This window comes from Pan troglodytes, chromosome 8 (genome assembly GCF_028858775.2).
Source record: "Pan troglodytes isolate AG18354 chromosome 8, NHGRI_mPanTro3-v2.0_pri, whole genome shotgun sequence".
In the NCBI taxonomy this organism is placed as follows: Eukaryota; Metazoa; Chordata; class Mammalia; order Primates; family Hominidae; genus Pan; species Pan troglodytes.
This window is the reverse complement of record NC_072406.2, coordinates 103,263,815-103,324,762: the sequence shown is the minus strand read 5'-3', so window position 1 is coordinate 103,324,762 and position 60,948 is coordinate 103,263,815. Positions and strand designations below refer to the sequence as shown.

Here is a 60,948-nt window from a genome sequence, read left to right as displayed (position 1 = left end):
AATGAATGGTGCTGGAAAAATTAGATTGCCATATGAAGAAAAATGAAACTGAACCCTAACTCTCACTATGTACAAAAATCAATGCAAGATTGATTAAAGACTTAAATATAAGACCTGAAACTATAAAAATACTAGAAGAGGCATGGTACAGTGGCTCACACCTGCAATCCTAGCACTTTGGGAGCCTGCACCAAGAGGATCACTTGAGGGCAGGAGTTCAAAACCAGTCTGGGCTACACAGTGAGACCCTGACTCTACAAAAAATAATAATAAAAAAAATTAGCCAGGCATGATGGCATGTGACTGTAGTCCCAGCTACTCAGGAGGCTGAGGCAGGAGGACTGCTTGAGCCCTGGAGTTTGAGGCTGCAACAAGCTATGATTCTGCCATTGCACTCCACACTGCCTCTAAACTAAAACAAAAACAAACTGAAAATAACAACAACCAAAACCGAAATACTAGAAGAAAACCTAGGGAAAACTTTTATGGACATTGGTCTAGGCAAAGAATTTCTGACCAAGACCTCAAAAGCACAGGCAAAAAACCAAAAAATAGACAAGTGGTACTTATTTAAACTAAAAAGCTTCTGCACCACAAAAGAAATAGAAGAGTGACCAGACGGCCTATAGAATGGGAGAAAATATTTGCAAAGTATTCATACAACAGGGAACTAATATCTAGACAAGGAATTCAAGCAACTTAATAACAACAAAAACAAAGAATACCATTAAAAAGTGAGCAAAGGACACTAGTAGACATTTTTCAAAACAGGACAAATGATCAACAGAAAAATTGCTCAACATCAGTAATCATCAGAGAAATGCAAATCAAAACCACAGTGAGATATCATCTTGCCCGAATCAGAATGACTATTATTAAAAGGACGAAAATAATACAAATTATTTTCAAACAGTACAACCTCTATGACAAACAGTATGGAGATTTCTCAAAGAACTAAAAATTAAACTACCATTTGTTTCAATCCGGCAATCCCACTACTAGGTATCTACCCAAAGGGAAAGAAAACAATACATCAAAAAGATACCCACACTGGTATGTTTATTGCAGCACTATTTACAACAGCAAAGATATGGAATCAACCTAAGTGTCCATCAACAGAAGATTGGATAAAGAAAATGTCGTATGTCTGTACAATTAAATACCATTCAGCTACAAAAAAGAATGAAATTACATCTTTTGCAACAACATAGATGAAACTGGAGGCCATTATCTTAAGTGAAACAAGCCAGGCATAGGAAGTCAAATATCACATGTTCTCACTCATAAATGGGTGGTAAAAAATGTGTACACATGGATCTAGAGAGTGGAGTGATAGACAATGGAGACTTGGAAGGTTGAGGAGGTGGGAGAAAGATGGGTGAGAAATTAGTTGGTACAATTTACATTACTTGGGTGATGGATAATCTAAAAGTCCTGACTTGACCATGTACACAATCTATGCAGGTGACAAAATTGCACATAAACCTCATGAATTTGTACAAATAAAAACAAACAGAAAAATAAAAAATATATTTACATAAGTAAACTTTATCCACTTTTCTATTGCTGGCCCCTTTTTAAACTAATACTTACTAATACGAAATCAAGACTGTTGGCTGGGTGCGGTGGCTCATCCCTGTAATCCCAGCACTTTGGTAGGCCGAGAATGGAGGATCACTTGAGGTCAGGAGTTCAAGACCAGCCTGGCCAACATGGCAAAATCCCATGTCTACTAAAAATACAAAAATTAGCCGGGCATGGTGGTGCATGCCTGTAATCCCAGCTACTCAGGAGGCTGAGGCAGGAGAATCACTTGAACCTGGTGGGGCAGAGGTTGCAGTGAGCCAAGATTGCACCACTGTACTCCAGCCTGTGTGACAGAGTGAGACTCCGTCTCAAAAAATAAAATAAAATAAAGACTGTTAGCCTTTGCCTAAATATAGTTTTCTTTTTTCCTGCAACTTTGCCATTTATATGTTGTCTTTATGGCAGTGTCTCTTGACATGTAAATATACATGTATGTGCTTACATGCATGTTTTTAAAGAGTTAATTTAAGAACTTATTGTTCATGGTTGGGTTTCTTATCAAACTTACAAAAGTCTATTTTTCTAGTACTTTTATGAATTCATTTTCTCTTTCAACTTTCAGCTATATGGAATTTATTTTGGTGTATGGTATGAGGTCCATGGGTCAACTTTATTTTTTCCAGGTAGCCACCCATTTGTCTGAACATTATTCGTTGACTAATAGGTTTTTTTCTACTAATTTGAAATGGTCCTTTAACAATTTACTAAATCTCTCAATTTATTTGGATCCATATCTTGCTTCCTATTCTAATCCACTGTTTATTAATTCATGCATCACACTGCTTAAATTATTGTCATTTCATAATATGCATTAACATCTACTCATTAATTTTCTTTTTTTTAAATGTCTTTGGCTATTTTAGATTTATTTTCCCATATGAACTTTAGAATTTGCTTGTCTAGTTTCAAATGATTCCTATTGGTAATTTTATTGAAGAGTATTTCAAAATTATAAATTAAACTTTGGGAGAGTTGACATTTTTATAACCTGAGGATTCCTATCCAAGAACAGGCATGTAGCTCACTTGTTCAAGTCTTCTTTTGTTTCCTCTGTAAAATGTTTCTTACAAACAACATATAGTTGGATCTTTCTCTGAGGACCGATTTGATATAATAGATTATTTTAGTCCATTTCCAGTTTGTATTAGTCTGTTCTCACGCTGCTATAAAAAAACTGCCTGAGACTAGGTAATTTACAAAAGAAAGAGGCTTACTTGACTCACAGTTCCACATGGCTGGGGAGGCCTCAGGAAACTTACAGTCATGGCAGAAGAGGAAGCAAACACGTCCTTGTTCACATGGAGGCAGGAAGAAGTGCTGAGCGAAGGCAGAAGACCCCCTTATCAGAAGAGCCCAGCATCAGATCTCGTAAGAACTCACTCACTATCACGAGAACAGCATGGGGATAACCGCCCCTGTGATTCAGTTACCTCCTGCTAGGTCCCTCCCACAATATGTGGGGATTATGGGAACTACGATTCAAAATGAGATTTGGATAGGGACACAGTTAAACCATATCACAGTTGTTATGACTGACATGTTTGAAATTAGATCCATCATTCTATTTTATATGTGGTAGGCAAGATGACTGCATGCTTTTCCATCCTAGAGCTTAAGTAAAATCTTACACTGTATGAACTCTGTTTTCTTTGCTTTACTCTGTTTGTCTGCCTTTATAATAATGCCACACTGTTTTCATTAAACTTATCAATAAGTTTTGATATCTGGTACTGTGAGTCCTCCAACTTGCTGTGTTGTTTTTATTTTCTGTTAAGTAGCTAATGGATTACATCTTAGTTCAAGTGATAGATACATACATGCATGCATACACACACACACCCATACAAACATAAATGTATCCTGAGTCCCTACTCACATGATTGTTATCATGGTTCTGTGAGTTAATGTAGTTAGGATATTTTGCATAAACTTGATCTACACTGATTTTCTTACCTCATGTCCTTACCCCTAATCAAATAACCTACGGCCAAAGACAGAACAGAGACTCTTTCTCCCCAGAGTTGTGGGCTTCTGAAGAGTTGGAAGAACCAAATACCAGATGGGACAGGAGGACTCTCCTGATTGTGAAAAAGAATCAGCCTCCTAGAAATTTACCATGAGAGGTACAATCTAAAGAGGAGTCAGAATTTTAAAACTCACCCAAGAGTGTGGTCATTGCCATTATCTCTGCTGCTTTGGTGTAATGAAATTATTTACAATCAGAACACCTGGGCTTAAATCTCAAGCTGTTCCACTTACTGTGTGACCTTGGGTAAATCATCTGACCTCACTCAGTCTTGTTATCTGTAAATGGAGATATTATTTTCTTGGCATATATCATAGAATCATTTTAGTATAATTAAGAGGAACAAGAAAGAAGACCATGGCTGTGGATGGAATGTGCGTGATGTCGGTGAGATTCAGAACTATAGTCAAAATAGCTAGTAGTTAAAGGACAGGACACTCAACAGGAAACCAAGGAGCAAGATTGGCCACAAAATTGGGTCTGCATGGCAAGGGTTAGAAGGAGGTTTATCCTGGCAGGGCATGGTGGCTCACACTTGTAATCCCAGCACTTTGGGAGGCCGTGGTGGGTGGATCACCTGAGGTCACAAGTTTGAGACCAGCCTGGCCAAAATGGTGAAACCCTGTCTCTACTAAAAATACAAAAAATTAGCCGGGTGTGTGCCTGTTATCCCAGTTACTCAGGAGGCTGAGGCAGGAGAATCGCTTGAACCCGGGAGGTGGAGGTTGCAGTGAGTGGAGATTGAGCCATTGCACTCCAGCTTGGGCAACAAGAGCAAAATTCTGTCTCAAAACAACAAAATAACAAAAACAAAAAAGGAGGTTTAGCCCATGATTATGTGGTGGGAAGCAGGGTGCAAAGGAACAATAGACCACACATCTGTGCCACAAAGAATGATATGTTAATGGGGAAGAGACCATGATACAAAAGAAAGAGACAAAGTCCTGGGTAAGATGAGGAGGAGAACGATGGATATTTTTCATATGAGGAGGCAGGAAGCAGCAGTTAGGGGCAGATGTAGCAGGTTGGTAGAATTGCTCATATGCAGATCAGAGAGTTCCTGCCCAATGTTTGCTATCTTCTTCAATATCTTAGGAGATAAAGTCACCAGTGAAATGTAGGGGTAGGACAGTATTGAGAAATGAGGAAAGATGTAGTGATTAACTTTTTTTTTGTATAATCCAAGGGCAAGCTTTTATCATTTTTAAATGGTAAAGCATAGAAGGTGTCTCAAGCCCCTCTTTCTTGACCTTCCATCTCCCTAATTTTATTTGCATTCTCCTCAGCTTGTTCTATACCCTTCCATACTATTCAGCATCTCTGTTCAGCATTCTCTTCAATCAGTTGATTCCACTCCTTCTCATAGCCCTCCACCCTTCTGTTACTTTCTGTGTCCTGCAAATTTCTGCCTCAATTTTTGGTAGGATTTGTTTTTAGGTTCTTAGACAATATACCTTGGGAATTAATTAAATTTTATGATTTTATTTTATCTCTTTTGTTGGCTTATTAGTTATAACTCTTTGTTTTGTTAGTTTAGTGATTTCTTTAGGGTTTACAAAATTTATCTTTAACTTAATCACAGTCTACATTCAAATGACACTATAATGCTACTTAATGCACACTTAATGAATGGTATAAGAACCTTACAATGATATGCTTCCAATTGTCTCCTCCCAGACTTTATGATATGGTTATACATTTTATACACTTCTAAACACACACGTATGTTATAAATCCCATACTACGTTGTTATGGTTTTTGTTTAAATCATTATATTTTATAGAGATTTAAATAATAAGAAAAAATCTTACATATTTACCCATGTAGTTACCATTTCTGAAGCTCTTTATTCTTTTGTATACATCCGTATTTCCACGTTGTATAATTTTCCTTAACATTTCTTATAGTGTGGATATGCTGATGATAAATTCTTTTAGCTTTTTTGTTTGTAAAAAAGTGTTTATTTAGCCCTTGTTTTTGAAAAATAAATTTTCTCTCTGAGTATAGAATTCTAGTTTTAATTTTTTTCAGTAATTTAAAGTGTTTCTTCACTAGATTCTTATTTGTATTTTTTCTGATGAAAAATTTGCTGGTATCCTTTGCTTTGTTCCTCTGATTTTCTCTATATCATTGAATTTTGAGCAATTTGATTATTTTAACCCTATAGCCCTTGTTGTTTTTACATTTCTTGTGCTTGGGGTCTATTGACCTTTTTGGATCTGTGGGTTCATAGTTTTTAGCAAATTTGGAAATATTGGCTATTATTTTTTCAAATATTTTTCTGTCTCTTTCCTCCTTCAGCGACTCCAATTATATTAAACTGTTTGAAGTGACCCACAGTTCACTGATGCTCTGCTGATTTCAAAAATTCTCTTTTCACTGGATGTTTCATTTTGAATAGTTTCTATTGCTCTGTCTTCAAATTCACTGATCTTTCTTTCTGCAATGTCTGATCTGCCATTAATTCCATCCAAAGTATTTTTCATCTCACACATTGTAGTTTTCATCTTTAGAAGCTTAATTGAGAGTCTTTAAACAATCTTCTAAGTTTCTACTTAATTTTTGATCATAAAGAATGTAGTTATAATAGGTGTTTTAATGTCCTTGTCTGCTAATTCTAATATCCCTTTGAACTCTGGATTAATTTTAATTGATTAGTTTTTCTCCTTCTTATGACTTATGTTTTCCTGTTTCTTTGAATGCTTGGTAATGTTTGACTGGGTGCCAGACACTGTGAATTTTACTTTGTTGAGTGATGGATATTTTTGTATTCCTGTGAATATTCTTGAGCTGTTTTCTGGGGTACAGCTAAGTTATTTGGAAATACTCTGACCCTTTTGAGTCTTGCTTTTAAAACTTGTTAAGCAGGACTGGAGCAGTGCACAGTGGAGGTCTAACTTTTCCCCACTACTGAAGTAAATTTCTTTTGTGTACTTTATCCAGTGCTTATGAATCATGAGGTTTTTTTCAGTCTGGCTAGCTGGAACAGGTACTATTCTGAGCTGTATGTAATTGCTGGACACTATTACCTCGAATCCTTTCAGGTGATTCCTTCCCCAGCCTCACGTGGTTTCTTCACATGCTTGCACTGATCATTATTCAGCTGAATACTCGAGGGGGACTCTCTTGAGATGTTCAGTGTGCTCTCTGCATGCTGGTCTCTCTTCCCCAATATTCTGTCCTACAAATTCTAGCTGCCTTGGTCTCTCAGACTCTCAGCCCCATCTTTCAATTTAGGGAGCCCACCATACTCTGCCTGTGTTTTCCCTCCCTGAATTGCAACCTGAAGTCTCTCAAGTCAGACAATCATAGTGCTCATCTTGTTTGCTTCTCAGTTCTCAGGGATCCTTTATTGCCTGCTGTTTGGTGTTCGTTATTTCATATATTGTGTCCATATTTTTGTTTTGTTTTTATGTAGGAGAGTAAATCTGATCTCTGTTATTCCATCTTGGCTAGAATCAGAAGTGCAGATCTAATTTTAAAAGATTTCCAAGGGGCAGTTATCATAGCGTATAAATGGCTAAGAACTGTCTCAGATAAAGATTTGAAGGAGCTCTTAGCAGCATTTGTTGGGAGAGGCAACTAATGGTTATTCCAAACCCTTCTCCTAAAGAACTTTGTTTTCCCATATAAGCCATCTCTCTTTTGTGTTTGTTCTGAGCTGGGCTTGGATGAAAGTGATGCCCCAGCTGAGTTGCTGCTTTATTTATAAATGGCAAATTACTGCAGATTTATAGAAATGCACTCTATGAACCACCTTGGGGATTTAAAGGGAATGATAAGATACAAAGACCATCAGCTGACTTCAATCAGCAAAGCTCTGAGCCATCTCTGGTGTATTGAACTATAAGAGTTGGAAATCCGTAGGCTTCTGAGCCAAAATGAGATTCACATTCAATGTAAATAAGAAATAGTCTGTGATTCTGCAGTTTTGTTTCCTGACCCAGCATGTCCTGCAAAAATAGAAATGTCAGTGCCTGGCAGTGGTGGTGCATGCCATCTGAGATTGCGACCTGAAAGACCAGGAAGGCACTGGCTTTACAGCCAGCTGGCAGGCTGCCATTGCCAATGGGAAAATCATTCCTGTGTGATAAGACAGCGACAAATGCTTTCCCTGTGGCTGCGATTAAAGCGGGCTCTGCATTATGACAACAGTGCTTCAAGCTTTGCATAGCAGTCATTTTTGCTAAATATTCATATGCTTATTTATACTCTCCCAGGCCTTGCCTGAAATCAGGGAGTTTAGAATTTCAGGCACAAACTATTTCCCTTTTTGGGAAGAAAGATTAGTGGACACAGGCATGGAGGAGTTGAGAAAGGGGTGGGAAAAGGGAAAGACGATTTTGTAATCAGTCTTTAGAACCGTGTATTTCTCTGGATGCTTAGTAGAAGGGAGTTACTAATTGTGTAGGGTGTGTATCCGTGTAAGCTTCAATCCTGGGGGGCCGTATTTGTCCTAATCCAGCGACACTTAAATGTGTGTTGAATAAATAAATGAATAATCTACAAAAATGGTATGATGTCCTCTGGGGCAGAGACTAAAGGTTGTCTTTGTAACCATAGAATCTAATCAGGGTTCCCGGCTCATGGAATAAACTCAAATACATGTTTTTGGATTAGTTAATGGGTGAGAAAAGGAAGGGAGGAAAAGTAGGAGGGAGGGAAGAAGGGGGAGACGGTGAAAGGAAGAGAGGAAGGAAGAGTTTGAGAACAGACAGTTGGGCTGGCTACTTCACTTCTCCAGACCAGTGCACTTGGGTGCCAAGAAGCAGCTTTGTTTGCCTTCTCTAGCTGTTTGTTACACCTGACTTAGGGCCATAAAATCTCAGGCCTTTTTAGTGAGCCTTTTCACAGTTTGTTAGCCCTTTGTAATTTACAAAGCATCTCAGAGGTTTCCAGGAGGCACTGGCCACTAGAAAAATTCTTGTCTTTATTAACCCTAGCTCCTCTTGTACACCTCCCCTAACTAGGAAAGATGTGCATATCTGTCATTCAGGGAGACAGAGGGGAGAAAGGGAGAGAAGGGACAGAGGGGAGGAGTAAAGGGGGAAGGAGAGAGGGATGGAAGGGGATAGAGGGAGGGAGGAAGAGAATGAAAGAGAGATGCTGGAACACAGCTGGAAGACAGCTCTCCCATGAGTCCTCCGGAAGCCCACCTTTCAGCACTTTTTTGTCTTCCACATGCCCTTCTGCATTCACGTGGAATTTTGTTCCTGCTTATGTCCATTTAAGAGCTTATGGGCTTAAGGCTTCAAGTGTTGAAATAAATACTGAGAATTTATGGCACCTTGGGCAAGACTATGGAAGAGGAATATGGACATTTCATCCTCCTTTAAGTTGCCCCCAGTGAAAGCAGTGGACAAAATTTTCTCCAGGTTCCTCCTATGTGTAACAAATTAGAAACTAGTCTGAGAATCCAGACCACTGGTCCCTGTCTCATGTGTGCCTCCAACTAGCTGTGTAAATGTGGGCAAGTCTATTCTCTCTGGGTCCTGGTTTGCTCATGTGGGTAAAGGACTGGTTGTACTGTAGGATCTCTAGAGTCTTTCTTGGCTACAGCTCATCTGCAATTCTAAGGAAGGCCCTAAAGACCCCCATCCCCTTGTGATGCTTATACCCAGGAGTTCACTGTTCCCAAGGAGCTTTAGATGAAGGACACTGAGTAATCACTGTCCCCAAGCTACCCCTATTTGATTTTGTCAAGCTCAGTACTGTGGTAGAGAGAAAGATAACCTGGTAGACATTAGAGGCACCCAGATATAGAGCCATAGTCATTTGAAAGCATGAGGTTGCCTCCTGCCTTGCCTTCCCTGTCCTCCTCACTGGAGACACAAATGCCTTCACTCTGCAGCTCAGCCTTAGATAGTCCCTGGGCCAAGGCAGGGATTACCCTGGTATAGACACAAAACCTGGTGTGACTCTTGGGTAAAACAACAACAATGATGATGTATTTGATTGACTCTATACCCACAAACTTTGGAGTGCCAGAAATACCATACTTCTGTGTTTATTTAAAAGTAAATTCTATCTCAGTGTTTCCATCCTTCCAGGCAAATGGGAAATCCATCCTACTTAGTATTGAGGCTCCACACTGATAGCTATTGGATTAAACGTTCCTGGATTTTCCAATGGTAGAGCATTAGCATGCCCCCTTTGTTAACTGATTGGCTGGTTATTGCTAAGCCTTTCTTTGTTCCAGTTCAAATTCTCCCCTCACATCTGGCATCTCTGCCCCCACCACCTCCAAACATGGTATTGTACGATGAGACTTGGAGCTTCCCTGGGACACAATGCAGTAGTTCCCCCTATGACATACTATTCGTAGGACTCTGCCAGAGAATGGAGAGAGGGTCCCCACTGTTTATGGGTTCTGAAATAATCCCTTCTCTTTCCTCTTGTCCAAAGTTCATTTCTTATTCTCTCTTCCTCTCCCAGGAACATCTTTTCAATAAATTTAGGTATTAAAGTCTAGGGGAGACTTCAAGCAGTTTGTGATTTAGGCCTTCAGAAGAAGACCTTAGATACAAGAAAATAGCATGAGTTTTAGTTAGGGTATTAGGCTGAGTAACTGTGTCAAGAAACACAAAAGTAAGATGACTCAAAAAGCAGCCAGTCACTGAGCCAGTGAGGCGTCTCTTGCTCCATGTGGTCCTGCAGGGACACAGGGCTCCTTCCACCTTCTAGTTCTGCCATGTCCCCATCTTCATGGCCAAAGGTTTGTCACCTTTATGTCTGTGGCACAGCCTGCAGAAAGGGCAAACTTGTCTTTAACAAGATGATCTAGAAGCTGTTGTGTCACTTTTATTCTTGAACCATTGACTGAACTAGTTCACAAGGCCACACCTAGCTCAAAAGAAATACAGTATTGGAGGAAATTCTAGTACTAAGGAGTACCTATTGGGGGACAATTAGGGCAATCTTTTTTTAAAAATTTTATTATTATTATACTTTAAGTTTTAGGGTACATGTGCACAACGTGCAGATTTGTTACATATGTATACATGTGCCATGTTGGTGTGCTGCACCCATTAACTCATCATTTAGCATTAGGTATATCTCCTAATGCTATCCCTCCCCCCTCCCCCCCACCCCACAACAGGCCCCAGTGTGTGATATTCCCCTTCCTGTGTCCATGTGTTCTCATTGTTCAATTCCCACCTATGAGTGAGAACATGCGGTGTTTGGTTTTTGGTCCTTGTGATGGTTTGCTGAGAATGATGGTTTCCAGCTTCATCCATGTCCCTACAAAGGACATGAACTCATCCTTTTTTATGGCTGCATAGTATTCCATGGTGTATATGTGCCACATTTTCTTAATCCAGTCTATCATTGATGGACATTTGGGTTAGTTCCAAGTCTTTGCTATGGTGAATAGTGCCACAATAAACATCTGTGTGCATGTGTCTTTATAGCAGCATGATTTATAATCCTTTGGGTATATACCCAGAAATGGGATGACTGGGTCAAATGGTATTTCTAGTACTAGATCCCTGAGGAATCGCCACACTGACTTCCACAATGGTTGAACTAGTTTACAGTCCCACAAACAGTGTAAAAGTGTTCCTATTTCTCCACATCCTCTCCAGCACCTGTTGTTTCCTGACTTTTTAATGATGGCCATTCTAACTGGTGTGAGATGGTATCTCATTGTGGTTTTGATTTGCATTTCTCTGGTGGCCAGTGATGATGAGCATTTTTTCATGTGTCTGTTGGTTGCATAAATGTCTTCTTTTGAGAAGTGTCTGTTCATATCCTTCGCCCACTTTTTGATGGGGTTGTTTGTTTTTTTCTTGTAAATTTGTTTGAGTTCAATTAGGGCAATCTTAAAAGATAACGGGAAGTATAAGGAAAAGAAATTATAAGTTAACATTTTGACAAATTTTTCTATTATTCGCATCAACAGCATTATCATTCCCCTCCCATTATTGAGAGCCAGTTATGTGCATGTCTCTGTGTCGGATTTACTTGCATTATCTCTAGTCCTTTACAATAATTCTGCAAGGAAATTATAGCCCTCGTGTTATTTTGGGGACTCTGTGGTGGCTTTTTATTGTGTACATTTAGAGAAGCAAAATTACATCTTTATATGATTTGGGATTAGGTTTGGCCACAAGAGAAATTTGGATGAGATTTGGAAGACAGAAGTGAAGCAGCCATTTCCACACCAGGCTTGGTGGCAGCTCGCACACATTGTCACTGATCTGCTGGCTCCCTTGTGGGCACGGGCAGCATCCAGGCTCCCAGCTCCTCCATCTCCCACTGGATTTTCTCCTTCAGTTTCTCTGAAGCCCGAGCCAGGCATGTGTGCAGCACCATGGCTAAGGGCATTGGCTTCTCCCACAGGTCACTCATGCTGCCAAGGTTGGAGGTGGTTTGTCCTTGTGTATTCCAGTTTGTCCTCATGAGTTCCATTTGTCTGCATGGGTTCTAGTTTGTCCTTACTCTCCCCCATTTCCTGTGCAGCTTTCCTTCCTGCCAGCCTGGCTGATCTATAGTGGCTTAGGTCCAACGTCAGAAGCAGAGGCAACAGCCTTACATAGACTTCACACATCCCACTATTGTGTAAGATCTAAATCCTATAATAAATCCCTTATCCTACAGCACTCATAGTAGACTGCTTCTCTGATCATATCCTGACTGATAGAGACATTTTTGTTGCAAGTAATAAGAAACCACCTTCACATAGCCTAAGCCTAGAAAGGGTAATTATTTTAAGGATGTGGGAGTGTCTCATGGAATCCAAGTGTGGAAAGGCAATTCGGTCACAGGGAGGGGAAGATCTTCCATATTAAAACAACAACAACACAAAAACACTTCCTTTATCCCATATTCCATTCTCTAGTCTCTACCCCATTTATGAGCTCCCCTTCAAATGCAAAAATGGTCACACCCTCCTGCATTCCCTCACTTCCAGGACTCCTGAAACCCTCTGAAACCGAGTTCTAGCCAATAATGCCACCAAACTAGATTGTCAAGAGCAATGTATGTCTTCACACTCTCAATGTACCTGAACCTCAGTACTGCTGATGACTTGCTGTCTGGCTGGACACTGTGATTCACCACCCAGATCCCCCTTAGGTGAGGGGCTGTTGCCTCAGCGACTGAGGATAAGGAGGGCTGTGCACCTGTTTAGGGATGACCCCAGCCGCAGACATCCCCTCAGCCATCCCCTCCTCTCAGGCAGCCTACATCCAATATAACTGCGTGTGGGAGGGTAAAGGTCTGGCCACCCCAGCTAATCTCTGAACAGCCATTCTAGCTCCAGACAACCTGTAGGTGGGCCAAGGTGCCTTTAGTTCTGCATCGCAGCTCAACTTCTCTTTCTACCCACGCCTGTCTTCTTCCCTTCCTTTCCATGATGTTGAACCCAAAGACACCCCTGAATAAGGATCCTGGGACACCAAACTTGTCTCAGAGTCTGCTTCCTGAGGAAGCCAGCCCGGACAACCTTACTCTTCCAGTGCTCCTCCTTTGGCGTCTGTGAATCCACTTTCTTTTGGTCCTTCTCCCGCTTCTCCGTCCTGTCCATATCTGTATCTTTGCAGGCTTTCACTCTTCTCTCTGCCTTTTCTAAATGGGAGTTTCTCATTTCCCTACCCAGGCAAATTTATCTGCTCCTATGTTTTCAAATGGCATCTCAATGTTGATGACCCCTCAACTTACGTATTTAGCTAAGACTTCTCTTTAGGGTTCTGGTCTCTTATGTCCGATATCCAATTTCCTCCCTGACAACTGCACTTTGCTAACTTATAAGCATCTCAAAATTGATGTTTCCAAAACTAGAAAATGTTCTTTCTTCTGAAATTTGTTTCTCCCCCTAGAATTGTCCAATTCAGTCAACTGTATCCATCCCATGGATACAGACACCTGGCTCCATCTATGGTCCTCCCTGTCTTTCATCCCCTACGTATCGTTCAGCATGTACTGTCACTCATGTCTAGCCACAGCCATGCAGCTGGTACAAAGGGTCTGGGATTTCTTTAGGTTTCCTTCTTCCTGACTCCACTATAAGAACAGTATGGGAAGATCTGTCTGGAGGCAGGCAGATGTTGAACAATTAATCATGCATACATCTTAGGCCAACTCCCAAAGTGCCCTTTGTGGGCTGCTTAGTTTCTCACAAAGGCACAGAGAGATGCAACGGGTCTGAGGATCCTGAATTCATTCTTATCATTTTGATAAAGCTATATTCTTTATTCTAGGGCATTGTCCAGGAATTGTTGCCATTAATCACTTTTATTAACTGAATATATCCCTATATGTGTGCACTTTGTATTGATATAAATAGCATACATTCCTGTTGATGGGGGCAGGTGTTGCTTTGCTTTGTCCACAGTTCTTAGTCCATGGCAATCAAGAATAGGTAAGTATTACAGATTTGCAACAAGAAAGCAAGAAAACAAAGTAGAGTGCAAACCTTTTCTATAAAGAACATAGTCAATCAAATATTTACTGAATATCCACTTCATACCAGGTACCCTGCTAAGTGCTGTGAAAGGGCTCACTGATAAATAAGGCATGGATCCTGTGATTCCACAAAGCACAATATGTGAACAGTTTAATAATAAGGAGGAATTTAGTATTATGACTTTGTTTATACAAAGTAATAGAGAGAAATTGTATATTGGAATTGTTTCTAAACAATGCTTTGCGAACAATTATAAGAGTAAGGACTGAGAAGTATTAAAAGATCCTTCAATTGTTTTGGGTCCAGTGGAGTATGTATCTAGGCCTCATCAGCACCTCATCAGCACCTCAGCTATTCATTTCCACAGTAACTGAAAAGTCTAAGGGAGTAATATCATTAATACTTATCAGGGGAATTAGAATAATAATAGCATATGCTGAGGCTAACTATGTTTCAGGCACAGGCAATGCACCTTGCTCATATTATATCATTTAAATCTCACAACAACCCTATAAAGGAGCAACTATTCCAGAGGCTCAGAGAGCATAGACAGTCTCACATCCTGTAAGTGGTAAGAGCTGGGACTTGAACCCAGGTCTCAGCTTCTAACCAGTAAGTGAGATACCAAAGTCAGGATAGGAACTTTCCTCATCCCTTAGTAGCTCCTTCTGAGAAGAAAGAATGAAGAAAGACAGTGGAATTATATGGAGGAACAGGTTGGCTGGAGACAGAGGAAGCAGCATAAATTCTCTCAGGTACATTCCTCCAACAAAGTTAAGGGGAGAAAGAAGACTTTGTAGGTGGGTGTTTACACACAGATTGCTAGAAAGTCACCTTCTCATTTGAAAGCACTCCTGGATATAGGGCTGGAGTGTGTCCTAGAATGTGGATAAAGAAAGAAACATGGAGGTTGTTATTCCCGAACCTTGTAGGGAGAATGTGTATAACGGTGGTCTAATTTTTAAAGATGAGCTCACAAATTCGAGAAATAATCCAGAAAACTGAACTTTAGTTAGAAAAAAAAAAATGAGCAAAACTCTTCCATAGGGGACTCCATTATTCTTCTAGCAGAAAGTCTTAGGAATCCCTGGAACACTGGGGACTTGCACCAGCATGGAGACCTAACTGTTAAATTATCTGGAACTTCCCAAACAGACTGACATCTCATTGGTGGTTGGAAATCAACACATTGGGAATATTTACACTATGAAAATCAGTAAATGTGTAAATCCCCCAGAGAGCTCATTGTTAAGTATTTACCAGCACACCATTGCCTAGAAACAACAGGGGTTCTGATTACCACTTCTTCACCTGTACCAGGGACTTTAGTAGAACTAATGTGGTGAAAACTGGGGGAAGAGTAGGTGTAGAGAAGGAAGATGGGGAATACAGAGGTGGAGTTAGAGCAAGTAATAAACACGCTACAGATTATGATTCCCACATCTGGCTGCATGTGTGAATTACCTCCGGAACTTTTCTTTTCTTTTTTTTTTTGAGATGGAGTTTCACTCATTGCCCAGGCTGGAGTGCAATGGCACGATCTCGGCTCACCGCAACCTCCGCCTCCCGGGTTCAAGCGATTCTTCTGCCTCAGCCTCCCGAGTAGCTGGGATGACAGGCATGCGCCACCACGCCCAGCTAATTTTGTATTTTTAGTAGAGATGGGATTTCACCACGTCGGCCAGGCTGGTCTCGAACTCCTGACCTCAGGTGATCCACCCGCCTCGGCCTCCCGACATGCTAGAATTACAGGTGTGAGCCACCGCGCCCAGCTTACCTGCTGATTTTTTTTTTTTTTTTTTTTTTTGAGACAGAGTCTTGCTCAGTAGCCCAGGCTGGAGTGCAGTGGCTCGATCTCCGCTCACTGCAAGCTCCGCCTCCTGGGTTCATGCCATTCTCCTGCCTCAGCCTCCTGAGTAGCTGGGACTGCAGGCGCCCGCCACCACGGCCAGCTAATATTTTTGTATTTTTTAAGTAGAGACAGGGTTTCACCGTGTTAGCCAGGATGGTCGCGATCTCCTGACCTCGTGATCCGCCCACCTCGGCCTCCCAAAGTGCTGGGATTACATGAATTTTTAAAAAGATAAGGACCCCTAGTACTTAGTACATTTGACACTTGGAGCAGATAAACACTTTTTTCCTCTATGTGACAAAATTATTTAATAGTAATTATGCAATCATCAGTAACCACTAAATATGTTATATAAAGACATATAAATGTTATATCTAATGTGTGTATGTGTTATACACCATGTACATATAATAAAAACAACATAAGTAATGTTACATATGAGATAACATTTCCTTAACTCATTTTTAGTTTATAAATAATTAAAATAAAAATGAGAGAACAACTTTTACGTAGAAATATTATTCGATAAAATAGTTCATGTATGAAATAAAATTCATTCTTTCCAAAATATAACGTACCCATAATTTATGCCTTATTTTGTTATTTTAAATTTGAAACACAAATAAAACCTCCAGATAATTACACAGAATAACAGAATTGAAGTAACTCAAGTTCTGTTTCTTAGTCTGTAATAAGACTGAGACTATTACCACTTGTTATTCTTGTTTATTTAGAACCTACTGTTTGAATGCAAGAAAATGTTGTACCACAGATGTTGAGGACACAAATTAAACCCAAAGCAAACTCAAACTCCCAACCATTAAAAACCTTCTCTTCAAATGAACATGTGTAGGTGAGACCATGTGGCTGACTGTATATATTAAACATATATAATACTGGAATTTCCTCAAATTAATTCCATGTTAAATATAATGTTTATGAAAGGATAAGTAATAATGATATGCAATTTAAAACTTGCATACGTATTACTTAAACTCAACAGTAGCAGCTTAGAATGTAGACTCCCCCCAAAAAAAAAAAAGAAAAGATTTTCAGAGCTGGGTGTGGTGTCTTAGGTCTGTAATCCTAGTGCTTTGGGAGGCCGAGGCAGGAGGATCTTTTGAGCCCAGGAGAATGAGACCAGCCTGGGTAACATAGAGGGATTCTGTTTCTACAAAAAAAAAAAAAAAAAAAGAAAAATCAGCCAGGGGTGGTGGTGCATGACTGTAGTTCCAGCTACACTACTCAGGAGTCTGAGTTGGGAGAATCACTTGAGTCCAGGAGATGGTGGCTGCAGTGAGCCATAATTGTACCACTGCACTCCAGCCTGGGTGACAGAGAGTTACCGTCTCAAAGAAAATAAAAAAACACACACAGTTTTCGGCAGGGGAGGGGAGAGGTATTTCATCACTGATATCATTTAGTACTGCTAGCACATAGTGGTAATAAAAAGCAGACTGACTTCAATTGGTTCTATGATTGTTCTTTAAATTCTCAGAGAATGCACCCACTTATTGCCTGCACCTGTGTGTACTGCTCCCATCATCTCTGCCCTTGGCATGCCACTGCCTGGATCCCATCTCAAACCAAAATATTAAGAATCTTCTCGGGGGTGAGGCCCAGGAGTCTATTTTCATGAAAAGCTCTTGCATGTGATTCTAATGATCAGCCAGTTTTGGGAGCTGCTGATATGGGAACAACAGGGACACAAATAGCTATGATTCAAAGTCAAGAGCGGAAGCCGGGATATCCAAGGAGCTGCTCAACTCTTCAAACCCATTCTTAGTTGTAATCACTGGTAGATGGACTGTCATTGAAGACAATGTTGTAATCATTGGTAGATGGACGATCATTGAAAACAACCCTGTTAAGGAACCTCCAAGGGCAACTATAGGAAGTTCTCCTATTGTGTCATGAAAAATACTTAGCATGTAGATATTTACATGTTAAAACAAGAAAACACGCCTTTTTATTTAGTAATAAATTAGGAGAGTGTTTTTTAACCTCATTTATCTGTAATTAAAAAAAATCTTATCAATGAGTCTTCATCCTTATTGATTCCTCTGCTCCATCTTCAGACCATTTCAGAAAAGTCTATCCTCAAAAAAGGCAGAATTTTAAAACAAATGCAAAACTTAGATGCTATTCCTTTGCCCTTTAACGGGCTTTCCGCCTCACTCAGACTAAAGACCAACTCTGGCTATAGCTACAAAGCCTTATGCCAAGTGGCCTCCCCTCCATCCTGCCACCACCACCTCTCTCAGTGTGACTCCTCACTCAGTGTCTTCCAGCCACATTGGCCTCTTGCTGTTCCTCAAACTCATTGAGCACTCCCACCTCAGGGCCTTTGCACTGTCGGTTGCCTCTGCCTGGAGCACTTTTCCCTCAGGAATTCACAAGGCTTCCTGCCTTACCTCCTTCAAGTCTGTGTCCAAATCTCTTGCCTGATATAAAAGAGCATTATTTTTCTTCATTGCACGTAACACCATCTAACATATCATATATTAATATGTTACCTGTTTATATATTTTATTTCCTCTACTAGATTATTGAGGGCAGGATTTTTGTTTAGATGTTTAATCTTTTTTTTTTCTTTATTGAGGTGACATCTTGCTCTGTCACCCAGGCTGGAGTGCAGTGGTGCAATTTCAGCTCACTGCAGCCTGGACCTCCCGGGCTCAAGTGATCCTACCACCTCAGCCTCCCGAGTAGCTGGGACTACAGGCATTTACCACCACACTCAGCTTATGTTTAGTGTTATATTTCTAGAACCTATCTTCTGCCTTGCCCATAGTTGACACTTAACAAATATTTGTTGAACAAATAAATAAATCAAAATGCAGATGACCAAAAATCAAATAATAAAGAAATAATAATAATAAATCACTTACAAAAAAATCTCTTTTTTCCCCAAACCTTCTAAGTCATACTTCTAAAGGTAACCACTTGTAATTTTTTAAGCTATGTCTTCTGCTAGTTGTCCTGAGATCTCTAAATGACATACTTCTACTTACATTTCTTGATTTATCAACTGCCGGCATTATCTAATGATGCCCTGCTATGATAGAGCTGAATGTGGCACACTTGCACCTCCACTTTCCTCATCTTTCCAATGTAATCACTATGACTATTTTTAGTTACTTTGATTTTATCTGTACCTTAGTTGTATTCTCTGTGTTTATTTTCATGTCTTTGAGACAGTGTCTACTGTCTCCTCAGTTTCTGAGATAAGGATATCAGCCCCTCTTTCTTTCCTTCCACCCTTTTCCTTCCTGGCCACCTCCCAGTTTTCATTGTCTTTCCTGAGCCATTCGTTTATATCATGGCATGTGACTAGGATTTCAAGTCTCATCACTGAAGTCTTCAAAAAGATCTCTAGGAGTCTGTGGCTGTTCCTAACAGACATTTCACTTTCCCCCGATCTCCATTTTAAATTTGGAAAAGAAGTAGTGTAGAGCAAGATTTGGAATGTTGTCTGGAGCATCTGGAGGGCAAAAAATTCTTGGAAGCTTGCCAGGGCAGCCTTCTGTAGGGGAGGCTCTGGCTTCCGGCTGGCCTCAGCTGTACATGCTTTGACACCTGACTCTTGCTGTCCACCTAGCGAGATGAACCACTCAGGGGAGAACTCAGGTTAACCAAGTTTCCAAGACTGATGTACCAGTGCATGTCTTCCCAATCAGAAACAAAATAGTGATGCCAACAGGGAAGTGCACATTGGCAAGCTGAACATTCCCTCTCCCAGTAGACAGATGCATGTAAGCAACTGAATTATAATCAAAGGTAGCTTGGTGAGCATAGAGTCAAAGCAGGGGGTTAGATAAAATGGATGTTAAACCTCCATAGACACAGGTAGTGATCAATTCACTCATTAGGGAAGAAAAAGTGTTGCCAATGTGACCACAGTCCCTCAAGTTCTGTTGCCTGTGACCTCCTCTGCTGGTGTTTGTTTCTTCCTTTTTGTGTCTGCATCACTGATCAATCCCCTTTGGACCAACATATATTTTACATTTTTCTGTCATTCTCATTACAGTCAAGTCTACTGTTCTGTGAGCCATGCTCTTTAAGGTAAGCTAGCACATCTCTATATTAAAATAATCATCTGAGAGCCTTCTTATTTCCCTCACTCCCAAATTCACAGCCAGTCATATTACTATTGCCTTCAGGTAAGAATATAATGCCTATTTTCTATTGATTGAAGGCATCCTGAAAATTCAGCGTCTCATAAATACAGCAAGCTTAGCATCGTATTTCTGTAGTAAGCACATTTCTAAAATGGATGGAGGCATTTCTGTGACAGCCAGAAGACTGGTTGGATGTCAGACCAGGTTCATGCTGGGCCTTAACATGTTTATAGCTGCCGTGACTTAAATGATATACCACCAGATGGTCTATCAGATCTTAAGGGGAACTGAATGAGGAATATCAGAGTTAATCAACTGTGTACAGGGCTTAGGAGTTTTTTTTAGTTGTTTACCATTGTATAGGACTGTATAATAGTATAGCTTATGATACAGAAAAATAGAAGAAAGGGATGAATTAGATAAATAAAGCTAAAGTGAAACATTTATTCATTTATTGAACATTTAGTTGGTATTTATTGAGCATCAACTATTTGCTGAGTATTGTATTACATCCTGGGGACATAGTACTGTGATGAATAAGGCAGATTACAATATCCGAACCAAAGTATTCATGGGGCTCACAATCCGGAGAGTAAGATAAACTTAAATAATAAAATTAAATAATGAAGACACAAATAATTCAGTAATTATAACTGTAAAAAAGGGCTATGAAAGAGAAGAACACGGTATTATGAAAACATAAAACAGGAAGGACTGATCTAGTCTGGGACAGGTAGGGTAGGTCGGAGATGACATTTCTAAGGATGGTAAGATGAGACCTGGAAGATCTGCAGAAGTTAACTCAGTAAGAGTTTGGGAAGAGCGTTTCATGTACAGGGGACAGCATGGGCAAAGACTAAGAGGCAGGCAGGAGCACAGCATATTGAAAGACCTGCAAGGCAAGCATTAGTAAAGGGTATACATCAAGAGACTGAGATGGATAATATGAGCACTGGAAAGCAAATCATAATATTTCTAGCTGGCAACAATTTTACCACTTCTGGGTGGAGGAATTATTGTTTAGTTCATATGGGTAGAATTCAGTTACCTGTTCAATAGGGAAAAAGTTAATATTATAGTCCATGAATTGGTATTAACTTTTAGGTAAACTAATAATTCTGACAACTGGAAATTCATCTAGTCCATCTCATACAGTTTTAATAACTTTGGAATAAATACTTCTGGAAACAAGAGTGTCTAAATTGTTTTTGGTGAATGAATATCATTTAGAGAATTTGGTCATCCTTGTTAAGAAGTGCTTTCTTCCGTTTTCTATCTATGCCCTTTGGAGTTCTTCCCAGTTATCAGGGCAATCCTTGACAGTCAAGTCCACCTTTGAAGGATGTATGTCATTTGTAAAGGTCTTTTGCTGAAAGATTAAAAGATCAAGGGAAACAAAGCTGCTTGTATTCCTAAACCACTGGTGGTCTCACAGGGTTTTCTTTCCTTCATTTTTTGTTATCAAAGCATCATCCCAAATTCATCATGTTGTCCAACACACCCATGTACTTTTTGCTCCAATTCTTCTTGTGTCAAATCTCCCTACATGGACCCATGCAATAATTCCAATTTTAATTTTTATTCTTTTTATCTTTCCACAAGACTAGGTGTCTTGTTTTTGCAATTGTGTCTAGTTGTGTCTGTACGTATATGCTTGAGATATGAGGGTATATAATTATGTGCAAATACAAAACCATTTATGTAAGTAGGTGTCCATACATGCATAAACAGATAGGTGTGTGTCTTGTGATTAAGCACTGTAGGCCTGCACTGTTCAGTATGGGTAGCCACTAGCCACATTTGCCTATTTAAATTAGCTAAAACCAACAAAATGTGAAAATGCAGTACCTCTGTTGTACTAGCCACATTTTGAGTGCTCCAGTGGTGGACCTGCCCACTCAGCGCATTCATGCAACTCACATAAAGGTATGACCCTGCCATCCTGTCCAGAGGGTGGTTAGAGTTCAGTAGCACGGCCTACACAGCAGGTTTAGTCTTTACACTTCGCACTCTCAAAAACATGTAAATGAGTCCAAACACTTAGTCCTTAGAAATTCATTAAAATCTCTTGTCCGCTTCTATGTTTAGCACCCCTATATTCCTTTGGGCTTCTATTTCTTCTGCCATGTCTCTGCCCCCTTGGTCCCTTGATCCCTTCTCTTCTCTGGGCCATGTGTAAGTCTACACAGGCTCTAGATGAATCACATCCCCAGCTCCAAGAAGCACCCTGGAGATTGAGGGTTGGTTCTATGCTAATTGTTCACCAGCATCTGACTTTTTCCCTTTTATTAATAGAAAGTGAAGGAGAAATAAGGAGCTTAGCGGGCAAAGATGGAGGGAGAAAGCTGCGAACCTCCAAACATTAACAATTTTATCTCATCGCATGTAAATTGAAGTGTGAACATTAAACTTTGTAGAGTTTGTAGACATCTATGGAATGGCTTCAGTTCCCAAATTGTCTTACTGTCACTGTTCTTATAAAGAATTATACTAAAGGCTTCCCTTTAGGTATTAAGGGGATAGCTTAAGCAAGTGAGTGCAAAAAAAAAAAACATTTTTTTTCTTATTTTCCTAGTGCCCCGACCATATAGAGTAAATAATGAGGGCTTATAAAATTGCTCCCTTCCAGGGTGTAGGCTCGGCCATGTAAAGTGGATAACATTTTACATCAATAAATTGAAGGAAAAGACATTGCCCCATATAACGCCGGCACATAGTAGGGCTCAAGGAGAGGAAGAATCTAGAGCAGTGGTTCTCAGCCTTGGCTGCATGGTGGAAGCACCAGGGGTACTTGAAAAAAAAATTCCCTGGTTCGCTTCCCTAGAAATTCTGATGTAATTGGTCTTAGGTGTGGTCTGAGTGTTGGCGTTTTTAAAAGCCCACCAGGTGATTCTGTTGTAAAGCCAAGGTTTAGAAACACACGCTAAAAAAAAAAAAAAGAAAAAAAAGAAAAAAAAGAAACACACCCTGGTTTAGAGGGAAACTCTGGGTTCTTCTCTACTGTTTTCCTTCTGATCTTTACAGGGATGCCATATCATCTTTGACTCAGCCATGGGCTTGGAGAGTCAGGAGCTGATCGTTTGCGATAGAAATTTTATATTATTCTAGATGTGGTCTACTACATGTTACAAAGTTGAGTGTGTGTGCCATATGCATGTGCACACATATGTGTGATGAATTTCTTGGGAGTCCTTTGAAGCTCCATGTCCTTAGCAGGGTTCCCTACACTTAGAAATTTGGAAGCCTTCCTTTAAGTAACACTCCTGTTTTCTGTCCAAATCCAAAATAAAAGTGACAGTAATTAGTAGCATAAATCAACAAGCAGAATGTAGCAACCAGTACAGAGAGGCTGGCCTGACGTCCTCAATGATACTTTTATTTTTATATATCCACTATGATCAAGATTAGTTTATTAATTCTGTAGCAGGTTAAGGGAGTGGAGGCAGCTGGTAATCGTTCATTCATTTATATATTTTCATTCAATAGCCATCTGCTGAATGTCTTGTATGTGCCAGGTCCGGGTTAGGGTTGGGGACTCAATATTGAATATGACTGCACAGCCCCTGTTCCCAGCCTAGTGGGAGAAAAGATAAGTAAAAGAGCGATTGCACTCTGTGTGAATGTGCAGTAATGCGGGGACACAGGATGCTGAGAGAGCACATAGTTGGGACATCCAACCCAGACATGGTTGGTAGGTTAGGGGGTGGTTATGGGGAAAGTCTCTTGGGAAAAATAACTTTGGAGAGAGTGGCAGCCATGGAAATAAACCACTTGGATTTCCCTTCAAGAAAGAATGTACTGTTCAGCTTCTAGAAATGCAGTTATCTGATAGCATCCAGCTGTTAGGCTCTCAGGATTAGCCTTAGCTTTCAAGCTGGCCCCACATTCTTATAGGCAGGGGGAACAACTTTGTTCCACTCTCTGTCATTGTGCAGAGTGGAATGGGTAGTAGAAGGAAAGGGAGGAGAGAGAGGTAAGCAGGGAGTATTGTAGCCCAGATCATGGGGGACCTTGTAGGCCATTGTAAGAACACTGGCTTCTACTCAAAGTGATATGAGGTGAGAGGAGGGCATTGAGTGGGCACTGGCATAAGCTAATTCATGTTTGATTCAAGTTCTCAGCCTTTGACTTTGCTCCAGCCCACTTCCTTCCCTTCAGTCAGTGACATCCATCCCTCCAGGGGACTGCCAGCCCTCCAGGGTACTTGCACCTAGCAAAGCAATACACCTTCAGAGTGACTCCTAGTCTGACAGATTAGAGCAGCTTCTGTGCAGTGGGAGTTCTAAAGAAGCTGAAGATTTCATTTCTAAGTTCAAGAGTGTTATGTCCTTATAGAGGAGACTATGCGAATTTTTTTTGTGTGCCCAAAACTTGTAGAGGTTATGAAACATCAAGGCTAGGACATATGCCAGATGACATCCCAGAAACGTTTTAGGGCGACAGGTAAAATAACTGGTTTTTATCCCTGGAGAAAGAACCAACATCTCTAATTGTCCTCCAAATTAGACTTGCCTTCCCTGACTTGTGAAACCTGGTTATCAGTGAGCTTGGCAGGAAGGCGGCCGTGAAAAAGTCCTGGTTGGTGTACAAGCCCAAATTTGGAGCATGAGTGTTTATTTTCTATTCTCTGTCCTCTGAAGATTTCCATGTAGAGAGTTGACCTGGGTCTCAAGGTAACAATCCAGGCAAAAAGGGAATAATTTAGAAGAAAATTAATTCCTCCCTTGAGGAACAATTTCTGTTTATAAATTTTAAAAAATGTTTTGTGTTTTATTTCACTATTTCCTAGGATTTCATTCCTCTAGCTGAACTTAAAGCTGTCTTCAGAAGGCCCATAACTTGCTAGCTTCTCATCCAGCTGCAGAATACACACCAGGACTGGATGTGCTTGGAAGTCCACTTTCCAATAGATTTCTGTGGCATCAAAAACAACTGTTTTCAAAACCACCTGGTCCCAGGGAATGCCAGTTTTGGGAAGGTCAATGCTGGGAATGAGAGAAAATCTGTTCCTGTCTGCAATTCTTTTCTTCATCTGGGTCTCTGAGCTAACCTGGCCTTGATAATTCCTGGTCCCAAGTGCCACAATGAAGACAGTGATTATGGCCACCACCATCATTATAAAAATAAATAAAAGAGATACTTAAAATGCTCAGAACTGATGATTCACACATGTTAATGGTGAATAAACACAGAAAAGTATTTTAGCATCGCTAATTATCAAAGAGGAAGAAGGAGAAGGAATGTAAGGGCAGGCAAAAGCAATAAAGTTGCAAACAACCAAAATGGCCCCCAACAGGCAATTGGTTAAATCTGGATACTATGGAATATCTTGGAAATTTCTGTTAATAAAAAAATTGTATTGGCATCATAAAATGTCAAGAAATCAGGTCACAAACTATATATGCAAATATGTTCTTAGCTTTCAAAATAAAAGCATTTAAAAAGAATACTCTCCAAATATCAACAATATTTATTTTTGGAAGTATAACTATGAATAATTTTAATTCTTCCAAATATTTTTCTGTAATTTCCAATTTTCTAGAATAAACATGAAACAGGAAAGCCAAATCAAAATAAATTATAAGAAAAAATAAAAGAGATATTAAAATTATACACAAATTTTTCCTATAGTATAATTTTCACAGAAAAAAATGTTTGAGAAAATATTTTCAGGAAGTCATCTAATATTGCTGTTGGCTTTTCCTCACAAGAATATGATGTGATGGCAATAAAAAGTTGTTCATAAAGTTATGATTTAAATGGTTAGACTGGTCTCAGTGAAATTCAGGGTCAGCTCTACAGTTTAATCATATTGTTTTTACTGGCTACCAAGGCTAAAGAAGTATAAGTACAACTGCTATAATTCCTTAGTTAGTGGGAAGTGGCACATTTAAAGGGCACAAATCCATTCTCTTTGCAGCCCTCTATCACTTTCACTGCAAATGGAGAAAAATAGAGGAAAACTGAAAGAATCTTTTAGTTAATATGATAGAAAAGAAGGAAGGAAATAAGGGTGGTGGGGGGCAGGGTGGGCAGGGGCCTTTGGAGAGCATGTGACACTTGCAAGATCCTATGAATGAGAGAAAAGCAATGATGGAAACAAACATTTACTAAATCTTTCCCTGTGTTTTGTAACCTGAAATTTCCAAGATATTCCACTGTATTCAGATATAACCAGCTGCCTATTGTGGGCCATTTTGGTTGTTTACAATTTTGTTGATATTGCCTGCCCTACATTCCTGCTCCTTCTTCCTCTTTGATTATTAGTGATGCTAAAATACTTTTAGATGTTTATTCACCATTAATATTTGTGAATCATCCTTTCTCTGAGCCTGGGCCCTTCTAAGTGCTTCTCCCATATAATTTCATTCTCTACTCATAGAACATAGAAATGGGTATCATCTTCTCCACTTCACAGGTGAAGAAACTGAGACTCAGAGAACTAACTTGCCCACGATTATACATTCTAGTAAACAATGAAGCTGGAAATGCAAACTACCTTCATAACTCATTCTGAAATTACATGTATGTACATGTGTTTGCATGTGAGTGCCCAATGAACATGGCTTTGTCAAGGATGGAGTTTTCCTCATCTAGTCACCTGGAGCTCGGAGAAGTGAACTGACTCAATCGTGGCCATGGAGGCATCATGAGAACACAATCCACCAATTAACAGTCTAAATGAATAAAGCGTAATTTGTGTTGGAGTTTCACACTGGCTGGGCAAAAGCTTTGAGATGGAGTGCAGGCTTTGGTTGCTAGCAGCCATTATGGGAAAGAGAGAATCATGAAAAACAGCAGAAGGTATGGAAGATGATGTCTGTGAGAAGCTAGTCTATGGGAAAATTTTGGGGTGTGTTGACAAGGGAGTATCATCATCCAATTAGCAGCTCCTCATAGTACCCAAGGTTCCCATTTTCCTAGGATCTGGGGAGTGGGAATTCTGAAGGGCAGATCAGAGAGTCTTTTTGCTTCAGGACAAGGACAGCCGAGGGGAAGTCGTCAGTATTTGAAGAGATACAGCAGCAAGTGGGATTAAGAAGAAAAATTCAGATTTAGAAAGCCAGACAGAAAAAGGAAGGGGCTGGACTCTAAAAACTGCCCTCATCCTATAAGACAGGCATTCTTTAAACATGTCCCAGTACTCCTCACACTCTTGTAAAGTCACTTCTCTTCATCAATGACCTGAAAGTAGTGCTGCTGGTGGTCAACCAGTAGGCAGGGAGATGAAAAATTATAGAGCAAGAACTTCAGTACCAAGACCGTGGTCTCAAAGAGGGTCTTCATGGTCCTCTTTTGTATCTTTTTGATGGTTTATTGCAAGACTTAGGGCTCTTCCATGTGAAAACGTAGCATTTGATATCAGCTAATGGTAGAAGCATTACAGGGAACACTTTCCAGGGAAGCTATTTAATGATCATTACAGTCAGTGCATTTGAATCTTAGATGACCTAGTGAGTCATTGTCTTCTGTAATTTTATGAGACTGAGTTTTTGGACTATGAGTCTTTAAACCTCCTATAGGGCCTAATGTGGTGTCTTGCTTACAAATATGAGGTGAATGAAAGACAGACATCCAGGTGTCTTTCCAGGGGTATGTTGGAGAACCTAAAACCTATCTTCCTACAAATACAGTTTGGTTTAGTTCTTCTCAAGTGTCTTCTTTGGATTTGCCACATTGGAACTCCTCAGTCACCAGTGTGTGCCTGTTATTCAGCAAGTACCAAGAAATTTTCCTTTGGTTGGTTTTCACTCTCCACGGCCAAGTCTAGTCATCAGAGAAATGTTTCTAAGAAATTTAATAGATTTTGTCATCTCTGTTTGATGCAGAATGTCTGAGAAGATGCCAGAGCTAGACACCTCCAATTGCAAACACGGCCCAATTACAACTAAATCTACAAATGGATCACTTTCTAGTTTTTGCATGTTGGGTGTTTCATATGCAAAGTTGACACTATTGGCTCTTCCTCAGTAAGATATACATCTCAAGTAGTTTTTGTGCAGTATGATGGAATGACCTGGCCTGATAGACAATATGATGGAGTGACTATACCATGGACAGAATCATCACTATCTCCTGACAATCTTCCACAATTCTAAGTTTTCTTATTTGTTCACTACAAATGTCAATATAGATTAAAAATCATTTACACCTTTTTATTAGCCTAGGAATTTTTGACCACCTTCCATGAGCCAGGTATTATGTGATGCCCTTTACATATAACCTTTCATGTCTCTATTATTCTATTTTATAGCTGAGGGAGCAGAGTTTCAGAGACACTAAGTAGATTGTCTGAGGCCAAACCTCTCTTAAATAGCAGTTAGGATGTGAATAAGAGTCTATCAAAATTCAAATTTTTGCTGTTTCTATTACACCACCATTCCTAGGTCACATTCCTAGTTGGATGGAAGGAGTTTGCTATGTAGACTATTCATCCCCAAATTGCCTTTGTTATGGAACCTTATAAAAAACTTGTACAAAAATCTAAATAAATAAGACTGCATTCTCATTTTTGGTTTTTTTTTTGAGGTTATTATTAAATGACACAGGAAAATAATATGTTATGAAACAAGCTGGTTACAAGTAGTAGGTAGATGACTCCATTTTTGATAAAAAAGTTAAAAAGCATGAACATGCATATAAAAATTAGATTAGGTACAAAATACCAACAGTATTTACTTCTGCTCAGTAATTAAATATTCTTCCCTTCGCTTTTGTCTTTTAAAAAACATTACTTCTGAAACAAAAAAAAAAGGAAAACATGATCCTGGAGAGAGTTACTAAACATGAGGAATTAGGAATCCAAGAAGCCAAACCAGGAGCCCAGCAGTCAAGGTTGGAAGCCCAGGACAGGTCTGACCAGGGTGATAACGGCCAAGCCCAGAAATGGAAGATTGTTCTTTTCTTTTCCTACTGGAATATTCTTTACCAAACAGTTTCCTCTACATTAAATATTAGCACACTTACATTTAATGGGATCCTATGATTAACTGGCACAACAGCAAAATGATGCTAGCAACTTTTGTTTTGAATTGCTACAAAATCTATTATTTTGTAGTTATACATTATACAAAACACATTAGAAATCAAATGCTCCTAAAACAAAAAACCCATCTGACTTCGCTGTTTTTTTCTGACTGTTCATTTTCAATCTTCACAACAAATGTGTTTTTTGTTTCAGGGACTGGAAGAGGTAATTTTTCTCAGAAAGAAGCAAACATTAATATGTGTTGGGCACTGTCTGATGGCTTGGCTCTAAGTCCAGGGCAGTTGCCCTTGTCTTCTAAGTACTGTACAGAGCGAAAAGGCTTACCAAAATCCAAACCACCTTGAATTAAAGAAATCTGAATGAGGAGCGGCACCATTCTTTGTATGTGTGTTTTGAAAGTCTTTGCTGTGTTACTGAATGAAGAAATGCAGTATATTATACCTCTATTGATGTAAACGAACCTCAAACATCTCAATTCCACCCTCTTCCTACCCCACACTCATCAAATGTTATGACTGCTAGTGACATTTTATTCAAATTACAACCCATAGTTTTTGCTCTAAAAAACAAAACACCTGAGAAAGGCTCATTGCTTTAAAATCAAGAATCTATAAAAGCAATGTCACCCTAATCCTAAGGTGCTTCTTAGGTATTTTCCAAAGCTCTTTGCTCTTTTATACTACAGCATTTTCAGGAGGAGTCATTAGGTACTCTCAAGGTCCGAGAAATAACTAAAAACAAAAAATAACCTGAGACTCTTTTCTGCATTACCACCAGCTTCCCAGCACACTAGGTCACCTTTTATAGCAGTAAGCAAAGCAACCCATGCCACAAAAATCTTCACAAACCAAGAAGGAAAGGTACAAAAAGAATTATATTAAAACAATAACGTACATTTGTGTGTATGAAGGAGGGATATTTAAAAATTTAAAATATTATATCATCACAAGAAAGAGCAGACATTCCTTGCTCTGCCCTTGGGCAACCAAGAAAATTAAAGCCTGTTTTATATCCCAAAAATAAAAGAGACTTGATAGAAGTAACAGTGCTCAGTGCTTGCAACCCAAGTCAGTTTATACTCTTGTTAGACCAGTCCAAATTCTAAAGGCTACAAAAATCCTGTTAGATCAAGGGGGAAAATTTCATGTTAGGACAAAGTTATTCAAGATAAAGAAAGGCATCTCTTGAGTGAGGGAACTGCCTGCTGCAGATGACTTTTTGCTAATGTGTTTAAAGATTATGGACTTCTCAACTTTCTTGGTTTTCTGGTAGCCAAATCCTCCTTGCTTTTTCTGCTTGCCTTCATTGCTGTTCATGTTCAGATCAACAAAGGGAGGCAACTTGAAGCCAAATGACAGAGCAATGTGAGGCAAATTTAAGTTATTAATGTTAAAGATCTGTTTCAGAGAATAGGAATCATAGGCTTGTATGTATGACTTATATGCTTCCTGGGCTGACTTATGAAGAAAGTAGTTCTTTTCAATCAGTTTCTCAAGCTGAGACTGAATGTCAGAAATTTTAGATCAGGAAAAGTCAAATTCACTTAATGGAACCTTGGATTGTTTCAAGTAGTGAAGGAAACCCAGTTCTTCTGGGTGCAAAATGAGCAAGGCATGCCTTCCCCCATTTAGGCCTCTGGCTGTTCTCCTCACACAATGAATACATTCCTTAGGGTCATCTGGAGGGTCATACTGAACAATCCAGTTGACTTCAGGAATGTCCAGTCCTCTTGCTGCCACATCCTTACACAATAGTGTTCCTGAATCTGCGTTGCAGAACTAGAAGAATGTGGTTGTATGCTTATTTTGCTTTTGCTTTCCATGAATGGCCAAGACAGCAAATCAATGTACTTCAGCAACCCGTAGGGGTATTTCACAGACATACAAGCTGAAAAGAAGACCATGAGCTTCTTCTTTCAGTTCTTCTTAAGGAATGTAAGAGCAGAAGGTATCTCTTTTCAGAGGGACAAACAAAGTATCCCTGCTCAAGACCATCCACAGTTGCATTAGCTTTATCTTCATCAACACCAACATACAATGGCTCCTTTTTCGGAGAGATCCTTGCCAGGTCCTCAACTTTTCGAGTTTAGGCGGCAGAAAAGAGCATAGTCTGCCTGCGTGTTGGCAAAAGTTTAATAATTTGCTTTAATTTATCTTCAAACCCAACGTCCAAGATACAATCAGCTTCATCAATAGCCAGACCCTGCAGGTTTTTATACATAAACCCTGGGGTATTCTGCGTATGGTCCAGCAGACGGCCTGGTGTGACCACAATGATGTTGATCCCATTAGCAAGTTTCTGTGCTTCAGCAGATCTGTTACTGCTACCTATTATCAACCCATAGGTGTGCACATGGTGAGTCATTAGCTCTTTAAGAACACCAAAAGTTTGCATGGCTAGTTGTCTAGTAGGTGAGAGAATAAGGACCCCTGTTCCATTCCTGGGCGTGAACTTTAACTTAACAACGAGTTCAATTGCAGGGATGAGAACAGCCAAGGTTTTACCACTGCCTGTTTTCACAGCTGCTAGAAGATCCCTGCCTTCCAGAAGTGGTCTGATAGTTTTATGCTGAATTTCAGCCATGTTGGTAAAGCCCATTTCTTTTATTTCCTTCAGAGTGTTTTCATTGACAAGATTACATAGAGAAGCAAATGAAGTATCCTCAAAAGCTCCTGGCAGTCCCAGGAGCAGGCTGGGCACCTCACTGTCATCTTCATCATTATCTAGCTTCTCCACATTATTTTCTGTTTCTTTAGAAGTCTCGGCACTTTATTCTTCAGATTCTCCTTTGTTTTCAGTTTTTGCTTTTTTTGTATCAGGCCCAGCGTCATTCACCATTTTTCTCTTTTTCTTCTTCTTTTTCTTTTTTGATTCTGAGTTGGGAGACTGCATTTCTGCATCTCCATTGGTTAATATGGTGGATTTCTGGGGAGATTTTTTAACTTTTACATTTTCCACTGTTTCTTGAGACACGTCTCCATTTTGAGCTTCTGATAAGGCCACATTTATAGAATGTTTTGATTTTTTAACCTTTCTACCTCCCATTGTTTCTTCAGACACATCTCCATTTTGAGTTTCTGATAGGGTCAGATTTGAGGCCCCCTGCAACTTTAGGTTCCACTGCCACAATTTGAGGTTCTGCTTCTCCATTTCCTTGCTCAGGAGTTTCATCAGCAGGTGAGACATGTTGTCCAAGAAGTGCCTAGACCGCGGTGCCACAGTACGGCTCTGCATTCCCATTTTTTACATATTGATTTTGCTCCTCAAAGAACTCCATGAACCCAAGGAGCTGGTTGACGGAAGCCTCTGGTCATCCCAACTGAGTCTCCATTCCATCTAGGAGCAAGGGCCTCCAAAAAGCATTAAGTAGAAGGTTGCTTTCCCAAGACTCGAATACCAAGCAAATATTTTCTTCCAGAATTGAGGAAGGTTTTTCTAATGTCTCTTTAAAATTGCTCTGAAAATCTGAATCCAATGGAATAAACTAGATAGGGCTGTTGATTGTAGAGAACATCTATCACTAACTTTATACCTTTTCTCTTTTTAAAAATTCTTTTTGACATTATAAAAACAATATATGCTTATTGCAAAACATTAAAACAATACAGAGGTGCATAGATATAAAAGTGAACATTCTCGGTAGCTTCTTTCACTTACTCCCATTTTAGGAGGTAACTGTTAGGAGGTAACATTACCACCTTAGGAAGTAACTAGATTGTATATCACAAAATCTTTTCTGAGCTTTTATATCCCACCTCTGTACACACCTGCATATGCATGCACAGACATACACAGTTACATGCCTTTTCTTTTATATAAAAAAAGAAAGCATGCTCTAAATTTCATTATGCAGCTTTCAACTTAATACACCACACATAGATTCGTATGTCCATCAGTCATAATTCTGTTGGTTTATCACTCATAAATGGGAACAACACTGTTGTCCCCTCTCTTACAAGTTTGCCATGAGGATTAATCATATGTTCAAACATAGGCAAGGACAGTGGTACTAAAAAATGGCACAGAAGGCTTTGAGATGGCCATTGATGTATTATTTTACAGAGACATCATACAGATTATGTGATGAGCTCCAAGAGTAAGGATGAGGAAGTAATTTCTTGTTTTCCCACTCTGAATGGGACACTTCGTGATCTGCATATTACAAAAAACATGAAAGTGAGGTCAGGCTTGGCAGGGAAATTGCTGGCTATGAGCTTTTAGGACAATTAAGAAACAGCAGGATCATTCTGGCACAAGCTTCAACCAGTTGGCAGAAAAATGCCTCTTCTGCTCCTACAGTGACTGGCAATTCTAAGTAAATGGCTAAAATTGCCTTTAATGTCTGCCGGCAACTTCTTTCCTGAAGTCTTTGAGTCTTGTTGCATTTGCTTTGATAATGAGTATCTTCTCTATTAGGGTAAATTTGACACGCATAAGGATTATTTCAACTCTGACAGGAGAGAAATTCACTTGTTTCCAGAATTAGGAATACTTGAAAATTTGCTCAAGTCTAAGAATTTTTCCCTAAAAGTTTTCTTCTTTAAGACTGTGTTACCATACACAAAGACTATATTTTATATGATTAGTGACATACTAATAGGCGTTTTGAAATATTAAAAATAGCTCCTGAACCCCTGTTATTTTCTTTGGTGAAGTCCAAGGACTTGGATCCCCAGTTAGGGCATTATTAACTTAAAATATTCCTACTCACTTAAATTATAAGCTGTCAATAAATATCACTTTTCTTTTAACTTCAATTCACAGTTTGCCCTGAGACTACATTGCTGACCATATGCCTTCCACCCCTGATACCTAGCCAAGGCAGCATCCATAATTGCCTGTTGGCTTGCCTCTGAGAGCCCAGTGTTGGACAGCCTGTATAGTATGATGGTTGAAAGCAGTCTTTGGAGCTCCAAGGGCTCTGCACATTTGCTTGAGTCCCCGCATAACATGGTGGAGATGGTAGCACCTACCTAAGAAGGTTGTTAAATTAATTAATTAGCCTATATAAAAAAGCACCTAGAATACTGCCTGGACCATAAAGCGTCATTATTACCGTATCTTTTGTATTTAAAGTCATTCTTTTTAACTTTTGTTATTGGGATGAGGTCAGTAGCTTTTTATGCTTCTGAGAGAGGAACCTCTTCATCTTGTTCCCTGTGTCATAACAGAAACAAAGAGGAAGAAGGTGGTATAAGTTCAGTAAATCTTCCCCTCATATTTGGTCAGATAAGAGCAGGGGCTTGGAGCCAGGCTGCCTGACTTGACCACTTACCACTAGCAAGTTTCTTAACCTCTCCAGCCTCAGTGACTTTATCTGTATAAAGGGGATAACAATTGCCCCTAGTCATAGGGCTGTTGGGAAAACCAAGACGGTGTGAATAACAGACTTACACAGAGCGAGTGCTCAATATGGATAGTTAGTAAGTTAATTCTGAGGCAACAGATTCAAGTCTACTACTACTGAGCTCCGACTATGTGTCTATTCTATATAGGGACTGCATTTAACAATATTCCCACAAGGAACACACATTATCTTCACTTAACTGATAAGGAGACTAAAGCTTTGAAAGGTTAAATGGCATGCAGCAGTTCTCCTGCTAGAAGGCCATAGAGCTGAAATGTGACGCCAGGTCTTCTGATTCACAGGCTAGTGTTCTTTCTTCTAAACCCCTGGATATCTCTGTGAGCCACGCATATCTGATTACCCCAAGGATTCTCAGGGTCAACAGTAAATAGGGTAGAGAGGCCGTCAGTCCCTGCTTTCTGCTTACTGCCAGAAACCTTTCCAATTATCTTTGTATGACCAACACATATGTAAATGCACAACATGCTTTAAACAGTTAAGAAAAACATAATTTTCCCATAATCCTACTCCGGGATTCTTTTCTCTCAAAGTTTCATTGACTTTCTTAGAATGTCTAAATGACCCTCGGAATGTTTTTCACCAGAAAAGTTTTGTTGTTTTTTTCCCCACTGATTCCAAAACAGTGAGTTGACTCCTCTTCTTCCTGGAAGGATTTCTAGGTCATTACAAATAGCATTTTTTTTTATAGTTCTCAAGTGACCTTTAGTGCAAACATTTCTTTCTTCTTCCTGGGGTGGGTTCTGACATCATTCTCCAGGAACACAAAGGCCTCCACAAGGTTGATTTATCCTGCTGAGATTCTGGAAAGGGTCTCTTCTCCTCTGACCATGTCTTAATTCACAATTAAGGGAAAAATATTTAGCAATGAGTCTCTTTCCCTATTTTCTTTGAGCTTGGTTTTTAAAAGTCAGTTATTCTAACATCTGCTTGGAACATTTTATCGTCCCTAGTCAGAAGTATGGTTTTGTATTTTTTAGCCAATTATTTCTTATCTTTGGTTACTTTTGCTCTTTTTTAATTCAAATCAGCCAGCATCTGTTCCCAGGATTCAGTGCCAAGGTGCCACCCAGTTTAGGAAAGCTAATCTTTGATCTTTTTCTTTTGCCTCTTCTTGGTACCACACAGTAGTTTTCATCCCCAATTCCCCCACATTCTCATACCTCCCTTTGCAAATTCACTTGAGATTTTAAAAAGAAAAGAAAACTTTAAAAGGAGAGCTAAGATGATTGTTCAGATAAAATGCTGAATCCATACAGCCAAAATCTGTGTGGTTTTCTCCGAGTTTGCTCTGTTCTGCCTAGATGTTGTGTGGCTTAATGGGGAGAGAAGCTGCCAGCTTAGAACAGAGCAGAAGGATTTTCAGCATCAGCTCCTCCCATGTCGTGGGTCTCTGGTAAGTTTCCCAGTCTTTTGTTACCCAGGTAGCTTTTTCATGTCATGGGCATAATGGTAGAAACCACCTCCATAGGCCAAATGGCAGGCACAACATTAATGTCAGGAGAGAGGCCCAGGTGGCTGCTTCCTTACTAAGACCAGTCTCTGATATTTGCAGTTACTTTTCTTTCACTTCTTGGTGCAAACAGGTTTTCTTTTAAACATAGCTAACAATGATTTTGCAGTTTCACACTGACATAAAATTTTTGTCCAGCTTTTGAAGGAAATCTATTTATGCATGATGAGTCTTCTGAATTCTAAATCACTGTTACAGACATTTTTAAAGTGAGAGTTGTGTAACACATGTAAGATGGAGTAACAAAACAGTTTTTAAAAGTGCTTGGGCTGGGCACGGTGGCTCACGCCTGTAATCCCTGCACTTTGAGAGGCTGAGGCGGGCAGATCACCTGAGGTCAGGAGTTCAAGACCAGCCTGGCCAACACGGGAAAACCCCGTCTCTACTAAAAAATACAAAAATTAGCCAGATGTGGTGGCAGGCGCCTGTAATACCAGCTACTCGGTAGGCTGAGGCAGGAGAATCACTTGAACCTCGGAGGCAGAGGTTCTAGTGAGCCAAGATCGTGCCACTGCACTCCAGCCTGGGCAAGAGAGCGAGACTCCATCTCAAAAACAAAAAACAAAAAACACCAAAAAAAAAGTGCTTTAAAAGGACTTTTTAATCACTTAGTCATTCAATCAACAAACATTTATTTAGTGCCTTACTCTGTCAGATGCTACATTAGACCCCAGCAATATAGTAGCAAGGAAAAAGACACACAGTCCCCGTCTTCCTGGGGCTTAGAGCCCAGCAGTCTTCTGCCACCGCAGAAGGAGTCTGAATATGAGTTGTGGCTTTTCTAAGTCAAATGTAAAGTTTGACACTTGTCTTGAAACCACGTGAAAAGCCACAGGACAAAGGAAGAGAAAAAGATGTTAAAAAAAAAAAAAAAAAAAAAGATTATGTGATTCCCAGGAGGATTTTATCTCCTGAGCACTTTCCTAAGCAGGTGGACCTTTTTACCCAGGGCCATGAGCCTGAATACATTAATTCCTTCCATGGTGTGGAGATCAGTGACCAGCCAAAAACAAGGGCTAGTAAACTACTTCCGGTAGTCAAATCCAGTCTACCTCCTGTGTTTGCATGGCCTATGAGCTAAGAATAGTTTTTACATTTTTATATTACTTGAAAGGAATCAAAAGAATAATAATATTTGGTGAAACAGAAAAATAATATAAAATTCATATTTCAGTTTCCATAAATAAAATTTAATGGGAACATAGCCTGGCCCATTCATTTATGTATTGTGCTATAAGGGCAGAGTTGAAGAATTGCAACAGAGACTGTATAGTTGGCAAAGCCTAAAATATTCATTACTTGGCTCTTTAAAGAAAATATTTTCTAACCTCTGGTGTAGAAAACTTTCTGGTGCTGTCACTTCACACTGCTTGGCTGTAGCCATCTCCTTAATTGCTAAGAGACACGGCAACCCCAAACAGCCATCTTCCTTTGTATTGCATGAAATACAGGGTAAGCTGTAGGAACAATAGAGAATGGTACATTGATGAGCAGGTTTGAATTTTCTTAAGCCACAAACTTGAGTGTGCAAAATTGATAATATTATTTTGTATAATGTAACTTAATTTACTTAACATTATAACATGCAATGTTAATTATTTCTAGAAAACTTCTCTGTTTTCTCAATCTTTTCATGTTAAAATTCAGTTAATTCTGGATTTTCTCTATTGTCTTCCATCTCCTTTAGATGGCACCTGTGTGGGGTAGCCTACATGGTATTCTGGCAAAGCCTGCCTCTCCTGAGATGTATCCCACCTCTGGTTACTAGCACTCCAGCAATGTTCATTACCTCACCTGGTCTTGCGGCTTTCTCTTATAACGTACTTTTTCACTTCTGCCGGATACCTGGGTTTATCAGTGCTCTGCTACTCTTGAACTCTTCTCGAGTGTGTGGAAACTTTGCACTGCTCTTCCACATTTTCTCTGAGGTTGCTAGAGATGAGTAGAAAACCCTGGCCTTCCCTGACCCTTCCCACCCGCCCCCCACCAACCTGGGATTCTGGCATAGGAACCAGGTCTGTCTGACAATGTCCTTGCATTTAATACTGTCATCCCACCTCTTCCCATAGCCAGCTTCTTGAGTGGAAAACGTCCCCAAGCCTGCTACTGCTCCCCCTGCAGTGGTGTCTCTTGAGTTGGAAAAACAGGATGTCTTCTCTTTCAGGGCCATGATCTGAGGCAGGCTGGGAGGAGGGAGGAGGAGGCATCTGGTTGATAGCCCTTTACAAAAGGAACATACTTGTGCTTTCCAGCTCTGTGCATGCTCCAGTCAGCTCAAGTCCGACTTATTGGCTCTGTTTGATTCAGCAACTTCAGACTCTGGTTAGGCCAGATGGAAAATCAGTCCTGGAAAAACGAAAATGTAAAAAACTGTGGCAGAGAAGGTCATTCACTCCCTCATAAATCTAAACACACTAAGCCCATTGAAGGACTTGCCAGGAAAATGTGATTTTCAGTTTTCTCTTTGGGTCCAATTTATCTTTACTGCTAAGTAGTCAAGTTGAATTAGATCCAGAACCAGATACAATCCTACCATTTTTCTTTGAAGGGAGGGACCCCCACCTTCCTGTCAGTGACCTAGCTACCCCATCCTAAAGACTGGTATTTCCTAAGTTAGAAATTCTAGCAGATCTTCTTTTAGGTTTCTGAACTGGGTGCACCCTAGGTTTCCTTTTCTCAGATGAATGAGTAATTGCATCTTTTCTGCAATGCCTCACTAAAGATGAGAAACAGTCACTCAGGATTGCATTTCACTTCATTGCGTTTTGCTTTTTGCAGATGGCAATTTTTCTGCATCTTATGATCTCCCTTGACCTGAAGCACAGCCCCATCTATCATCCTGACCATTCAAGTTTGTAGTTTTGAAAGATACACAATAGAATGGAATACAAGAAAGAGCACACCTGTCCAGGAGACTTGACCAAATGAACCCTTGTGTCAATGAGGGCATTAGAATAGGCCCTGGAATACCCATACTTCCATGATATTACCACAGTTGCACGTAAATATAAAACACACAAAGCATTCCCCAGGCTGTTATTGGCAAGAATCATAGTTCTTATCCTATGAAGATAGGAGCAGAATAGAAGAGAGTAGTCCAGGTGTATTTCCTACCTGAATGACAAAGTGGAAATTGATGTATAATTTTCCATATGGAAACAACTTGTTTCCCCACATTCATTTCCTAAATAAGGACAGATGCCCTAAGGCAGATTCCTTCAGGATGGAGTGAGAGAGGCCTTTTTTCAGCTCCCTGTGGTAGTCTTACTATATCATCACAGAGTCTTTGCTATGCCTCCCTTCAAGAGATGGAGTTTGATGTCTTTTGCCTGGAATGTGAGTGGGACTTAGTAACTCACTTTCTAATGTAGAGAATATGGCAGGGGTGATAGCATGTCACTTACAAAGACTAGGACATAAAAGATACCTCTGGCTTCCTCTTTGCTCTCTTTGGGATCTCTTACTCTGAAAGAAGCTGGTTGTCATGTCATGACAACACTCAAGCAGTCCTATGGAGAGGTCCACATGGTAGGACCTGGGGCCTCTTGCCAATAGCCATGAGAGTGAGCCATGCTGGAAACAGCTCCTTCAGCCCCAGTCAAGCCTTCAGATGACACAGTCCTAGACAATATCTTAACTGAAACTGCATGAGAGACCCTGAGGCAGAGTCACCGAGTTAAACTATTCACAAATTCCTGACCCACAGAGGCTGTGAGATAATAAATGTTTGTTGTTTTAAATCCACAAAGCCATAAATTATAGAGTAATTTGCTGTGCAGCAATAGATAATGGAGTCCGCCTTGGAGAATATTTCATTGGTGGTGAAAATTTCATTCTATGAGTTATTTATGATGTATACCTTTATGTTGAATGGTCATTTTTTAAAAAACTAGTCTGCTTTCACAAGGGATAGTACTGATAAAATAAATATTCTTATTAGTTTATAATCTGAGCTGCTATAACTTGACCAGACATGTTCCTAGACAATTTAGTGGATACACTTAAATGTTCCCCCTACGGATTACTTGAGTAAACAAAGAGAAAGTGGGGTCCAGACTTATCAAACCACTTCATTGTAACAACAGAGTTAAAAGGATATTGTGGGGAGTTTAAAATATGCATGCAAATTCTTTGACACCCTTCCCATTGAGAGGTGGGAGTCTCTGACCTCTCCCCGGGAATCTGAGCCAACCATAGTGACATGATTGTAATGAGTAGATGACTCTGTAGACAGCCCCAGCTGAGGTGTCCGTCAAGAGCCAGTATCAACAACCAGACACAGGAGTGAATACGCCTCCCAATGAGTTTTGCTGTCAGTCATCAAGTAAGTTACTCCCCACTGTCAAGTCACTCCCAAGTTGTGACCCCATATATAATGGAGCAGAGACAAAGTATCCCCACTGTATTCTGTCCAAATTCTTGCCCCACAGAATCCAGGAACATAATAAAATGGTTGTCTTATGCCATTAAGTTTTGGGGTAGTTTGTTACATGGAATACCAACCTGAACAGATGTATGGAAACAACTTTTCTTCACCTTTCAGATTAGTTGAAAACAATACAGTTTGGAGACAAGAGCTAATTAGCAATTGAGTTAAGCTATGACCGTTAAAAGACTTAACTTCAGGGCAAAATGTAAGGTTCAGTAGAAGGGTGGCAACATGAGAGCCCAAGTAGAGAGACATCCGTATGGTTTTTGCTCTGTTGTTGTTTCCTTTTGCAAATTGCGTATCTCTGAGAACATTGAAGAGCTCGTTAGGCAGCATAAATAGAGCTAGACACAGTAAGCATAAATTTTACCTTTGAGTTTTTCCCTCACTTAAAAAACATTTGCAATTACAAAAAAATTCAAACAGAGAAATACAGAAAGTAATGAGACATCTAAGTTTTCTCCCCTACTACCCAGAATTCACCGAAAGTTAATATTTTTGGACATTTTGTAGATTTTATTCATTTATTTATTTATTTTTGAGATAGGGTCTCACTCTGTTGCCCAGGCTGAAGTGCAGTGATGTTATTTTGGCTCACTGTAACCTCTACCTCCTGGATTCAAGCAATCCTCCTGCCTCAGCCTCCCAAGTAGCTGGGATTACAAGCATATGCCACCCCACCTGGCTAATTTTCGTATTTTTAGTAGAGATGGGGTTTCACCATGTTGGCCAGGCTGGCCTCGAACTCCTGGCCTCAAGTGATCCACCCGCCTCGGCCTCCCAAAGTGCTGGGATTCCAGGTGTCAGCCACTGCACCTGGCCAACATTTTTTACTTCATATCTTTTCTTAAGTAAGAAATAAGCTGCCAGATACATTTAGAGTTTCCTCGTCCTACCCAATTCCATTTTATCCCATCCCCAGAGGTAGCCACTATCCTGAAGTTAATGTTTCTCCCTTGCTTTCACCTTTTCATTACTTCAAGCATAAATAGTTCTGAGGCTGGGCGCAGTGGCTCACGCCTGTAATCCCAACAATTTGGGAGGCCGAGGCAGGTGGATTACTTGAGCCCAGGAATTCAAGACCAGCCTGGGCAACACAGCAAACGCCTGTCTCTACAAAAAATACAAAAAAAATTAGCTGAGAGTGGTGGCATGCAACTGCAGTCCCAGCTACTCCAGAGGATGAGGTGGGAGGATCATTTGAGCCCGGGAGGTCAACGCTGCAGTGAGCAATGATAGCACCACTGCACTCCAGCCTGAGTGACAGAGTAAGACACTTTCTCGAAAAAAAAAAAAGAAATAGTTCTGAAAGTTATAAAGTTACCTTATAATTGCATTTATTGAAAGCTAGTTTTAATGATTCTGTCATCATTCAATAAGTTGATTTGGTGAAGACAAGACAGACAAATGTTTGCTCTCTCACTTACTAATGGATTAAAACTTCTAGGATACGTGCTCTCCATCTAGTGGTAAAAACGGGATAACCCTAGGTGCACTAATGTCTGATGTAGAGGAATGAACACACACCAAGGGCCTTCTGTGGACAGGACACTCCTCTGGTGTCTGTGTGGGAGACACAAATGAAGAGAAGATAGACTCTGGCCCTCAGGGTGCTAAATCTATGGAACATTGACCACGTGGTCAACAACCACATGAGGGACACAGAGGCCTAGAGAGGTCAAAGAACTTGCTCCAGGTCCAACAACAAGTAATTGGCAGAGACTCAAGCCAAACTCTGACCTTTCTGACTTCGAAGCCCATTCTCTAAACTGTGATGCTTGATAGTACTTTTAAACATTATTTTTATATTGAAACAAGCATAGATTTCTTGTGAAGCAGAATATAAATTTTCATGAATTGTAAGGATTTAAGAGAAGAGCTTTCAAATAAATTTGGCCTGTTTCTTGGATGTCTCTAAACCCTCAAATCCAGGAGTTTCTGCCTTTAGAAGTCCCGGGGAGGAAAATGTTGAGAAGCGCTTCTTGGGGATGACCTTCTAGCATAGAGCAAGGGAAGGTTCAGAGTGGGAAGCATGGCACTTGAAAGAGCACTAGTAACAGTGATATTGAAAAATGTTAACACCTGGATCAGCTGGGCACTGACTAATAGAAAAGAGCATTGGCCAAATAGTCCAAACACTGAGCATAGCAAACAGCTTAGCTTTAACTATGCTTAGCATCTTCTTCCTGAAAAAAGAAGGCTGTATGTCCTAGGTAAGGAACAGGGACCTAAAGAAGGGTGAAGATTTAATAAACTATCCACTGGAAATTTCTTTCACGGGTTCCAAACCTGCTCTTCCTCTTCTGTGTTCCAGCCTTCATTAGTCTCCCAAATTAGAAACCTTAATGTCATCCTCGACTTAATTTCTCGATTGGACTAGAATCCAATCTTGATTTCTCCTCCTTACCTCATTGGTCCCCTGGTTGCACTTCGAGGGATAGAGAGAGAATTAAGTGTGCCTGAAGCAAAAATACCAGAAAATATGAGTCCATTGAAAAGGAAATTTTCTAGATGGAATAGCAGGTAGAATTAGTTGGGACATGGTTTGGGCAAAGAAGTAGTAAGAGCATAGTGAGTGAGGATGAGAACACACTCCTGCACACACTCAATCAGTGAGGTCAGAGAGCACAGGAGGAAAGGTCAGGTTACGGAGGGCGTGGAAAGCCATCTGTGCAGCTTATGGTCTATTCTAAGGGCAGTTGGAAGCTGTTGGAAGATTTTAGGCAGAGGGGGAGGGGCATGTAGCAAGATATGATTCGTGTTTTCAAAACATTACTCTGACCGCAATAATGAATTCTAGGATAGCAAGACTGGAAGCAGCACTAGGAAATTTTACAGATGTAGAGAAGCAAGACAGTGCTAGTTTGGATGGGAACAGTGGTGAAGATGGAGACAAGAGAAGATATTTTGAATATGATCATAGGTAGAGTCCATAGGGAGCCCTCTGATATTATCTAGTTCAACTTCACCTTACAGATGAGAACTTTGGGGTTCAGAGAAGTAAAGAAATGTTGTGTCACCATCTATAGATGGCAGAGCTACCACTCTGATATGAGCTCTTGATTTCCAGCCTAAAACACTTCCCGTTGTATCATACTACTTTATGTATTGTTTTGTGTGTGCTCGCTGTTATTCTTCTGCCAGATTATAAATTTTCTGAAAGCAGAGAAGTTGCCTTAAACGTGAGCAACTGATAAACTTTTTGTTTGCAAAGGCTATGGCCAAGGTACATTGTAGATGAAATGTAGACATAGTCCTACAGTCCCAGGATCACTCAAACCCAGGCACATAGAGGAAGCTCATTGACATTTCTTAAATCAAAATGAAGTGTTGAATTACATACAAAGGTTCCAATCCGTGGAAAACCAAATCCCATTGAGATTCAGACTCCAAGAAAAAGTTCAGATTCTTGCTTGAGTTATGAGAAGGGGAAATTCTAGAGGTAATCCACATTAGTTCTTTATGGAGGAGAAGATAATTGCCCTTGCAGAAACTGTCCCAACTGACCCCAAACTGGAAAGCATTTGGACACTCCCTTCCCTCAACTCAGGGAGGAGTTTTACATGGGCTTAGTGGAGGGTCCACATACTCTTCTTCAAGACCTGGCAATACAGACTCTGATGGAAAGGGCAAATGGATTACAAATAGCTCCAGGGAACTCTCTTTTCACTTCTGCCTCTAGATTGATAAAACAGCATTGGCTGAGCCATCATTTTGGGTGTTGTTTTTATCCAGAGGAATATGCAGAGCCAAGTAGAAGCCGAGGGAAAAGCAACCCTGGGGACTGGCTTCTCATACCTAGCTCTGGCTTAGGCCTCTGGCTAAAATAAAGGAAAATGGGAAAGAAACATCGAGTTTATAAATGATTTGATCTGATTCACTAAGGTAAATGAGCAGAAAGGGATTAAGGATAAAACCAGATATAAATCATTATCAGGGATTAAGTCATAACTGGAAATAACAAATGTTCATTTAACTCAGCCATTTCCAGTGTTATCTCATTCAGGAGTCCAAGCTTGACAGGAAACAACTGGAGAGAGGTACATACAGATTGGGTGCAGGTGAGGAAACCCTTTCCATCTGGGATAGTTGGCAGCATCAAACACAGCCATCTGGAAAATCTCTAATAAAAAGATGCCACTTGGTTTCAGAGAAAATGCCAAACATTTGTGTCTGTTATTAATCATGAAGTTATTGAAAATTGGCTTTGAGTAGCTTGGGTACTAATGATCAATGAATTAAAGGTCATTCCCTATATCTTATATTTGCCCTTTGTCTAGGTGTGTGCAGCGTTGGGTAAGGTCCTCCTTAGGACAGATCTATTTCCTTGTGCTTTCAGCCTCTCATTCTGTGTCCCTCTCCCTCTCTCTCTCTGGCACCTGTTGCTTTCTTGCTCCAGTGAGGCTGTTTGGAACTCCTAACCAGGTTTGCCCACCGATGGATGTCCTATGTTCCTAGATTATTCCTTTACTCTTCATTGATTCCATAAATCCTCCCACTTCCTCAGCACACTGATCTCATGAACCCATTTGGAGGAAAAAAATCTGATTGACCTTATTTATGCTATGAGTTGGGTGACTTACGCATTAAGATACGCGTTTTTCAAATGGATAGATCTTAATGGTGGGACAGTGTGGGAACAAGGGCCACCCCTTGCACTTCTAATATTGTCATGTACTTTTTTTTCATTGCCCTTATATAGTTTTTAATCACATAATTGTATAGTGAATTAGTTAATTTCTTTCTTTAAATTAGATGACAAGCTTAGGAGAATAAGGCCCATGACTGTGTGCATTTCTCAGCCCAAAGCCCCATGACTAGGCCAAAAAGGAGATGAGGGAATACTTCTTGTATGAATGAATGAACGACAAATGAATGAATTGAATTTTCAAGTACAGGTAAGACAAATCTTTTTCATATCTGCTCCAAAGCACAAAAACCAACCAAACAAATAAGACCCTGAAATCATGAAAATTGAAAGATTCTTGTAGGGAGCTAAACAATTGCTAATTTTTTTTAAATCATAGCACTGTGTAGAGATTTCTTGAAATTAAAAAAAGAGGAGAGACTTCATTGGGGCTGACAGGTAGGTTCAAGGAAGCAAGGCCCAATTACTTAATACTCTTTGCTTTCAGGGCATCATTCTCCTCAGATAAGAAAATAAATCAGTATCATTCATTCCCACCTCCTTCCCCATTGCTCTGATGAGACAAATGATTTGGAAACAGAATCTCCAGCCTGAGCCCTGTGTTTCCAGCTCCCCAACTGGCAATCCTGCCACCCACTCCTCCCACTCCTATCCCTTCCCCCATGCAGACCCTCTTTTTCTCTGGCTTCCTTGGTGATGAGATATGGGAGTGGGATGTTGTACATAACATTTGCCAATTTAGCATGAGCTCAGCCTGTGCTGCAGAGGTGTCCTTGTTCTGCCTGGGTTTCTATGAAAAGGAGATAATTTAGGTAAAAGTGCCTGGTGCATAGTAGGAACTCTTAACATGAGACTTCTTTTCCTCCTACCTTCTTAGTTCATTAAAACACTTCTGAACCACTGCTGCGCAGCAAGCATCTCTGGCCTAAAAAAGAGGTTAAAATGTTCGTAATTAATTAAACTGAAAGACAGTAAACTGGGATTAGAAATGTACATATGTCTATATGTGAAAAGGAGCTAAGAAATTGCAAGTGGCAGTAGCCTGTAATTCCCTAGAGTGGAGGACTCTGAAAGAGGGTGATTTATCTTTGAGCATCACTCAGGTGCCTTTTTTATAGAGTCCTGCTGTTGCTATGGAAATCGTGTCTGTAGAAATGTGTGCAAATCTAGAATGGATTGCCAGTTGCATGAATAGGGAAGTGTGGGGAAGGGGCAGGCAGGCTGACACCTGTCAGTCTCCAGCACTGGTCCTGAAGAGAAAGAATTAGAATGTGATTGAGGAACATGGAGAGAGTGCTGTGGGGCAGGCACCACCATAGATAGCTCAGTGTCTGAGGGACTCCAAGACCATCTAGAATCTCCAATCTCCACTCTATCACTTAGGGTGACCATTATTATGTCTGTTATCTTAGTGTTTCTAATGGAATGATAAATAATAGCATCCCCTTTCACTGTCAGTGTTACCCTGGTTTAGTTGATAAACCGAATAGTCACACGATCACTACAGAATATAGTTTCTGTCATAAAATGAAAAAAGCCAACTGGAAATGATCCTGTCACACCTTTGACGATATTTTATGCACAGGACTTAAGTCATTTATAAAGTTATTTTCCAGGTAAGAACTATGTCTCCCTTTCTCTGCACTTCTCCCACAGCTTCAATTGAACAGCTATGCTTCATACCCACCCCCAAAAAGGAACAAATATCTTTTATCATCTCACAAGGAAAAACTAAAGTTGTACTGAGTCACGGAACTGGAGATCTGCTCGGCTCTCTCACTAGTGAAGTGACCAGCTCTTACATATCAGCCTTCCAGACTACATATTTCAAATTTGCACCACAAGGAATAAATAAATGACTGCCTATAGTGAACCCTATAAGGGTGGACCATTCAAAGTTTCTTGCTGTGAGCAACTTAAATAAAAAAGTGATGTGTTGAAAGGACACTGGAGACATACAGAATCCTTGGCGGGAGGCTGGAGAACAAGATTTAGACAGTGACAGGCAAAAAGTGGGCCTGGGCAGCCAGACCACAGCCAAGATCAATGTCACAGTTGTCCCATTCAGACACTGAATGCCTCTGCCGGTGGGCATTGAACCCCACTGGTCCACCATGGTGGGCACCGTGACCATGACTGCCCCACAGACTGGTTGGTGTTGCCACTTTTGCTGCCACTAACAGATGGATAATCCATGATTCCTCCTTCTTTGCCTAATTAGCTTCTAATTCTAAGCCCCAGATGTGCGCATCTGATGGGCCAAGCCTACTCTGGGTGCGTAGGCTCTAGTAGCAAGCAAAGCTGGAAGAGTGAATATCAGCACTTTTCGGCTTCTACAGAAGAAAGTGGTTTTTGTCTACAATCACAGGAAAGAAATTCTTTTTTAATTAATTAATTATTTATTTATTTATTTTAAGACAGGGTCTCGCTGTGTCACTCAGTCTGGAGTGCTGTGTCACAATCATAGCTCACTGCAACTTGGAACTCCTGGGCTTAAGCAATCCTCCTGCCTCAGCTTCCCAAATAGCTGGGACTACAGGTACACATCACCATACCTGGCTATTTATTTATTTTTTTTATTTCTGTAGATACAGGGTCTTGCTATGCTGCCCAGGCTGGTCTCGAACTCCTGGCTTCAGGCAATCTTCCCACCTTAGCCTCTCAATGTATTGGGATTACAGGCATGAACCACTGAGCCCAGCCAGAAAGAAATTCAAATGCTCCGCAGCCTAAATATATCTGCTACATGGGGAGATGATGAGAATTAAATCTGAGAATGTCAAGGACCTCTATATATAGTTTTCAGAAATAAGATCTCTTAATGTCTATCGAAATCAATGTCAAATATTTCAAAATAAGGCCTTAAAGCAGGAGTCTCTCAGATTTCTAGAAAGGGGAGATAATTTTTAATTGTCCATGGCTTTGGGTCTAATGCTAAAAGAGGAAAGGGAAAGGAGGAAGAAAGGCTACTACTTAAAATTCCTAGGGACAAGGAAGTTCACAGTCCTGGATGGAAGAAGGGGAACATCTGCCAATTTTGCACCATCATCTGCCAGAAATTCCAAGCAACCACAGAGAAAGGATGTAATGGAAGGATGGAAAGGTATTGAGCCAAGATCCAGAATTCTAATCACAGAGAGAAGGTAAGAATGTGGGCCATAGTAGAGGAGAAGAATTCCATGGTGAGCTGAGTGTAACAAGCGAGTGGTGTTCTCCAGAAATCTTGAGCACCTGGGTGGTTCATGAACCAGGCTGTGACTCAGACACAGCCTTTAGGAAAGAGGGACACATGGATGATGATTTGAGCCAAAAAACACAGGAAGGGTCATCTAATTATGGGACAGGCCAGCTGTCAGGGCAAGAAAATTTGCCAGTGTGTCGCTTTGCCTGCAAGTTATAGAAACCCAATGCTAATTAGCTCAGGCAAAAAGAGAATTTATTGGAGGAATAAGGGGGTGCCTCATATAACTGCCAACAAAGTGGGGAAGGGGCAGCTCTGGCCCAGTGATCAAATGTCCCCAGGGCTGTCGTTGTCTCTCATCTCTACTTCTCTCTGAAGAGCAGAGGCATCACTACCTTGAATCGGGACCAGCATTCAACCAATCGGGGAACAGGATTGTTCACAGGGCTAAAGTCTTATGTCCTGTGGCTTCTACCCCCAGAGGGGAGATGGTCCTCTTCTTTTAGTTCCAACTCTGTGGAAATAATCTAATGAGCCTGGCTTCCCCAGGTCAGATGTCCCAGTTTAAGTTTCTGACCATTTAAAAAGGCAATTGCTAGTTGCAGGCAAATAGCTAACATTGTTACCTACTCCTGGGGTGATCGATTGTGGATAGAGAGGTGGGGTCCTGATCAATCCACCTTGGGTTCATTCTCCTCTGGATCTGTCAGGCATGCATGTAACAGGCCGTGTAAAACAGACACAGCCCTGGAACCTCATCTCCCTGAGTCCTTGCTGTTCTCAGAGAAGGAAAAATCACTTCGAGCTTCAGTTGGTGTCTTTTACATCCAAGAATCTGGATGGGAATTGGAGCACAGAGTTTTTCCTTGGGAGGAAACAGGTAGGAGCCCCAATATTATATACCCTGTTTTGCCATTCCTGATAATAAGGCAGTTGGCTTGAGAGAACAGTATTACCGGGAGCCCCTGAAGGGCCGGGACAATGCCTCATCACCGCTGGGTATATCCCAGGATGCTTGTGAGCAATCCACAATGGTGGGGTTGAAGGGGGCTTGTTACAAACTCAATCTTATAAAGTGCTGGTGAGCATGGGCAAGTGCCCACTGTGCTGACCTGACAATGGGGAGGACTTGAGCTTAGGGAGGCCCTGTGGCAGGGACGACAGGCACCAAAGCCGCCTAAGAGCCAAGGATGTTGGTTGTTGCTTGGAACTGTGAAAATGTAAAGGTAGCTTACCTTTCCTGCCTACTGGTCCCTCCTAGATAACACATCTAAGGCCACCCAGTTCACATTTGAAAAGGAAAAATGTGGTCAGTCTCTGTTTACATCCCAAGCAACTGCTGTGAGGGATTCTTGATGGAACTGACTTAATCATACAGTTGTTTTGATATCACACAGACAACCACAGTTTTTAGGTTGGAAAAAATTTATGTGTGCATTGACCTGACGCCAGCTGATGGCAGCTTCATCTCCCGGCCTGGCTGGGCTTTGCTGAAACCAGACCCTAAAAAGTATACTTATGATATTAAACTTGTATTTTTTAGTGTTGGAAGAATTATCACTTTCTAAACAGAGCTGGATAATTGGAAAAGGACAGGGGGAAGCTCCTGAAAAACTGTAGTTGAGTTTATGCTTCACTGCTCATAAGAGCAGAGACTGGCATCCGCCTCCTAACTTATATGTGCCACTGAACATTTTATGTGAAGTTCTGTTTCAGGGACTCAATTAAATCTATGTTTCACCCAGCTCTCTCTATATGATAAGTCATGGTCTACCAGCCTTCTTCCATGGCAAAATAAAACTCCATGAGTGGATTCAACCATCATTTGCTACTTGAAAATGCCTCAGAGTCATCTTTTTCTATTTCTACTTTTACTTCAGTTTCTGTCTTTTTGGACACATTCTTAATTTTTTTAATTAAAACTCTATCCTTTTAGGGATATATGTCAACATATCAACTGCTTTGTCACATTCTTTGCTAACGCCAATGTCATCAGAATTTAAAAAGCTGAAGTGAGGAATTGCGTTTTGGAATGAAAGCCACGTGAGCAGTAAGGGCAGCCAGCCAGAACCTTCCGGGGAAGCGAGTGAAAGCAGAACTGTGGTGGAAGACTTTAAACCCCCTTTACAGTTCCCGTCATCCTCCCCCATTTCCCAGCCTCTAGGGCCGACTGGAACAAAGGTGGTGTCATATTCCCTGGGCACACTGCCTGCCACTGCACTTTTGTTTTTTCTTTTTCTTTTTTTTTTTTTTTAGAGCAGTTTTAGGTTCACAGTAAAATTGAGAGGAAGGTACAGAGACTTCTTTCCTACATACTCCCTGCCCCAACACAGTCACAACCTCCCCCATGACCAGCACTCCCCACCAGAGCAGTGCATGTGTTACATCGGCACATCGTTATCATCCAAAGTCCACCGTTTACACTTGGGTTCATTCTTACTGTTGTCCATTCCACGGTTTGGACAAATATATGATAACATGTATCCTCCATTATAATATTATACAGAATAGCTTCTTCCACTGCTCTTAAAATCCTCTCTGGTCTGCCTATTCAACCCTCTCTTCTGACCTCTGACCTCCATTGATGTTTTCATTGTCTCCACAGTTTTGCCTTTTCCAGAAGATTCTACAGTTGGAATCATGCAGTATGGACCCTTATTGGATTGGCTTCTTTCACTTAGTCATGAGCATTTAAGTTTCCCTGTGTCTTTTCATGACTTGAAATGATAGCTCATTTCCTGCCACCATACTTTTAGTGTAAGCACCAAGTTTTCATTCTTCCTGCCCCCACCTTGACAAAGCATACATCTTAGAATCATTTCCTTGCCACCAACTTCCCCTGTGTGGGTGAGAGAAAATCAGATTACACACCAAAGTCTAAACATCGTGCTTCTCCACTGGTTTCCTGGTACCCAGTGTCCTCCTGGGCTTCGAGATTTCCTGTTTGAAAACCAAATGTGTTTGCCACCTTGTGGTCTGTATTTTTAAATTTGTTTTTAGCCAGATATTATTATCAATAAATTCATTGCCTAGGGCCGTAAGTGTAAGTGTGTGCCATGTATTTGTCCTTGTTTAAGATTTCCATTCCGTTTAACAATGATGGTTAAAGTTACGAGGCTATTCATATTGGACATTTGTACATCAGAAATACAGAACTGTCTCTCAAAACCCTGCATATCAGAATAGTTAGCAGCAGCATGGGGAAAAGTATCCAAGAAGCTATTTCATTTCCATGGCAGCCAGGACCCAGACGCGAAAGCTTTATAGATTAAAATCAATGCCTGAATTGCATTCAGAAAGCCTGAATTGCCTGTCAGACTTCAGGACCAGCGGCTCAATGTGATAAATGAGGTGGAGGGCTGCATCCAGGCAAGGGAGTGCGTGCCGCATTAGCCAGCACTTTGGATCCTTTTTCAAGGCAAATACCAAATGGGATGAATTACTGGGAAACAGCAAATGAATGTCAAGAATTTGAGATGTGGGGGTTATAATTTACTAATTACTGGGAAAAGATGAACACAAAGTCAATGTGTGAAAGAATGTGGTAGGGGGAAGGCTAGATCAGGGAGACAAAGAGAGTGAGCTGCACAGAAGGCTGCTCCTGTTTTCTGTTTTGATAAAAAGAGATGGATTTTAGAGGCATGGATACCTGGTTGAACTCCCAGCTTGGTCATTACCAGACCAAACTGTATTGTGTCATAAATTGTAATTAGCATGAAAAGACACGTATATGAACACCAAGCCTCATACCTGGCACATAGTGGGCAGTCAATAAATGTTAAATCTGCCTTTTCCCAGATCCCATTCTATTCTTTTCTTATTTAGCAAGCAATCTCAGCACTAAGTCATAAGAGACTTTGTACAATGATTCAGTGTTGGAGAATGAGCCTGCCTTCCTCCCACGGCAGGTCACTGATATTCAAAGACAGTGAAGCAAAGATGCAGAATTGAGAAACTTGCAGAAATGCTGTCACAAAGACTGGGTTCACTATAAAACTGCATACATATTATGACGTTTTGATGCCTGTACAGATGTGTCACATGGCAAAATAATGGACCATGGTTTTATTCTCCAGTGCTCTTCCCTCTCTTTTGTGACACTAATGCATTCTCTGAGCCCAGTGGGAGCTAGGCAGAGTAGTCTATCAATCAGATGCTCCCAACAGGGCTACAGCTCTCAAGCAGCCAAGACAGGGACTTCCTAGGGTCTCCTCTCTGCCACCATGGATAGGAAGGATATCATCTGAAGAGGAACCACGGAGTAATTGAGCAAGATGTGAAACAGCAGCCAAGAGACACAGATGCTTATGCTGGACACTTGCCAACCAGTTGTGCAAAATGAAGGGGTCAGACCAGAGCATCACTTCTTTCCCTATTTTTACTAGTTCTTTAAGAGACTGTGTAAGGAAAATATACACTCCCCTCCCTTTCTCGGTACTAGTGCCCTCGATTTTTGGATGTGGATATGGGTACTCAGAATGCCGACCACACTGACCAGTCTTCCTTGCACCTGTGCCAAGTGATGAGGTTCTGGACAATGATATGAAAGCATAGGTAGTATGTGCAACTCCTTGGAAGTGTCATTGGAAAGGAGAGTGCATATGTCCTTCTGCTGTCCTTCCTTGTTCTTGCCGGTGTTACGTGTTTGTAATGGCTGAAACTGGAGCAGCCATCTTGGACATGGATGTGGAAGCTACAAGCTGTGGAGGGTAGAACAATGCAACAGAAGGAGACAGGGTTCCTGAGGCTGTCTGGTGCCATGGCCAACCCTAGACTATCTAGATTTCTTTTATGTGTAATAAAGGAAAAAATGTCAGCTATTCTGAATTTTATGTTACTCAAAATTAAACCGTAATCTTAATTAACTAATAGAGATTTTAATAAATGTTCTACTAAAATGGGTCCCTTGGGCAAATAAATCCTGGAAATGTTGTGTATTACAGACACTTTTTAAAGATTTGCAGTGCAATTTAGCCCATTACAGGCTAGTATCCGTGGGCTCTTGCAACTCAGAGTATAATCCCTGGACCAGCAGCATCAATATCACCCAGGAGCTTGTTAGAAATGCAGAATCTGGCCAGGCTCAGTGGCTCGTGCCTGTAATCCCAACATTTTGAAAGGCTGAGGTAGGAAAATCCTGGAACCCAAGAGTTTAAGACCAGCCTGGGCAACATAGCAAGACCCCATCTCTGTTTTTAAAAATGCAGAATCTCAGGCAACCCCAAACCTACTGGGTCAGAATCTACATTTTTAACAAGACTCCCAGGTTATTTGTCTGTGCATTCGTTTGAGAAGCACAACCATAGATTACATTATGGAAATGGCATCCTATGGTCTTTGAGTCTGGAATAGAAGTAGCAGCATACTGCCAGTGGGTATGTCTGGAGATCCTGGAGCACAGGAATGAGCATGGGTGGTTTTCACAGCCATAGAATGGCTGTGCGCTCTTCAAGCCTGAGGTTGCTGCTGTCAACTCCATGAATCCTCCAAAAATTTTCAGCTCTGAGTTTTGAGTCATTTTCAGGACCAGGCCATCTTGGTTGTCATTGACTGAGCTAGGGGTTTGTGGCAGACATCCTCTTCCTCCCTCCTGGAGACTTTTGCTTCTGTAGGGATCTGGATCTCTGACCGGAGTGTCCCCCTGGTGCTGCACACCTTTGGGTCCTACAACTGCTTTTCTTGGCAAGTTACATCTAGATCTACAGGAAAGGTGAGAAGGGGTCTTCAGGAGACCCAGCACTACCTGCCAGAGGCCACAGAAGCAGCTGGGTGGGCAAAAACTCCGTCAGTCATTTTTATGCAAAACCTCTGTCAGTCATTTTTATTCTCACACAACTCACATATGGGCACCTGGGGGTCTAGCTAACCAGAACATCAGTTGAACTAGGTTATTTTGTGTGTGTGAAACAGTAACCAATTAGATCATTTCCATTTACTTTTTGCTTTCTGGTTTATCTGGTGATAGTATGTCAAAGGCATTACTTGCTAGTGGTGAGAATCTTCTTCTCCGGAGCCAGACTTCCTGGGTTTGGCTCCAGGCTCACCATGCGCCAGCTGCAAGACTTTAGTCAAATCACTTAACCTTCATCCTGCCAAGCCTCAGTTCCTTCATCTGTAAAGTGGGGATTAGGGTGGTATCTACCTCGCAGGTTGGTTGTGAGAATTACACATGAAATATATATGAAGGACTTAGACTTCCTTCTTGCTAATAGGAAACACTATATAACTACAATAAAATTTAAATATGTATATGTATATATATACACACACACACACACAAGTAATAAGTTGTTACCACTATGTTATAATTTAAGGGGTCAAAATATAAATCATGTGAATAAAAATCTAAAAATGAGGAATGAAAAGAAGTACAGGTATGAATTGACAAAGTTTTCAGATCTGTCTCTCCCATGAGTTATTAAACAAATGACTGTCAGTTTCATTAACGCAAAGCAGACAATTTGAACAAACACACACTTAATAAATGTCCACTGAGTGCCAAAGTTTAAGGTCCATGCAGGGCACTGTGGAAATGCAATGATGACAACCCAGTGCTGTGATTCAGTGGAGGAGAAAGAGAGATGCACACATACCGTATTAAAAGACAAATGTAGGAAAAGCAGGAGCCAAGATGGCCGAATAGGAACAGCTCCAGTCGACAACTCCCAGCGTGAGCGACGCAGAAGATGGGTGATTTCTGCATTTCCATCTGAGGTACCGGGTTCATCTCACTAGGGAGTGCCAGACAGTGGGCGCAGGCCAGTGGGTGTGTGCACCGTGCGCGAGCCGAAGCAGGGCGAGGCATTGCCTCACCTGGGAAGCACAAGGGGTCAGGGAGTTCCCTTTCCGAGTCAAAGAAAGGGGTGACGGAGGCACCTGGAAAATCGGGTCACTCCCACCCGAATATTGCGCTTTTCAGACCGGCTTAAAAAACAGCGCACCACGAGACTATATCCCACACCTGGCTCGGAGGGTCCTACGCCCACGGAGTCTCGCTGATTGCTAGCACAGCAGTCTGAGATCAAACTGCAAGGCGGCAGCGAGGCTGGGGGAGGGGCGCCCGCCATTGCCCAGGCTTGAGTAGGTAAACAAAGCAGCCGGGAAGCTCGAACTGGGTGGAGCCCACCACAGCTCAAGGAGGCCTGCCTGCCTCTGTAGGCTCCACCTCTGGGGGCAGGGCACAGACAAACAAAAAGACAGCAGTAACCTCTGCAGACTTAAATGTCTCTGTCTGACAGCTTTGAAGAGAGCAGTGGTTCTCCCAGCACACAGCTGGAGATCTGAGAACAGGCAGACTGCCTCCTCAAGTGGGTCCCTGACCCCTGACCCCCGAGCAGCCTAACTGGGAGGCACCCCCCAGCAGGGGCACACTGACACCTCACACGGCAGGGTATTCCAACAGACCTGCAGCTGAGGGTCCTGTCTGTTAGAAGGAAAACTAACAAACAGAAAGGACATCCACACCGAAAACCCATCTGTACATCACCATCCTCAAAGACCAAAAGTAGATAAAACCACAAAGATGGGGAAAAAACAGAACAGAAAAACTGGAAACTCTAAAACGCAGAGCGCCTCTCCTCCTCCAAAGGAACGCAGTTCCTCACCAGCAACGGAACAAAGCTGGATGGAGAATGACTTTGACGAGCTGAGAGAAGAAGGTTTCAGACGATCAAATTACTCTGAGCTACGGGAGGACATTCAAACCAAAGGCAAAGAAGTTGAAAACTTTGAAAAAAATTTAGAAGAATGTATAACTAGAATAACCAATACAGAGAAGTGCTTAAAGGAGCTGATGGAGCTGAAAACCAAGGCTCGAGAACTACGTGAAGAATGCAGAAGCCTCAGGAGCCGATGCGATCAACTGGAAGAAAGGGTATCAGCAATGGAAGATGAAATGAATGAAATGAAGCGAGAAGGGAAGTTTAGAGAAAAAAGAGTAAAAAGAAATGAGCAAAGCCTCCAAGAAATAGGGGACTATGTGAAAAGACCAAATCTATGTCTGATTGGTGTACCTGAAAGTGATGCGGACAATGGAACCAAGTTGGAAAACACTCTGCAGGGTATTATCCAGGAGAACTTCCCCAATCTAGCAAGGCAGGTCAACGTTCAGATTCAGGAAATACAGAGAACGCCACAAAGATACTCCTCGAGAAGAGCAACTCCAAGACACATAATTGTCAGATTCACCAAAGTTGAAATGAAGGAAAAAATGTTAAGGGCAGCCAGAGAGAAAGGTAGGGTTACCCTCAAAGGGAAGCCCATCAGACTAACAGCAGATCTCTCAGCAGAAACCCTACAAGCCAGAAGAGAGTGGGGGCCAATATTCAACATTCTTAAAGAAAAGAATTTTCAACCCAGAATTTCATATCCAGCCAAACTAAGCTTCATAAGTGAAGGAGAAATAAAATACTTTACAGACAAGCAAATGCTGAGAGATTTTGTCACCACCAGGCCTGCCCTAAAAGAGCTCCTGAAGGAAGCGCTAAACATGGAAAGGAACAACCAGTACCAGCCGCTGCAAAATCATGCCAAAATGTAAAGACCATCGAGACTAGGAAGAAACCGCATCAACTAACGAGCAAAATCACCAGCTAACATCATAATGACAGGATCAAATTCACACATAACAATATTAACTTTAAATGTAAATGGACTAAATTCTCCAATTAAAAGACACAGACTGGCAAGTTGGATAAAGAGTCAAGACGCATCAGTGTGCTGTATTCAGGAAACCCATCTCACGTGCAGAGACACACATGGGCTCAAAATAAAAGGATGGAGGAAGATCTACCAAGCAAATGGAAAACAAAAAAAGGCAGGGGTTGCAATCCTAGTCTCTGATAAAACAGTCTTTAAACCAACAAAGATCAAAAGAGACAAAGAAGGCCATTACATAATGGTAAAGGGATCAATTCAACAAGAGGAGCTAACTATCCTAAATATATATGCACCCAACACAGGAGCACCCAGATTCATAAAGCAAGTCCTGAGTGACCTACAAAGAGACTTAGACTCCCACACATTAATAATGGGAGAATTTAACACCCCACTGTCAACATTAGACAGATCAACGAGACAGAAAGTCAACAAGGATACCCAGGAATTGAACTCAGCTCTGCACCAAGCAGACCTAATAGACATCTACAGAATTCTCCACCCCAAATCAACAGAATATACATTTTTTTCAGCACCACACCACACCTATTCCAAAATTGACCACATACTTGGAAGTAAAGCTCTCCTCAGCAAATGTAAAAGAACAGAAATTATAACAAACTATCTCTCAGACCACAGTGCAATCAAACTAGAACTCAGGATTAAGAATCTCACTCAAAGCCGCTCAACTACATGGAAACTGAACAACCTGCTCCTGAATGACTACTGGGTACATAACGAAATGAAGGCAGAAATAAAGATGTTCTTTGAAACCAACGAGAACAAAGACACAACATACCAGAATCTCTGGGACGCATTCAAAGCAGTGTGTACAGGGAAATTTATAGCACTAAATGCCCACAAGAGAAAGCAGGAAAGATCCAAAATTGACACCCTAACATCACAATTAAAAGAACTAGAAAAGCAAGAGCAAACACATTCAAAAGCTAGCAGAAGGCAAGAAATAACTAAAATCCGAGCAGAACTGAAGGAAATAGAGACACAAAAAACCCTTCAAAAAATCAATGAATCCAGGAGCTGGTTTTCTGAAAGGATCAACAAAATTGATAGACCGCTAGCAAGACTAATAAAGAAAAAAAGAGAGAAGAATCAAATAGACACAATAAAAAATGATAAAGGGGATATCACCACCGATCCCACAGAAATACAAACTACCATCAGAGAATACTACAAACGCCTCTACGCAAATAAACTAGAAAATCTAGAAGAAATGGATACATTCCTCGACACATACACTCTCCCAAGACTAAACCAGGAAGAAGTTGAATCTCTGAATAGACCAATAACAGGAGCTGAAATTGTGGCAATAATCAAGAGTTTACCAACCAAAAAGAGTCCAGGACCAGATGGATTCACAGCCGAATTCTACCAGAGGTACAAGGAGGAACTGGTACCATTCCTTCTGAAACTATTCCAATCAATAGAAAAAGAGAGAATCCTCCCTAACTCATTTTATGAGGCCAGCATCATTCTGATACCAAAGCTGGGCAGAGACACAACCAAAAAAGGGAATTTTAGACCAATATCCTTGATGAACATTGATGCAAAAATCCTCAATAAAATACTGGCAAACCGAATCCAGCAGCACATCAAAAAGCTTATCCACCATGATCAAGTGGGCTTCATCCCTGGGATGCAAGGCTGGTTCAATGTACGCAAATCAATAAATGTAATCCAGCATATAAACAGAGCCAAAGACAAAAACCACATGATTATCTCAACAGATGCAGAAAAAGCCTTTGACAAAATTCAACAACCCTTCATGCTAAAAACTCTCAATAAATTAGGTATTGATGGGATGTATTTCAAAATAATAAGAGCTATCTATGACAAACCCACAGCCAATATCATACTGAATGGGCAAAAACTGGAAGCATTCCCTTTGAAAACTGGCACAAGACAGGGATGCCCTCTCTCACCACTCCTATTCAACATAGTGTTGGAAGTTCTGGCCAGGGCAATCAGGCAGGAGAAGGAAATAAAGGGTATTCAATTAGGAAAAGAGGAAGTCAAATTGTCCCTGTTTGCAGATGACATGATTGTTTACGTAGAAAACCCCATCGTCTCAGCCCAAAATCTCCTTAAGCTGATAAGCAACTTCAGCAAAGTCTCAGGATACAAAATCAATGTACAAAAATCACAAGCATTCTTATACACCAACAACAGACAAACAGAGAGCCAAATCAAGAGTGAACCCCCATTCACAATTGCTTCAAAGAGAATAAAATACCTAGGAATCCAACTTACAAGGGATGTGAAGGACCTCTTCAAGGAGAACTACAAACCACTGCTCAAGGAAATAAAAGAGGATACAAACAAATGGAAGAACATTCCATGCTCATGGGTAGGAAGAATCAATATCGTGAAAATGGCCATACTGCCCAAGGTAATTTACAGATTCAATGCCATCCCCATCAAGCTACCAATGACTTTCTTCACAGAATTGGAAAAAACTACTTTAAAGTTCATATGGAACCAAAAAAGAGCCCGCATCGCCAAGTCAATCCTAAGCCAAAAGAACAAAGCTGGAGGCATCACACTACCTGACTTCAAACTATACTACAAGGCTACAGTAACCAAAACAGCATGGTACTGGTACCAAAACAGAGATATAGATCAATGGAACAGAACAGAGTCCTCAGAAATAACGCCGCATACCTACAACTATCTGATCTTTGACAAACCTGAGAAAAACAAGCAATGGGGAAAGGATTCCCTATTTAATAAATGGTGCTGGGAAAACTGGCTAGCCATATGTAGAAAGCTGAAACTGGATCCCTTCCTTACACCTTATACAAAAATCAATTCAAGATGGATTAAAGATTTAAACGTTAGACCTAAAACCATAAAAACCCTAGAAGAAAACCTAGGCATTACCATTCAGGACATAGGCGTGGGCAAGGACTTCATGTCCAAAACACCAAAAGCAATGGCAACAAAAGCCAAAATTGACAAATGGGATCTAATTAAACTAAAGAGCTTCTGCACAGCAAAAGAAACTACCATCAGAGTGAACAGGCAACCTACAACATGGGAGAAAATTTTCGCAACCTACTCATCTGACAAAGGGCTAATATCCAGAATCTACAATGAACTCAAACAAATTTACAAGAAAAAAACAAACAACCCCATCAACAAGTGGGCGAAGGACATGAACAGACACTTCTCAAAAGAAGACATTTATGCAGCCAAAAAATACATGAAAAGATGCTCATCATCACTGGCCATCAGAGAAATGCAAATCAAAACCACTATGAGATATCATCTCACACTAGTTAGAATGGCAATCATTAAAAAGTCAGGAAACAACAGGTGCTGGAGAGGATGTGGAGAAATAGGAACACTTTTAAACTGTTGGTGGGACTGTAAACTAGTTCAACCACTGTGGAAGTCAGTGTGGCGATTCCTCAGGGATCTAGAACTAGAAATACCATTTGACCCAGCCATCCCATTACTGGGTATATACCCAAAGGACTATAAATCATGCTGCTATAAAGACACATGCACACGTATGTTTATTGCGGCATTGTTTACAAGAGCAAAGACTTGGAACCAACCCAAATGTCCAACAATGATAGACTGGATTAAGAAAATGTGGCACATATACACCATGGAATACTATGCAGCCATAAAAAATGATGAGTTCATGTCCTTTGTAGGGACATGGATGAAACTGGAAACCATCATTCTCAGTAAACTATCGCAAGAACAAAAAACCAAACACCGCATATTCTCACTCATAGGTGGGAATTGAACAATGAGATCACATGGACACAGGAAGGGGAATATCACACTCTGGGGACTGTGGTGGGGTGGGGGGAGGGGGGAGGGATAGCATTGGGAGATATACCTAATGCTAGATGACGAGTTAGTGGGTGTAGTGCACCAGCATGGCACATGTATACATATGTAACTAACCTGCACAATGTGCACATGTACCCTAAAACTTAAAGTATAAAAAAAAAAAAAGACAAAAAAACAAAACAAAACAAAACAACAAAATAAATAAAAGACAAATGTAGAAAGTGCTATACAATATTCTGTGAAAGAAGCAAAGCACACCTGCAATTCCAGCACTTTGGGAAGCCAAGGCGAGTGGATTGCTTGAGGCCAGGGGTTCGAGACTGGCCTGAGAAACATGATGAAACCCCAT

General features: G+C 40.8%; 2 long non-coding RNA genes and 1 pseudogene across 2 annotated transcripts; all 3 read right to left on the bottom strand.

Moving 5' to 3' along the window:
* Positions 1–23,387: 23,387 nt before the first annotated feature.
* LOC104008255 (uncharacterized) lies at positions 23,388–39,470 on the bottom strand. Its single transcript, XR_001706749.3, has 4 exons — positions 39,289–39,470; positions 38,101–38,207; positions 37,190–37,318; positions 23,388–23,568 (listed from the first exon to the last, which is right to left on the bottom strand). It is a non-coding gene; the product is annotated as an uncharacterized LOC104008255 (long non-coding RNA).
* On the bottom strand, positions 28,437–35,592 carry LOC738725 (ATP-dependent RNA helicase DDX18-like; annotated as a pseudogene).
* Positions 39,471–43,959: 4,489 nt separating the features above from the next.
* Positions 43,960–52,040, bottom strand: LOC129136140 (uncharacterized). The gene is made up of 3 exons (XR_008537462.1): positions 52,012–52,040; positions 45,808–45,863; positions 43,960–44,413 (listed from the first exon to the last, which is right to left on the bottom strand). It is a non-coding gene; the product is annotated as an uncharacterized LOC129136140 (long non-coding RNA).
* Positions 52,041–60,948: the final 8,908 nt, after the last annotated feature.